General features: G+C 37.2%; 6 protein-coding genes, 1 long non-coding RNA gene and 1 other non-coding gene across 9 annotated transcripts in view; 2 read left to right on the top strand and 6 right to left on the bottom strand.

Annotated features, from left to right (window-relative positions):
* Nucleotides 1-265: 265 nt before the first annotated feature.
* LOC145213429 (TGF-beta-activated kinase 1 and MAP3K7-binding protein 1-like) lies at nucleotides 266-9,841 on the bottom strand. Its single transcript, XM_080081699.1, has 8 exons — nucleotides 9,566-9,841; nucleotides 7,033-7,264; nucleotides 6,096-6,293; nucleotides 5,702-5,807; nucleotides 5,229-5,372; nucleotides 4,132-4,260; nucleotides 3,221-3,379; nucleotides 266-2,467 (listed from the first exon to the last, which is right to left on the bottom strand). The coding sequence occupies exons 1-8, from the start codon at nucleotides 9,769-9,771 to the stop codon at nucleotides 2,013-2,015; spliced, it is 1,629 nt and encodes a 542-aa protein (XP_079937825.1). The 5' UTR covers nucleotides 9,772-9,841; the 3' UTR covers nucleotides 266-2,012.
* Nucleotides 9,829-15,234, bottom strand: LOC145213428 (uncharacterized). Its single transcript, XM_080081698.1, has one exon. It carries the CDS (start codon nucleotides 15,134-15,136, stop codon nucleotides 11,816-11,818), a length of 3,321 nt encoding a protein of 1,106 aa, XP_079937824.1. The 5' UTR covers nucleotides 15,137-15,234; the 3' UTR covers nucleotides 9,829-11,815.
* A 3,530-nt stretch (nucleotides 15,235-18,764) lies between these two features.
* On the bottom strand, nucleotides 18,765-18,838 carry Trnas-gga (transfer RNA serine (anticodon GGA)). The gene has a single exon. It is a non-coding gene; the product is annotated as a tRNA-Ser (tRNA).
* A 374-nt stretch (nucleotides 18,839-19,212) lies between these two features.
* LOC145215357 (uncharacterized) lies at nucleotides 19,213-19,573 on the bottom strand. Its single transcript, XR_013857279.1, has 2 exons — nucleotides 19,362-19,573; nucleotides 19,213-19,298 (listed from the first exon to the last, which is right to left on the bottom strand). It is a non-coding gene; the product is annotated as an uncharacterized LOC145215357 (long non-coding RNA).
* Nucleotides 19,574-22,507: 2,934 nt separating this feature from the next.
* Nucleotides 22,508-32,499, top strand: LOC145214635 (uncharacterized). Its single transcript, XM_080083192.1, has 12 exons — nucleotides 22,508-22,674; nucleotides 23,328-23,473; nucleotides 24,028-24,184; nucleotides 25,373-25,554; nucleotides 25,958-26,123; nucleotides 26,793-26,832; nucleotides 26,906-27,071; nucleotides 27,270-27,433; nucleotides 28,095-28,275; nucleotides 28,698-28,768; nucleotides 29,770-29,956; nucleotides 32,419-32,499. The coding sequence occupies exons 1-12, from the start codon at nucleotides 22,608-22,610 to the stop codon at nucleotides 32,434-32,436; spliced, it is 1,545 nt and encodes a 514-aa protein (XP_079939318.1). The 5' UTR covers nucleotides 22,508-22,607; the 3' UTR covers nucleotides 32,437-32,499.
* A 7,806-nt stretch (nucleotides 32,500-40,305) lies between these two features.
* On the top strand, nucleotides 40,306-43,982 carry LOC145214034 (uncharacterized). The gene is made up of 8 exons (XM_080082460.1): nucleotides 40,306-40,728; nucleotides 41,030-41,078; nucleotides 41,150-41,299; nucleotides 42,185-42,279; nucleotides 42,462-42,630; nucleotides 42,872-42,965; nucleotides 43,151-43,265; nucleotides 43,690-43,982. The coding sequence occupies exons 1-8, from the start codon at nucleotides 40,624-40,626 to the stop codon at nucleotides 43,798-43,800; spliced, it is 888 nt and encodes a 295-aa protein (XP_079938586.1). The 5' UTR covers nucleotides 40,306-40,623; the 3' UTR covers nucleotides 43,801-43,982.
* Nucleotides 43,983-44,183: 201 nt separating this feature from the next.
* LOC145214728 (protein SSUH2 homolog) lies at nucleotides 44,184-52,499 on the bottom strand. The gene is made up of 14 exons (XM_080083316.1): nucleotides 52,340-52,499; nucleotides 52,090-52,162; nucleotides 51,285-51,581; nucleotides 51,003-51,155; nucleotides 50,439-50,511; nucleotides 50,243-50,366; nucleotides 49,379-49,439; nucleotides 48,700-48,824; nucleotides 47,510-47,676; nucleotides 47,010-47,102; nucleotides 46,534-46,636; nucleotides 45,624-45,728; nucleotides 45,434-45,498; nucleotides 44,184-45,096 (listed from the first exon to the last, which is right to left on the bottom strand). Exons 2-14 carry the CDS (start codon nucleotides 52,112-52,114, stop codon nucleotides 45,018-45,020), a joined length of 1,470 nt encoding a protein of 489 aa, XP_079939442.1. The 5' UTR covers nucleotides 52,115-52,162; nucleotides 52,340-52,499; the 3' UTR covers nucleotides 44,184-45,017.
* Nucleotides 52,500-54,027: 1,528 nt separating this feature from the next.
* The window catches only part of LOC145214696 (protein SSUH2 homolog), a 12,145-nt gene continuing 5,224 nt past the window's right edge, over nucleotides 54,028-60,948 (bottom strand). Inside the window, exons 8-14 of one of the 2 annotated variants that reach the window (XR_013857100.1) lie at nucleotides 60,163-60,329; nucleotides 58,215-58,307; nucleotides 57,729-57,831; nucleotides 56,756-56,854; nucleotides 56,356-56,420; nucleotides 54,131-55,957; nucleotides 54,028-54,055 (exon numbers count right to left, since the gene is read on the bottom strand). Coding sequence is in view for 1 of the 2 variants with exons in the window: in XM_080083280.1 (XP_079939406.1) it covers nucleotides 55,873-55,957; nucleotides 56,356-56,420; nucleotides 56,756-56,854; nucleotides 57,729-57,831; nucleotides 58,215-58,307; nucleotides 60,163-60,329 (612 nt within the window). In the remaining variant the exon portion in view is untranslated. Of the gene's footprint in view, nucleotides 55,958-56,355; nucleotides 56,421-56,755; nucleotides 56,855-57,728; nucleotides 57,832-58,214; nucleotides 58,308-60,162; nucleotides 60,330-60,948 lie in introns of both variants that reach the window. The other variant, XM_080083280.1, reaches the window with a different exon arrangement.

Genomic DNA, 60,948 nt, shown 5'->3' with positions numbered 1-60,948 from the left:
GTAGCAAATGAAACGAATTTGTCAAAAACGAACCTCCAAATCAGCCGAGTATAAACAATAAGATTTACCAAATTTTACAAAGCTTTGTAATGCACAAGACAGGCATTCAGAAAAAGCCAAAGTATTTTCTTGGTATGTACCTAATTAAAATGTTATTAAATGGTCGTTAAACATAACAATGCAGTTTTTGCGGCTATAGAAAAAAGTTTTTCATTTGTAGGTCCATTTCTCACTGCGGTTCGTGCATCAGATTGATCTCTCTTGATAAAAACTGTTTGGAAGTTGTATTTTGCGCGATTCACAAAACAACATACACGATATTGAATGTGTTGTAAGTGCATTTAATGGATAGGATGGTGGTCAACGCCGGATAAAACACAAATATGGAATGCTGCACCGTAATGTTAGTTCTTTGACACAACACAAATAAAATAAAAAACGATACACATCCAGTCACATGTGAATGTTTCTGATTAAGTTTGATCTTGACAAAATAAATTACCAAACAGCAACAACATGTTGCAAAACTGGTTTCTATCAAGCTACGTGCTTTTTCCAGTTAAATCAGGCGCCGTGTTATAAATTGTGTAGACTGAATACAGTTTTAGTTTGTCGAAATTCGCTGTAATTTATTGCACAGATCTGGTTAAAAATCCGCTTTCGGTATGTAAGGATGGTATTACAGACTTAAAAACAAAGCGAGAATTGACTTGGTATTGTCGTAAAATCATCCCACTTTTTCGACTAAAATTTAGGCTACACCTTGTGTAAAAACGCGATATATGGGTGAATGGTACAGACAATACTTTACCCTCCTTACTATTTGTCCATCAATTAGTGGATTTCAATACTGTTACCGTACTGAAAGAATTTTTTGATTTCAACGCATTTGAATATCTCAAGGGCTTCGAAATTCAAAATCCGAAATTTACCCCAAAACGTATATCAGACAAGGCTGCGAGCCCTAACGCAGTGGGTAGAGCTACTAACATTGGACTTTGGCTTGCGCTCGGTCTGGGAATTTCTGGTAGGTGGCGCAACGGAGCATAGGCGTTTATGCAATTTGGGTTTATGGTAAGAATGATTGCTGAGTCAGCACCATAAACGCCTGTGCTCCGTTGCGCCACCTACCAAACCGGGAGCAAGCCAAATTCCAGTGTTAAGAGTTCTACCAACGCGGTGGTTCTCAACTCGTTTCAGACCATGGGCCACCAGTTCAATTAAATGGATATCGTGTACCAGTCCACTTTTAAGTAAGGAGAATGAAAACAGTCACAACAAGCATATTGGCTTAAAAGATATCCAAAATTTCAAGTGATATCAAATAACTGACAGCTAACAACAAATTGCCAAACACTTGGACAAGTTTTTTTCGTCTTGAATTTTCAATAAATTAGATGCAAATATTTCCTGTTTCTGACCAAATATAATTAATAGTGATGGGACGATACCAGGTTTTGAAGCGAGTACCGATACCGAGTACGAGTACCACAGGTATATACCTTCGATACCGAGTACGATTACTTAAGTATAGTGTTGTGCTTAGTTGAATATCACTGTCTAATTTATCTGCCATGGTCGGGGTACAGGCTTGCACACACATATGCCGAAAAATCTAATCACCACGTGATAGCGAAAAAAATATACGTAACCTGGCGGAACTATTTTCCCCATTTTGTGCTGTACGAAGCAAATATTGTCATAAAGTTGCCCGTATTCTTATGGTGTAAATCGGCCTTCGGTACTCGCACGTTGGTATCGAAAACTGAGACAAAATATTTCGATACCGAGTACGAGTATCGATACCACCGAAATTGTTCGATACCATCGATACCGAGTACCGAGTACCGGGTACTCGTCCCATCACTAATAATTAACGTCCTGTGGACCAGCCAAAAAGTCACCATGAACCTCTAGTGGTCGATAAAACACCAGTTGAGAACCACAACCTTCACTTCTTACTTATAGTCCATGGGCAGGAAGCAAGTGCACACTATATAAGCAGCGTATAGTTACTTAATGCTTTTGGCATCTTTTCGTGCAGTGCGTAGTTTCATCCAAGCCTCCTCGTCAAAGCTAGCGAAGCTCACGTACGGTGCAACTTTATTGTCATCGTCTAATTGGATGGGCTCATTTGAATCAGTCTGATAATAATCTTCACTTGATACTTCAGGCGAATGCATAGAGGCCACGCCGAGTCCCATTCCAGCGTCTGGGCCAAAACCAATATTTGTGGGCGTGTCATCCGATGGGGGCGTGCTCGAACTCGATCTGCCCATGTGATGGAGTAAGTTGGAACGAGTTGTCGCCCCCTGGCTCGTAGCGGTGTTCGGATGGGGCATTACCAGGGAAAGTGTGACTGGTGGTTTTCCGTTTAAACCCTCTGGTCGATCTGGACCTTTTACACGTAGTTCGGTGGAGTTACGTTTTGTGTAGGGCACTGAGACCGGGTGCATCCCAGCGGGATCTAAATAAACCAGGAAGTATTTAATATGAATATAAATTTACAGCTGGGATCAGCCGCGAAGCGTTTATGCAGACCAGCGATCAGGGCACATTGATGTATAAATCATGGTACGCCAGGCCTATTGAAGGTGGGCTTGTGATTTGACTTTCAACGGGCTCAACACTAAGCCTGTGTAGCTCATTTGGTGGAAAGCGAGACCCAGAAAGACTTCTGTCGTGGTTTTCCACCGCATGCTAGATTTTCTGGCCTTCGTTTTGTTATGAGTGAATGCTTGGTGATTCTGTATGACACCTTCAATAGGCCTGACGTACCATGATTTAAACCAGTAAGCATTTAAGACTACAAAACATGACTTTCAAGAGTGGTTTTGCTTGGGGATTAGATTCGTGACTCTCTATTGGCAAGTCCCGGAAAGACTCCTGTCGTGGGTTCGAATCCCACCGCAGGCTAGATTTTTCTAGCCTACGCCTTGCCATATGGTGGTGAATGCTTGGTGACCGGCTGATTCGGTATAGCGCCTTCAATGGGTTGTGATCTCTATTAGCAAGTTTAAGTTTCATGGACTTTTTTTAACAAGTTTATTTTTTTCTTAACATTTTTCAAGCACATTTGTTTCTGAGTAAGCTGCAGACAGTGCAGAGTGTTTCAACCTACAAGTCTCATCAGTGCAGCTGTTGGCAAGACATAGGGTATATTGGCTAGTGTAGCCATCTAAGGGCACTCCAATATTTTGGGAGTAACATTTGTTTTTACCTGGTAACACAGGACAAAGGACTGGAAGGGCTTTGGTTCCGGTTGGGTGATTTATGTTACGTACAACGAGCGTGATGTCACCACGACTGAGGGTGTGAATTTTTCCAAATGCTCGTCGGTGGAGATACGCTATCTGGTCAATTACCTTCTGTGCTACTCCTGTGAAAAAAGTGTTCAGGTTCTGTAAAAACAAATTAATAAATATTGCAGTTCTTGGGTTGTCCTTTTTATAAATAGTTTTGAAAGTACAACGTTGCTTCTAGGGAAGACGTTTTTAAGGTTGGACTGCTGAAATAAAAAATTCAAAAATATTTCATTTCTTCAAAAATACTTGCTTTATTTTTTAAACGTGACATGCTTTATTTAAAAAGTGACATGCTTTATTTTTTAAACGTTTCGACAAATGCTCATGACATCATCAGTGATATGAAGGCCACATCAGTTACACCCGTTTATATAGATTTCAGTCACGTAAAAGAATGTTAAAATGGTGCGAAACAAGCGTCTCATAAAAACGATAGATAAAAAGGTGCACAGAAGCAAGATTGGTGTATATTTTACAAAAACACAAAAAGGCCAAACAAAGTTGATTACACCGTTGGTGTCTGCTTGTAGCCCACAAGCTTGTTATGGTTGTTTGAAAATCTGCCAAAGCAATAATTGCTAACACAGTATGCCTGGCCGCAACAGCTTAAAAACCAAGTAGGGGGAAAGAATAAAAGTATGAAATGCCACTTTGAACTTATGTTTTGTGCAAAATGCTATTAAACCAAGTAAGCCATTATCTTTTTCAACCCGTTTGTGCATTTTGACAAGTGTAAGTATATTTTTGTCTTGACCAAAACAAACCCAATTTACTCCATTTTTAAACTACGCCACTGGTTTGCTTTGAATTTCCTACATAAACACACCTGTGATTTGGCTCTTGCATAACAGCTCGTGTGATATCATTGCAGCTATATCACCGTTGGCATTCTTTGTGGCATTTGCTTGCTCTAATGATTTGTAAACGTCATCAGACATCAACACTAGGAAACCCCCTAAACAGAGAACAAGGAACACTGTAAAAAATCGTTGGGTTAGGCTTTACCGTTACGTACGATGTTTATTTAAAAGAATTTAAAGCGTTTTTTTACTGATCCCAAATCTCCCTTCCCAGTCGTGTTTACTCCCTGCGCGCCACACCCACTTTCTTGTGAGCTCTTATCACATAAATCTTAATGCGGTGTAGCTGCAGCGAATTCAGCAATATTCCACCAATTATGACTGGCACGTTTTTGCGCTCCATAACGTTTCAACGTTGCGCAGCTATTTCCAGCTTGGTGATGGCTTAGTGTAATTGTGTTGCTATGTGTTCTTACAACTCAACTCAACTCAACTATCCATCTGTATCACAAACAGCATGAACCAGAAACATGATTTTACACACATAAGACAAAACGGCCTACTACTCTATTATGTGGCTATCTAAACGATGAAACGATTTTTTTAGCCATGGTAGCTATGGAAAGCTGTTTTTAGTTGTATATGGATTTTAGGTTGTACGGTGCTTAATACACAGTTACATGTAGCTTCATATGCGTTCAACGAATCTATATGCTTTAAATCAAGGTGGTTTCAGGGTAAAACTGTAAACCCCATACCTCACAGCAGACCTACATTTAGCTAAATTCTGATAGGTGGCGCAAAGTGCTTAATTGTTAATTTAACAGCTGAAGAGGGGGTAATTGAGCAGCAAGTTTTTGAAAATTTTACATTAGGAACTAAGTTTAAAGTTAGTTTCACTGAATTTTTGATGATAAGAATACCTTAGCCGCACACTAATTGCCCTAACCGTTAGCATTGTTTGAGATATGTACCATTTTCAATAGGTATTTATGCACTTTGCACTACCTATCGAAAATTAGCTAAATGTGGGCCTACCATGAGGTATGGTTTTAAGTAAATTTTCTCATTATGTGTTTCACCAAAGTCATAACTCTTGAGAAAAGTAAAATCAAGGCAACACCTTCAATTTCTGATATGGGAATTCCGCCAATAATATCGGGAGCAGCTATAACAGGTTCACTAGTAGCACTTCTCAAAGCCTCGTTTTCCTTGTAGCCTCCTTTCACTCCATAGTCACCTATGCAGCGTGTACATTCGTTCATACCTGAAATGCATTAAAAAAAATGTTTACATTTTTTTACAACCAGAGAGGAATTCTTCACAAGGGAAGAATTTTAAAACTTGAGGGGAAGCAGTTACTTATTTTTTACATGTGATTTGTAAATAGACAGTTTAGCTCTGGAAATATGACCTAAGAAGTTGATAAAACATCCAATTTCAAATGGTTTTTGTATGGTTAGCATTTACTTTGTAGTATGTTGGGGAGAAATAAAAATGTTGTCCAAAAAGGTTGGGAACCACTAGGACACTGTATGATTTGAAACTTCCGAAAAAATTGAAGTCACATGTGTGCGCATAGCAATACTATTTTACCTAATTTTCCCCTTTCCATAATCTTCTCCACGTTTAAACCGAGTCTGGAAAGGCGATTTAGTTCATGTTCATTGTTTATGTCGTGATTCACAGTAATTTGCTTGACCTGAAAAATATAAAGTTGATTATTTTTACATTGTTTTCAGACACTGATGATGCTTATAAAAGCGAAATGCATTTCTTTTTGTAAAGCAAATAAAATGCAGCAACCGATTTAGTGGTTTTTGCGCTGAAATTTCTTGATCTGATTTTAATGACCCCGAATTGTCGCAGTTGCTTTACTTGAAAGGAGATTTCGTTAGTAAGAAAAGATTTATAAAGTTGATCTAATTTTTTTGTTCTAAAATTAAATTAACTTTTTAAAAACAAAACAAAAACAAAATTTTGAACTTACATCCAATCTGCCTTGCTGGTCTCTTTGGCAGAGCAAGGCCCGACTGTCACCAACATTTGCCACATAAAGATTATTATTCACCACTAGTGCTACCACAGCTGTAGTTCCTCCCTTTATGGCATCGTTTAACGCCTTGATTTGCTTCACTATAACTGGGTAATGCTTTTCTGCTATGTCAGGAGTCAATCTCTCCGGCAACTAAAAACAACACATATCTTTAAACAAGAATGTATTTTGTATGTAGGTATGTTTTGGTTGGGGTTGTTATGATTGCTGCCCTGACGGGTTTTTTTGAAATATCAACGTTCGGTTTTAGTGTAAAAGTTTAAATAACAAACAAATAACACCCTATAAACCAGGGCTTCTCAAACTTTCTTGTTCTGCGACTCCATTTTAGAAATCAAATTTCTATGTGACCCTTTAAATGGTATAGCCTATACCTGTGAATGATGTTTAAACAATAAATTTACACACATATATACACCATTTTTTGTGACAATGACAGTATACCGCTTGATGTTTTGCGACCCCAAAATTATATTCTGCGACCCCAATTTGGGTCGCGACCCATAGTCTGAAATGCCCTGCTATAAAGAACCGTTTAAAGTTTCAGTACATTAGGGGCTGTATTTTTGTCCTAAGAAAATGGTAAAACTAAAACTAAATATTCGGGGCTGTAAGGGTGAAACTTGAGTGAATCCAACTAAAAGTTATGACCACTATTATTAAGTCTTACCCTTTTTCTGGGAGCCTGTGGGTGAAATGCTGGGTCATCAGGGGTTAAACACACATGTGTGTAATTAGCGTAAATTTAAAAAGTTGTTTTGAAACAGTCACCAAATAGAAAGAAAAGTCCACAGAAAAACAATATGTGTCCTCTTTTGGGGGGTTAGGTGGTCCATAGCCTGGCAACCTTGACACTTATATATATACATACCTGTGATTGTAAGTGGGTTTTCTTAGCCAGCTCATTGTCGATTGATTCGAAGAAACCTCTTTCAACTACACTTAATGCCTGCTTAAGAATATTTTTTACTGATTTGTGAGTCATATGAGGTGTAAGCTGACCGAGAAGAAGTTCAGCAGGTAGTCGCTCTGCACTAAAGTGAGCTGCTCGGCTACCATCATACCCATCAAATACTCCATACAAGTAACAATCGTTGTCTGTTCTGCAAAACAAAGCATTGTGATTAAAGCATGTAAAATGCAACCTGTCACAAAAATGGATTATCTGCCTTCAAAATATTTGTAAAATATGGTAGTTGTGAAGGCAAAAACATTTTTAGACAAAAATAAAATCTACAATGCAAAACATGGAAGTTTTAAAAATATTAAGACAAAACAAGAAGGAAAATTGAAACAAACTTTTTATAATTATACAAAACTGTCAGGCCCTTAACCCTTTGAGGGACACACTTTTTTGTGCACTGCTTTTTTTAATTTAGTCAACAAATCTTAGTTAAAATGGGTCAAAAAAAGTATTCCCCCCAAAAACATTTTGTAATTTCTTAGTTTGTTTATTTTAGAGCATGGTACATATATGTACCAGCAACCATTTGGGGGAATTTTTTTTGAAAAATTTTTTTTTTTCAATTTTGGTGCAAATCCATTTTTATAGTAAAAACTGTATTCAAGGATCACTGTAAGTAAACTCCGTTTACTAAAAACACTTTTATTCCATGTATTTAATTAGTAAATACAAAACAACAAACAAAACCTAGTCAACAGCATACAAAAATGCCAGAAAACTTGTAAATGTAGAATAATGGTGCAGGTATTTCAACAATAGTTGTTGTCATTACCTGTGTAGGATTTCAGTTCAGTAAACTTAGCTTCACAAAAATATAGAGATGAAAAGGAAATGCTAGTTTTGTACGAAGAAATCATAGATAGCAAATGGTAACAGGTCACAAAAATTTAAAATACAACAAAATCAAGCACAGAAACTTATTTTTCATGATAAAGTTTGAAGCATTTCCTATCCTTTGTACAACAAAAATATGTGTCACACTGGACATACTTGTTGTTGGTTCTGTTCTGAATCTTTTGACATGTGCAAAGCTTACACCTTTGTCTATTGTTGATTTTTTCAATTGTATTGACTTTGCTAGATCTTTTCTTGCAAATACTAGAATTGTGGCCCTTGAAATTTGATCACATGTTCATCAACAGAAGAAAATAGGACTGATAGAAAAGATGAATTAAAATGCTGTAGTACTGGCCTAATTTTAAAAGCCCTATCATACATTGGATCATTTCTCGGTTTCATATTTTCATTGTTGTTGAAGTTCAACTTGCTACAGATCTCTTCTAATCACTAGGACTTTGCTTTTTTGCTACCGTACAATCAAGCATTGAACTGGCAGCAACAATTTAGAATCTTTTAGTAGAACCTTAACATCTTCTGCATCTAAACCAAGGTCATCTTCAGTGTCACTAACATCAGCAAACAAAATTTCCTCCACAATGCTATATGTCAGTGGAAAAACTAACTTTTTGTTCCAGTCACTTTTGTTCTGAAATGTCTTAAAATACAAATAAAAAATACTAAAAACCTTAAATGTGCTGTTTTGTAGTTCTAATTGGACTTAAAAAACAAACAAAAGCATTTTTCAACAAAACCGAAAATTTTGACTTTTTTCCCCAAATGGACGGTGGTACATATATGTACCATAACATGTATGTCCAAAATTTTTACATTTTTACTTGGGTTTTATTTTTTAAAACTAGTAATTATTGATAACCAACACATAAACAATAAAAAACGTTATCAGTCACTTGTTTTTATGTTTTTGTATACTTACCAGTAAGTGAAACAACTATGCCCTTGAGAATGACCGAAAACTGACTACTTTAAGGCACAAAAACAGCTGACCCGAAGGTGGCAAGTGCAAAAAAATCATAGAAATATAAACATTAAATCCAAATTGAGAGGTTGTGTGAAAATTATATCGATCGAACAACAAATTAATTTTCTACGACGCTTCAAAGTTGTGGTACATATATGTACCAGTAACCCTCAAAGGGTTAACCAGTCCTTTTGGCTTTTGGAGGATTCCACACTGGTTTAATCTCAGCTAATACATAAACGACGTTTACAAAAAGAGTTTAAACACTTGTTTGACAGAAAAAAAAATAGATAGCTTGCATCAAGTTTGCTTGTTCTGAACATGGTGGAACATATACACAAAAAGTGAAAAATATAAGACAAAAGCGGCCGATGTGTTTAATTATTGTGCACCTTGAATGCAATGTTGTAAAGTACATGTGCTACGGTGAACACACATGGTCGGTTGCACAAAAAACTGATAGATTTTGATGTAGCATAAAAAAAGCTTGGCAAAATGGTTATGTGATTAACCAGCTTTTTGCTGTATAAAACTGCTTAAAATTAAAAAATAAAAATAATTAAATACTTTCACATATATATCTACTACATACATTACATTTTGTAAACTTAACAAGCTTACGCAAAATTGAAAGCCCGATCTTCATATGGATAAGCCTCAGTTGCTCTACCGTCTGCTAGGTAAACCATATTCGAGGCTACACCAACATCAGACAGTTGGCACTGAGGCAGGTCATCTGTCCAACTAACGTCCGATCGTTGCAGCATTTTACGATTCGGACTTGGCGTTGACGAGCCAGTAGTGTCTGGGGTTCCAATAGCATCCATTGCCAAACTGGTCTTATGAGCTAATTCATGTTATTTTGAATTAAAGAATCCCTACACCTGCAAGCAATACAAGCATATTCAAAAGAGATGGCAAAAAGGAAATGACTTCACTTAATTTAGAAGCAAAACAAAATCCAAAAAAAGGATTAATGTTGGAACTAATGATTGAATCACATTGTTTTAGCATTTAGCTTTAAGACTTTTGGCTAATATTAAATTGTGGAAAAGTCCACAGCGAAGGATAAACTGTGAAAAAATGTACAGTGATAGAAAGATAGAAATCGCTGGTTTAAAAGTGCCATGAAATTTTAAGTGTTGGACAAAACAACTGCCAGTTTGTTATTTGCTGCTTAGCTCACCACCAATAATAAATGAAAATAGCCTCATAAATACAACAATGCCAAAGAGTATACAGAAGAATCAGAAAAAAATGGTTTATGTCACAAAAGGAACATAGAAAAATGTAAATGTTACACATCACCATACACCACAATTTAGGTTCAGTAAGTATTGAAACAAAAAAACATGAATTTAGATGTACATTTGTTTTCGTTTTCAACAAAAAGTTTTAACATAGTTTTACGTAGAAAAAGGCAAGACAGTAAAGGCATGATAAGACTTTCAATGAATGAACGGCTTATTATACAAATTTAATATCTTTACATAACATACTATGTTTTGTTTTTTAAGTCATTGCATAAAATTAACTTTTCCAAACAAAATTACGCAATTGCATCATAAACATTCCCCGAAAAAAGGATTTTAATTGAATATGAAAAAAGGTAATCAGACAAGTGTCACACATTTATCAAGGTAACAGCTGTTATACTTAATACAATACAGTCTATAACCTTGTGTTTAAAAACAACACATCAGTGGAAAACATCACAATTTCATTAATATTTGTTAATTTGTGCTTGGCTGCCAATTTGGTCATCCCAAATGCCAAATCTTTACAACTCAGAGAAAGTCAAAAGAGCATTAAACTCATTCAACTAACTCAGTTAACCGAGGTCTTAGCCTAGACCGGACAAATGTTTGGCCCAAACTGGTCCGGATTAACCAAGATTTACTGTTGTACAAAAAATACAAACACAAATATTCTAAACGTTTTGGTGGAACACTTTCAATTCAGGTACTGTTTATAAACTGCTGTTACATACTGAAAATGTACATTTTACTTTTCACTACAATTAACATAAAAGCGTACATAGTAGCAACTCAGCAAGCGATAAGCAGCAAAATCAGGCAAACTGTGTACAATGCAGTGCTGCTATTTTTACAAAATGTTTTACATTCTATACATTTGCCATGTATATATGTACAATGTACATATATTTAGTGCGGCCACAAGCAGTTACAATCATACAACAACAAAATTATAGCTAAAATGCTATCTTTAGTTTAGGGCATATATATATATATATATGCCAGATCCTACGACTCCAGTAACTTACATAACCAATGGCTAACAGGATAATTCGGGTAACAAATGGCTGCGGTTTGGGTTCATAGCAATTAAACAGATTATGCAATTGACTGGATTAATATGTAGCAAAAAAAGTATGATAGAGTAATGTAATGTATGTTACCACAAAAAAGGTTTTTTTTATGAGTAGGCAAGCACTTTCAACTTTAAGGTAAAAGCACCAAGCCAATAAATGATAAACTGCATACAGTGCACACTGTTTCGACCTATCAGTGCAGCTGGTGACAAGCGATCTGTCATGCTAGTGTAGCCATCCAACAGCACTCCAGTTTGTAGGGAGTAAAAGGGTAAAAACCCATGCCTCATCTAGTCCATAACTGTGACACTGAGCCGACTTTACTTTGGTTCCTAGGCAGTTGCTTGGCCATTGTGAACCAGTTTTCCTCTGTGGTGTAGCTGCACTCTTATATGTCAAAACAGTGTGCACTGTCTGCAGATTTTCAATTTGTTTCAGCACATGTTTTTTATCACAGTCTTTTTTCTTTGAGTGTAGAATTAATCAAAAAATGTACAATATCAGCAAACCCAAATTCTTTAAGGATTAATATAATCCCTTTATTTGTTGCTGCTGGTTTTCTGTGTAATCAGTTTCTGTTGAATTCCCATCTCAATCTGCTGAAGTTCTATTGCAAGAAGTAAGTCTTCTGTCTCATCCTTCATCTCAGACTGCATGTTCTGTGGATAAGTCTGTTCTAGTAGCACATTCTCGACCAGTGACATTTGTCCGTGCTGACTGTTGACTAGAAGATCAGGCAATCTCACTGTTTGCTTTTGAGTTGGCGGCCTCTCAGTCACTGTAGGTTCAACTTCAGTGCATACACATGGGGCACCTCGCTCTACCGTTGGATTGGCCACAAACTTGCTTCGATTTTTATTGAAATCTGAAGCAAAATGTTGTGTAAAGCTATTCGCATTAGCAGTGACCTGTTCAGGGTGGGCTGGAGTAGTCCTTGATTTAACAGTCCTAGCAATTGGACCATACTTGCTAACAATGCGCTGGTCCTGTATGGGATAGAAGTCATCATCAGTTGAAAAGTTTGTCCAATCGTCCGGGCCTGGTGAGTACGACAAGTTTGAGTCAATTTCTTTGTTATACCATCCTGACGCAGCCACATGGGATGTAGAGGTGTCATGTATGCTAAGTACATCAATCACAGGACTTGCCTGATTTTGAGGGCTGTAATTTCCTTCAGTCAAGCCCTTTAGAGATGGAAGGCATGTGTTTCCTGTCCACAAACTGTACCCATTTGAAGTCAATGTTTGACTTGTTGCGCGAACTTGTTTGGTTTGAAATGATATACTAGCAGAACTTGAACTACCAGTGTCTTCAGCATGTGAAACCATATAATCACCCCCTGAAAAACAACTAGCCGCAACCGGGTGGTTATGCATTTCCACGCTACTAGATGCTGGTATACCAGAATCCAATTGATATGTGTGAAAAGACTGATGCTGAGGTGCTGTTGTCTTGGGAGTAACAATCCTTTTTTGTACCAATTTGTTAATAACCTCCATTTTTCGTTGCCGAAGTTCCTCTAATGAGCATGTCTCAGCAGGTAATGGGCTTGCTGACCTTGCATGATTGATCGTGAAGTTAACACTCCCTGGATCTATTTGTACTGACTGGGACACTGTGGTTGGTGTAGGCTGTACCACCCTGTATTCAGGCTGCACAACATGTGTCATTGGTTCTTGAACATACATCCCAGGCTGCTGCAGCTGACTGTGTGCATGTCCATCACCTTCTTGAACTGGTGTCAAAGTTTGTTGATGGGCAACATACACAGGCTGCACTATGTCTTGTTGTTGCACTGGAACATATTGGGGTCTCACCACATACTGTTGCTGCTGTGGCTGTTGTGGCACTGGTTGTGAAGCCAAAGACGGGTGCTGCATATGTGGGTGCTGTGAAGGATAGTGATGTACGATTTGCTGTGATTGAACATGTGGATTATGTGCATCAGGCACTATGTGCACTGTTCCAGGACCATAGCTTTGGGGATAGTACTGGGTCTGTGAGTCGTGCATTACTGCAGATTGGGGCATATTTTCATTGGGTACCACTGTAACAGCCCTTGGTACCATGGGACTTACTTGGCGATACTGCACTTGATGAGATTGCACTGGAGGAGGCTGTTGGGGCAAAACTGGTGGAGGTCCCTGCATTTGAACGCGAGACGGTTGAACAGGCATAGGAGCATACATGGTTGGAATTTGTTGCAGGGAATGAGAATTTTGGCCAGCAGCTCCAAGATTTTTATACATAGTCTGTGATTGAAGGGACTCAGGTCTGGCACTGACTGCATTTTGGGAGAAACTTTGAGCTTGAGTATTGGCATATGTGTGGGTATGAGGGCAGTTACATGTGTGATTGCAAATCAGTTTTGTATTTTCAGATAGAGGGATATTATACATGCTGTCAGCATTGTCACCTGCACCACCCTTAACATTTTCATCCTGAAAGTTGTTCTGCAACATTGCATTTTGGCCACCCTTTTTCCTACGGTTTCTGTGGAATTGCAGTTCATGGTCTGAGTGGGCAAACGTGCAGGTGTTTCCACGTGGACAGATGCCTTTGTTCTTAAAGTCCCGACAAAGAGAAGTCTTGTATTTGCTTGATTGTTGAGTTGCATCTTGGTTTTGCCACATTGAATGATGGTGTTTTTTGCTAAAGTTAACTAATTCCTGCACCACCATTTTCACACAGTGCATGCATTCTACCAACATACCCCAGTCTGATGTAGGATTTTCTGCATCAATCTCTGAAAGAAATTTGAAAGCTGAAATATGAACTTGAATATTGCCAGGATCTCCCGACCTGTTGATGGCAAGGTTTAAATCCTGAATTGACTGCTGAAAAGTAACCCCACTCTGCAGTTTGTCAATAATTGACTGCATATACGACTTATGAACCTGATCACCATACAGAAGGGCACTCCACTGATCAGGTGCAATTCGTAAACCATCTTCCCTTGCAATTTGCACAATTTGTGTGTCATGCTCTTTTCTCAAATCGTCATACCGCAAAAATTCATCCTTAAGCCGCATTAAGGATGAATCTCCATCACGTTTAGTTACCTTGAAGCAAGATGCCCGATACAGTAGTTGCACAACATGACCAATGCTGGTCTTCGAAGCCTGAGCAAATTGTTGGCGTAAGTTCTTGACAACTAACTGCACCAGAACTTTACGTGACAATTCAGAGCAGTCTTCCAAAGCCAAGTGTATCAACTTCAAAGCTTCTTCCTGCATTGCTGGGCCTAGAAATTGACATCCCCTTCCCCGTACAGCTGTCCATAGACTTGCTGACAAAGTACTTGGGTTCTGATGCAATAGAATCAGTTCAGTCACTGTGCGTTCTCCCAAAGCTCGACCAGCCCTGATTGCACGCTTGCGCCCTTCTTCTTCAACAAGTTGACAGTTTACAAGTGCTACTAGTTTTCTTTGCATTGGTCTTGTCAAATCATTTGCATTGGCTGGTTTTAAATACAAAGCAAGGCTTTCAATATGGTCCTTTGCATTTTCATAATGCTTCATGCACTGACCGAAGTTCAATGGACTTTTCTCTACCACCGCTGAGGAAAGGATATTTTTTGAAGGCAAATGATTTTCCTTTTGTTGTCCAGTATCAGGTGGTATGAGTTGCAACAATGCAGAGTTAACTGGAAGATGTGTTACATCACAAGTTGTATTGGAATGACCACCTTGGCAGGGTGCATGATTGTTTTTGCCCAGGCAACTTTTGCAAACTGTGTGACCACAAACTAGGGACACAGGGCATCGGTTTGTGTGATTAAACTCCTTTTCACAGGCTGCACACATCAGGTAATCACTCCATTGCTGTGCTTGTGTTTGCATAACATTAGTTTTCTTCATGTTAAGTTGGTAAAATGCAGATTTCAAATTACACAGGCTGCAAAAAAGGTTTTAGCAATTATAATCTTAATTGCTTTCAAAAATCTGTCAAAGTAATTATTAAAATGAAGTATGTGTTCGGAGCAATTGAACATTTAATTGGCATTTAACTGACAAAATACATTGAAAGCTTAATGTTTATACATAAACTATAAAATCAAACAATCAGAAAACACCTGTCATGGTTAGCAAACAAAAGATTTGGACACCAAGCCACTTCCACACAACAAGACTACATTATAAAAACATTATGTTCAACTCCAAGTTTCAGAATCGTATTTATTTTAGTTTTGGAGATATTGCCATTGTTGGTTTACTTATCATTGTGGCAATACCCTAATAAAAGTTACATTATTAACATTGCATGCAAAGTGATGACTACTATTTACCCATTGCATTTACCAGCTAATGGGCAATAGGGAATTAAGCAACAAATTCTATCGGCATGAAAAACTTATCAACACATTAATAATATTTTTCGCAATTTGCGGACTTTTACTGAACCTCTAGCAGACCATGAAAATGATTTGTTTAAGTACCGATTCCTGAACATTTTGAACCAGAATATTTTTTTTTTGATTTGATTTAGTTCGCAACACTGCTACTTTTTTATACCACCAGCTTAAATAACAATAGCAGTTTTCACGAGTCTGATATTCAACATTTACTTTCCTCGAAAAAAAACATTTGTCATGAGAAAAGTCCAAAACAAAACGATCTTTTATTTTATTTTCGAAACGATCAGGGAGTCAAGCTGCTTAACAATAAAGTGGTCGGTATTTTAACTGTTCCAGACAAAACTATTGGGTTCTAAATACAACCTAAAAGATGGTTTAGCAACCACAGGCAACTACCAGGAAGTTTAAAAAAGAATTGGTTGCGTTTTGGAAAAAAAAGAAAAGCTGCAAGGAAGTTTTCTGAGGAAAATTCGTAAAATGAGCAAAGCTTAATTAAACATGTATTTTTTACAATTTACAATTGTTCCCTGTCCCTTATTGTAATTTTAACGTAGTTTCAACTAGGGTTGGCCCGATACCAATATTTTGAACCGATACCGATACCGATACCCGATATTTTACCCCAAAAGTACTGCGATCCGATACCGATACCCGATACTTTGCAAACAAGCAAAAACATTTTCAAACTGATGTATTTGTAATGCGTTTTCCCATCACAGTTAATTTAACAACACACTGAGTCTAATAAATCACTTAAGGCCGTAAAATGCCCAGGTCTGGGAAAGACTCTTTGGCAAATCAGCTGGCGAGCTGACGATGCCCTAACGACGGTGGTGCATTGGAGGCATAACTAACGATTGGTGCACTTGTTGTTACGCATCTGATCACGTGATTACGTTTATGCTACGCGCTTTGCAACGTCTTACCGGCGTCTATTGTTTGTAACGTCTTACCGGCGTTAATGTTTTACGACTTTGACAACAAAAAACATTTAACGATCATGGCTTTAGGCAGAGAATGGGATTGTCTGTTAATATCCCCAAAACAGTGAAGGAATCCCAAAACATATGACGTTTGGGTCATTTCTTAACGCCAACTTTTGTATTGCAAAATCGCAGGTAGTTTAATTAGGATTTAAAAGTTCACCTAACGGCATAGAAAATAATTTGTCACTGATAACACTAGGAATGTCTAAATACACTTGGCCATACAAATTAAACACCTGCCGTTTCGAAACTTATGCTTACAAACGTCTACAATGAACTTTGTGCGTTGTGACGCTCGCTCGCAATTAACGCGGGCCTAAAAAACGTGTTGCGGCATTAAGTCGCTGTAGCGATTAGGTCATCTTATTTCATTAAATCCAAAACGAACGCGTTTTTTAGTTGTAGTCCCATAAATATTTTATCACAGCCGATGGTTGTTGTTTTTTGCCTCCTTTCATTTTCAATTTTACACATGATAAAGTCTCAAAAAAAGTATCGGTACTTGTACCGATACCGCTAAAGTATCGGACGAGTACCGATACTGCTCGAAGCATCGGGTATCGGCGCCGATACAGTACTATCGGGCCATCCCTAGTTTCAACCGTTAGGTTTTTTGCAGCTGTGCCTCGTTAAGCGATAAGCGTCGTGTTTTTGCGATAAGCGGCAAGCGACATACCATTCACACACGACGACGCGCTTGTCGTGACCGCACGATTTTCTCAGTTGAAGCGTCAAGCGTCAGAGTTAAATCAGATTTAACTTTTCCGCTTGACGCTTCACACTGGAAGTATCTTGTAACAGCAGAAACCTTGTTTATTAGCAATATAGTGTGTTTGATCGCATGTAGTCAACCACAATGGAGTTAAACGAAATGCTCATACAAATTGTACACGACTCTCCATGTATGAACGATGATCAACATTGTAACATCCATTCTTAAGTACTTGTGAAAGCTTTGAGGGTACGACTGTATGTTTTTTTACTAAGTTGAACTCACCCATTTCTTCCCAGGCCTAAAAGATTGGGCGAACCCATACTCTGCATGAAATTTTAAAACCTTAACACATTAATTTAGGTACTTTACCTCCCAGGGTAAAAAATGTTGCAAACAAGTATCATGATAATATCCAGCAACAACAAAAGCAGTCGGTTAATGGCAGTAAAGTGGATTTTACATCACAAAATACCTCTTTGCAGCATTTGCCGTCGTCCGCTTTGACGCCAACTGCGTAGCGTGTGTGAACCCCTTATCGCTTGACGCTAGACGCCGCGTTGCTCGCTTGTCGCTAGAATCACGTCGCCTGACGCTTGACGTTTAACGCGTCATTGCGTCAAGGTGCACGTGAATAAAATACGATATAATACAACATTGTGCGTTGGTTAACTCGTACACAATGTATTTGCTTATGTTGAAATTGCATTACTTCCGTGATAGAGATTGTGTAATATGGACGTAACTTGAACACAAAGTCATTCTTACAAACAAGGACAGTCATATTTTCTAAGGTTCTTTGGTTAAAAAAAGCACAATAGGTAATTAGAAAAATGACGGTGTCAAAAATTCTGCCTATAAGTCAATATAACTAAGGATGCCACAGGGCCCAGTGTAAAGATCAATACTGAAAAAGAAACAACTAAAGCTATCGCTTATTTTTTTTAAAGCATTCTTTAGGTACAAGATGCACTAGTTGCTAATCCATAACACATGTTTAAATTGTGAATTTGTGCACCTTAAAGTTTTTGCTTCAATCTTTTGACATGAACAAGACATGAATAAGTTTCTAGTTTGAATATTTGTAATAGCTAATCAGTAAATTGCTGAAAACTGCTTGAATATTAGTTTTGAAGTGGTAACCTTTTTGCAAATGTAATTAAAATGTGGTGAACTATTGTTAGATGATAAACAATGTGTTCGTTTCGACACAGAATAGAAAATGTTTTCCAGATTGCTTATCTATTCGAATTAGGTTGTCAACGTAAAATAATGCAATAATGAAGTTGTTTATGGAACTTATTGCAACGTTTTTTACAAATAAAATCATTAATGAACATCACAGTACGCCAGGCCCATTGAAGGCGCTATTCCGAATCAGCCGGTCACCAAGCATTCACCACCATATGGCAAGGCTTAGGCTAGAAAAATCTAGCCTGCGGTGGGATTCGAACCCACGACAGGAGTCTTTCCGGGACTCGCGCTCTACCAACTGAGCTACACAGGCTCAGTGGAGAATCCGCCGAAAGTCGAATCACAAGCACCGTTGCCTGCCTCGTATGCTGCACATGTCAGCTTCGTAGTAGGGGATCGCCAGATTGACCAGTATCAGTTAAGATGAACATAAATTCATAACTTAATGAACATGTTGCTTGTTTATTAGGGTCGATTTAGCGCAAAATATCACTATGGCAACAGCCAGGTGTCGCTACGAAGAACTGAGAATTAAGTGCATCTATAGTTTTATTATTTTTGTTCGTTTTATGGCAACGTCTTTTATGTACCATGATTTAGTGCCTATATACACTGCTTATTAAAGTTTTGATAGCCTGTCTGTTGATACCTGAACAACCTTTTTTATATCTTAGTGAAAACCATGACTGAGTATGCAACTCCGTTTATTGAGCGAGAAACAAAAACAAGAAAATCGTGTTTCGAAGTGTACGTTTCAGTCGTTCATCTTTGATCTGAAATACAAACAAACGTTTTAACATAAGATAGAATTATGATTGAAGAATAACCTGCTTTACCTAGTAGTAGTAGCCAGCGTCTTTGTAGTAGTAGCCCTTGTCGGCAGCATCCTTGTACCAGATGATGCCCTTGTCGGCATCATCCTTGTAGTAGTAGCCAGCATCTTTGTAGTAGTAGCCCTTGTCGACAAACTATTTAAACTCGTACTGGCAATTTTTGCATTGTTACGTACAGTTGAGAACAGCTGGTCCTCACAAACATGTGTTGAAAACATTGGTTGTTGATTCACACACATTGTATACTATAGAATGTTCGCTTGATTGTCGCATTTCATCCGGAAAGTGTGGAATATATGAAACAAGTCCGTTGGTTTTGCTGCATTGCAAACTTACAAAAAGGCTGAAATTTGAAAAACCTAATTAACGAACAATATAGTTGCTCTAATTTGAGGTACCACAACCTGTAACTAGGGATAACATCTATGTGTAAGGATGAAACGAAAACGGTTGGCAAACAGAGTTACCAAACTGATGGTGGCGTCATAAACAGTTATACTTCATGGTAAACCGTTAAGACCAGGGTTTCACTACCTTTTCGTAATGGTAGAGCTACTAACCATAACGAGAATCTACCTTACGCTTTTACAAGGGGGCGTAAAGAGCTGAATTTTTATTTAGCGGCTATAAATGGGTTGGGTTGGGAAATATTTACATAAAATTTTTACATTAGTAACTAATTTTTTGGGTTAGTTTTATTGAATTTTAAGTGGTAATACCTTACCCCGATCCTAATAGCCCTAACCGTGAGCATTTTTGGAGATATAACCAATCAAATTTGGGGGTAGATTCTAGTTATGGTGTTAGTAGCTCTACCTTTCGTAATGACGGTCTCATCCCATATCCTTTTCGCCAACGCCCGCGAATGGTTTCCTTGCTTTTGTTTATAAATATAGGTTTGCATCACTTTTATACATCTTATGGCGGCTGGAAAAACCAGATAAATTTCTAACTTGATACATTTATTAAGCTGAATTGCCAGGCGATCAATCTTAATTGTGTATGATATTGTGACGCTTTTGTGCTTGCACTACAAGACTACCTTTACACGGCATAAGATAATGGCGACTGGCGCGCAAATTCGGAGTGGGAAAAAAACTATGAATTTGGGAAGCTGTAAAAAAACTATTTCGGGATTTTCTCGGGATTGTAAATAAAAACTTCATGCAACAAAAGCCGCAAAATATAGATAACAAAATGTATTTTTCAAAATATTCACAAAAATAAATGAATTCACCCATTTTTAAAGCCCGTTATTGAGGCAACCACCAAATTTGATCTGCAGGCAGCCCATTGCAGCAAATAGAATGTGTTTTGCAGTGTCAAACATATTGTGTGCAAAAACCCACGCCATATACGGAAACGAATGCATCGTCGGTCTTGAATTCCCAGTACAACGTTAATATGTTTGTGGAAGAAAAAACACACAATTATGTGAAATTAAATGTTGGGAAAGACAACAATCTTGCTGCCACCGAACGTTGATGATCGTGTGAAAAACATTTGTCTCAAATAGGTTTTTCCGAAAATGCTTTACCATTGTGGGAAGGGGACAAAACATATTTTAAATTCCATTAGTCTGTACTATATGTCTGAACAAAATTACAACAAAAATGACTTCAAATTTATTGCTGTAAAACCCGCTGTGTTAAACTGTTGATAGGCACTTATTTGTATAAAAAATTGCCTTGTGCCTCCTTTTTAGATTTCTGCTTGGGTATGCATACGTGAAAAGTACGGTCGAATTTTGGCGTCATTAATGGTTAATTCGGGGACAAAATATTGAACTAACTTACATGTTGTTGTGTGCTAAATGTAGTATTTATCAATGTAAATACAGTGAAAGTATAGCCATTGGGTGTCCAGATTTGTATGCCTTCTAAATTCAGTGCGTTTATCAGAATGTATTATGCGTAAAAACTCTTATGTTCAGCGAAATAAATGATGTCGCCTACACATTGTTAACGTGTAATGTGATTTGTTACGTTTTGTTGCTGTTTTTAATTAATATTCATCAATATTTTTTAAGTAACTTGGCCTAATGATCCAAGGCGCCTAAACACAAACAGTCATAAAAACTCGATTATGATTGGTTTTCGGAATAGTCCTGGGTTCGTACCTTGTAAAAAATACATAGGTTTTCAACAATACTCTAAAAAAATATGAATATTTATTACGCTTGTCATAAGAAAGTACTACATATCCGTTTTTCCACTTATAAAGTGTTGGTTAACCTTAACAAGGCAACCGCCAACTTTGATTTTCAGGCGGCCCATTGCAGCAAATAGAATGTGTTTTGCAGTGTTAAACATATTGTGAGCAAAAAAACCAACGCCATATACGGAAACGGATACATCGTCAGTCTTGGATTCCCAATACAACGTTATAATATGTATGTGACAGCTGGTAAAACAAACAATTATGTGAAATAAAATGTTGGGAAGACAGGAACCACATTACACTTCCATCGTTGTCTGTAAACAATCCAGCTGTTACCGAACGTTGATAATGGTGTGAAAAACCCGACATTTTCATAATATTCCAGTTTGAAATTGGTTCTAGCCGATTTTAGCCTCCTACCGTACCTCCAAACCGGTTTATTTTTTAGAGAATGCTTTACCATTGTCGGGGCTAAACCAAAATATATTTCAAATTCCATAGTTAGATATGTCCCAACTTAGTCCGGTAAAAATATGTCCGAACGAATATACAACAACTAAATGCACTAAATTTACGGTCGTAAAGACCAATGTGCAAAATGTTCTTACTTGTACATTACATTTAATTGTTTGCAAACAGTATAAAGCCAAGGATGCAAGTACGTGAAACTTTTACGGTGAAAGTGCAACGAAAATATCTAAACTTGGCTTTATTTTGGGTTCAAACCCCGTGACAAATAAACACAAGTTTAACAATACCCTCGCATAAATATAAACAATTATTACGTTTGTCGTAAGAAGAATCACAGACCCTCTGGTTAAATGTGGGCTAGGAAAACTATTCAACCACGAAGAAATGTATACAGGTGAGCAATTCAAAATAGTCAACCTATATTACCCCTGAATAATAAGCCCCGATCCTTTTCCGTTTCCTGTTAAGTGTGTGTGTGTGTGTGTGTGTTGTGTCATACATGATGTTTTGTAGACTCTCCATATGTGTTCGAAAGATTTTATGTCTACTGATTGTCTTAATTTACTACTACATTCTTTGCTTTACTTTAATTGAATTAGCAATGGTAAAAGCTTAAAGATGGTGGTAGTAAAAGAAACAAAACTGCTGTTGTTTCTTGTGGCTACAATCCAACTATTTCTACAAGGTATGTTTGAATGCAACTATCTTTATTATTTGTTGCAAATGAAGGTTAAACTAATAATGTGTATTTTTAAAATTTGTTCAACGACATAACAGCCCAAAAAAACGTAACAATGCTTTTTTGTTTAAACGTTTCGGCAAGTGCTCATGCTATTAATTTTCAATTCTAAACAGTAAACCTTGGTTATAGTACGAACCGGTTTGGACCATAAAAATTGTCGGAATTAGGCGAAGATCCAGATTAACCGATGTCGATTAGGTAACGCCTTAACACATTACAAATCCTATTATATACCTCAAGATTGTCCGAATTAGGAGAAGATTCGGATTGGCCAAATCAGTGGTGGGATTTACATTTTTTTGTCACAGGTTCTATCAAAACAGTTACATTTTTCAGTCGGTTCTGTTACAAAAAGTCTATTGACAGTAACCAATAATGTTAACCGGTTCGCTGATCTCATAAAATTTCGTGATATACGGTTCCACAGAACCTGTGCGAACCGGCTGAATCCCACCACTGGGCCAAGTCCGTTTAACCTGTGGTTTAAGGTAGTTTATAACAAGCAAATAAATAAATATAAAACTCGCTTACAGGTATGTTTATCTGGAGTTACGTGGATATAGGCATATTAATTAACAGTTTGTTTTTATTAACAGAGGCTAATGCACTTTGCGGAAACGTCAATTTTACCAGTACGGTAACTATTGACACCGGTTGTTCACTGATATCGGGTAGAATCGATGTGAACGTTCAGTCTGTGCTCTTTATTGAATCGGGTGATCTGCTCCGAAGCAATTGCACAGTAAGTGCTCCAAACCGTTCAAAACGAAGCTAATAACATAGTAAAATCTACTAACACAAGAACGGCCACCAGAAGTTTTCTTAATATTGTTAGGTGGCTCAAAGAGCGTAGGCTACATCTAGGAATATTTAAAATGCAATTTGTGTCCAAAATGCTAACAGTTAGCGCTATTAGGGTTGGGTGAGGTTTTATAAGTTAGTAATAATAACACCAGAGTCAACTTAAAAATTTAGTTCCTTACGTTAAATTTAGTTTCAAACCCTATCCCTGTCTCATGTTAATTTAAATAACTGCGCACTTTAAGCCATCTATCGGTATTTAGCAACATTTTCTGTTGCGACGTCTTACGTTAGTTCAGTCATTAAAATAAGATTGTATATGTCTCTTGTTTCGATTACAAAAAACGCGTTTCAATTTAAGCTAATTTTTTATTTTGTTTGACAAAAAAATTCAAAATCTTGTGGGTGAAATAACTTAATGATACGAGTGTATCAATAGCCAAAAAATTCCAAATAAGCTTTTTGATTTGCTGCTATGACCTTAATTCATATTAGGTACACGCAAGTGAACAAACCACAGGGCCATTAATTGGGAGATTGTCCGGAGATGGCAGAGCATTTGGATTCATCAATTTAATAGAACCTCCATTTTCCTATAAATGTAGCACCGAAGAACGTTATCCCGAAGTCGTGAAATTGAGAGTCTATCCAGGTACGTATAGAGGTAGAGCAAACTAACAAAAGAACTTGTAACAGACAAAGTTTGGTAATAAATCACAGTACGCCAGGCCCATTGAAGGCGCCATACCGAATCAGCCGGTCACCAAGCATTCACCACCATAGGGCAAGGCGTAGGCTAAAAAAATCAGTTTGGTCATGCCGATAGAGGGCGTAATTAGCCCAGTTATATAAGTTATCAGTAAGCCTGGGATAGGGCTGGGCAGAAACTTGGCCGAATGGTCCGGAGCGCCTGACCCATATACAGACATAAAAAGCCTTTATCGGGATTTGTCCAACAAATAAGTTTTATAGTTAGTTTTATTGCTTTTCTTGTTATAAAACCTCACTTCAACCCTACAATTGCCCTAACCTTCAGCATTTTCACACAAGTTGCTTTAAATATTCGCAAGATCTTTGCGCCATTCATCGTTATTTATAGCAAACCTTGCCTGATGTGAGTTCGAATAAGTGTGAAAGACGTAATCCTCACAACGAATCGGAGAGTTGGTAATGGTTTAAACTTTAAAGCAAGACTTTGACTTCGGGTTGTTAAATAGTTTGTACCGACCCTGTCATCGTTTTCTTGTCTGCGTGATCCATATAAATGGGCTCAAAAACGCGTCCTAAAACCCGAAGGTACGAGCCCAAAAGCCAACCTGAACCCTTTTTAAATATAATTTTAGGCCCCAACCCGACCCAAAAAGCCCCGCGCGTGCGGGAATAACGACTATGACTTTTGAACACTTTCCTACACGTGCACATACCAGTATTGCAACAATGTACTATGTGCATGTACAATTAGTGTGGTTTTACTTAGAATACTTAAATTTTAAACATGCTTTGGAGTTAGATTTTGAGAAACTTTAAAATCTTTTTTCCTACCAGTCGGGTTTTTTGTTACAATTTGAAAACAAATGTCCAGGTCTTGCCAAAATCATGCATGATAACACATAAGTTACTTTATAACATTTTGGTTACTTTCAAACTGTCATTCCAAACCAAGTATCACCAGATATAAGAAAGGCCCCTATCTTCTAAAATCCATCTCTGTCGTAAAGTTTTCAAATTCTCGAACCTGCCGAAACATATTCTTTGAACTAACCGAAAATATTCTTCTTTGGTATGCAGACAAATTTGTTGATTTGTTGCGTAAAATTCATGTACGGTTGGTTATGTTTAGTCTCACCGGAATGTAATGAAACCTGGACGACAAGTGATTTTCCCAGAAACGTTTCCAGCATCGGAGGAATCAGTGGTGTTCCATCCCTTTCAACTTGCTTGTATCGGGTGAATAGCCCGTTTTCCAGAAATTACCGAATCGACTTTGCACCCTTACAATTGGAACCTTCTGCATTTATGATCGTGAGTCAAAATTACTTTGCATATTTCCGTATTTATACATGTTTTGTCGCAGTACACCAGCCCGATTTAAGGCGTTTTACCGAATTAACCGTTTACTAGGCATTTCCATTTTCCATCGTAGGTTAGAAACATCTAGCCTGTGGTGGGATTCGAACCCACGACAGGATTCTTTCCCGGGTTCATGCTCTACTATAGTACCAACAGAGCTAAGCAGGCTCAGCGGTAAACCCGTAGATATGTTTTGTTTCTTTTTAACAGCTTATACATAAATGTACAACGTTCAAATTTACCACTGTATACATTGTCACAGTAAACTAAAAGTTTATCAACCTTTCAATCTCTTACAACTTCTAATAGTTTCTTCGTAACGATACTTCATATGTTCGCAACTGAATTCTTCCAGATTAAACCGACTGATCATACGAAAAGTGCGACTTGGTTCGAGGGTAATGGTATGACCGTGAATCTCACACAACTTACAATGGAGATTGAAGCCAATGGATTTGACATACTTCATTGCAGTCCTCCTTCTACAGAGTATTTCTTCGCAACTATTACAACCACAGACGGTACTTATTTACTGAGAACATCTACTAACAACATGCAAATACAAATAATCATTAGAGCAGTAAATGGACAGAGCCAGTGGTGTGATTCAGCCGGTTCCCGTTTCACGAAATTTTGTGAGATCAGCGAACCAGTTGACAATACTGGTTACTGTCAAAGGACTTTTTGTAACAAAACCAGCTGACTTTTGTGAAATAACCGGCTGAAAAAATTACAATCCCACCATTAGGTAGAGCTACTTACATTATGCCCCACGGCAATCCCACATTTTTAAGATACCTATTTGAAACGGTATATCTCTAAATTAGTGACGGTTAGAGCTGTTAGGATTAAAATATTATCATTAAAAATCCAGTAATTAAAACTTAGTTCTTAAAGTCTAATTTTCAAATCTTAGTATCTAACCCAATCCGTGTTTGGCTGCTAAAAAACAATTGAGCTCTTTGCGCCAATTATCGAATTTTAATGTGGGTCTGCCTTGAGGTATGGTGTTGGTATGTCTTCCCATTTAAATTTCGATAAGTAGCACAAAGAGCAGTAATAGACAAAGAGATAAAAAAATTTCAACAATTTTGTACTTGCACGTTTTCTATTACCTCGGTTTTTGAATCGCCATAGTTTATTAATTTAGCCTATGTCCAAAAGCCAATTCAATCACCTATTTATCACAGGACCGCTTTTGTCCTGTGGACCCCAAACGATATCATTTCAGTAAGTAAATTTACCCAATTTTGTTTCTTTATTAAAAAGCCTGTCGGTAAAATGAATTGACTTTTGTCTCTAGACTTTCTTCAAATGATATGGCCGCTCTCAATGCAACTTATGGCGACGAATTTTACATCGCCACAGAACATGTCTATGATCTAACGAATGTAAATGCAGCATGTCGGCGACCGTACCCATACCCTAAATTTATCTTTGCAATCGGCGAATGTCCTTTCACTTTAAACGTAAGAATTAACATCAATACTAGTTTGTCAAGTTAAAAAAAAAGATTTTTATTTCACAAATATTTTAAGATTTAGTCTTAGACTCGTAAAATCGAATTTCTTCTCAAAGGAATTTTCCGCATACAGTTTGTGAGCCAATGGTTCAGAAATATAACGGTTTCTAAAATAGACCGCGTGTAACGAACTTTAAATTTACAGGTCTCAAGCAGTCCAGACAAGATTTTCAACACATACACGATTTGGAATCATAAAGCGCGGAACAATGCCAGCATCCAACGTTTTGTTCGTTACAGTTTGAACATAACTTGCGAATACAACTCATCTGCCCAAGTAAACTCCAAGAATGTCAATCCTATTATTCAGTAAGTATTGTTTTAATGTTCTGTAGTGTTTTCCATGTTTTCAAAGCGGAAAAGCAAATTTAGTCTTCATAAATAATAGACAATTGACAAAACGTTGGAAAGTATCGGAAGAGTTAAGTTTTACAACCTAATATATTTGTGTAGTGTTTCCAAGCAACACAATAGATCAATTTTAAAATTCTAAGGGTGTTATAATTGGATATGAGTTGGTCAACGCTTGACTGCAAGTTATAGTTTTTTTAGGGGAAACTTGTTATTAATAAATTTTGCTTAATAAGATTGTGTTCGTTTACCTAATTTGAAATATTATTCTGAGAAAAAGTCACATTATTGGGGACCTTAGTCTATCGCATTTTTAAAGGACGCTTGCTGTTCTAAATCTTATTGATATCACGTTATGTTGAGCGATTTGAATGTCGACGAACACATGTTAATCTTTGTGTATTAGTTCGTTAACCGTGTCTGGATACATAAAAAACCGTAGTCGGTCAATACAAGTCTTTGGCTAATTCGGACAAAACTCGAGGTACAAATGATTTGTAATGTTGTAAGGCATTAACTAACCTACATCGATGAATCCGGATCTTCGCACAAGCCTTACAATTTTTTGGTCAAACCCGGTCCGATTTAACCGAAGGTTTATGTACTTGAACTTTTACAGACCGAATAATGTCGCGTCAGACCCGGTTTCGGGTGAATTTGATGTTTCCCTTCAACTCTTTGCAAACGACAGCTTTAATGCCCCTTTGATGGCCAACGCTCAAATCATCGTCCCCGATTATATTTATGCGAAGGTGAAAATGGACAGAGTTCCAGCATCAGATACCAACTTTATAATGCAGGTAAACGAACATGACAGGAAAATCATAATACTGTACACCATACCTCACGGCAAAACCACATTTAGGTAATTTCCGATAGGCAGCGCCAAGATCAGTTTTACTCATTTAAAACGATATATCTCTAAAAATCCTTACGGTTAGGACAGGGTAAGGTATAAGCATGTATCCTAACCCCAACCCCTTTACAGCTGCTAAATAAATAACTCCGCTTTTGCGCAAGTTAGCTAAACGTGGGTCTGCCGTGAGGTATGGTGTTAGAAGCTCTATCAACATATGTCAACCAACGTATTTATATTTTTGAAACAAGATAGTCTAAGTTGCAGACAATGTACACTGTTCCGACCTACAACGTAAGCTAGTTATAAGACATTGGCTAATCCAATGGTTTCTGCTTTCACTCCTTACCTTGAAAATATTTTTAGATAGAGGAATGTTGGGCAACTCGTACCTCCTCTCCTGTAGACTCACTGACGTATCCTATCATCGCTTCCAGGTATGTAAGCTTTTTTAAGTTAGTGTAAATATTATATGTTAAAGATGTCGCGTTTTACAATACTTTTTTATACGCGTTTCTTAGAAAAGATAACTTTTAATGAGCTTTTCGGCTGATCCCCAAAAGCTGTCAGTTAATTTCAAAGCCAATATTTTCTTTAATCAAACGCAGTACAGGTCTACATTGTGCCGTCGCCAAAGTAGAATGGCTTGGCACCACAAACACAAGTTTGAAAAACACAAGGCTCAGAACACAACGTGTGCCTCAGAAAACACAAAGGCAGTCACAGGCATGTTGCCACCAGCCACTTGTGCCGTAACCACGCACTGCCAATTTGCATAAAGGCACACACACGATGTGAATAACTTTGTGACAAGTTTATAAAGGAGCAGTTTCCATTCTGTGTGAACAAGACCGCAATGAAATGTTGTTTAGTTTTTAGAAATATTGATTAATTGTTTTTAAACGCAGCTGAGTGGTAATGTGACAAAACGCGGGTCTGGTTTAGATTCAAGGCGGGTTGAGACCTAAGTTTTTATACAAAGGGCTTGAACGGGATATTTTCAAGCTCCAACATTTTGGTTCGCAATGTCGACACTAAGTTACAATGTCAATGCCATCACGATTTGTTGCACTGATACATTTTTACTTATAACAGGGCGACCGGTCAACCACTTATTTGTTAGATAGATCGGTTTTAGTCAATAGGTAATAAATTTAATATATTTTTAAAACATTTAAAACATATATACTCAAAAAGAGTGACAGACGACCAGCGTCAGTGAAATCTTTTATTTTCTAACAAAAATATTAATTTCGCAGTTTAGAAGGCATCGTTAGTTTCAGTCTAATTCAAATAAAATTCTATCTTTCTATAGAAATCATTTCAATATTTTGATTTCCATTTTAATTTAAATGTTTTTAGATATTTGATAAGTATAAAGTTATTGATTCCTGTAGTCATTTTACTTATATTTCAAAACTTTTTAATTTAACAAAAGCTGTGCAGCGACCAACGAGGGTGAAGACTCCAGCACCAAACAAGTGATTCGAAACTATCAACCTAACGAGGGCAGTTTTAAGTTCCAAAGTTTCGTGTGGACGAATTACACCGACAATCAGCAAGCGATCTACGTTCACTGCGATATCAGCGTTTGCCAGAATTCAAGTGGAGAATGCACTTCACCGGTAAACGCACCAGACTGAAAACAGTTTTTTTGCGTATACAAGATTCAGAGTATCAGAGAACTTACGAACAGAGGTGGGCGGATCGGGAAAATTGAGATACGAAATCCGATCCTGAATTGTAATTTTCCGCTCCGATCCTGATCCTGATCCAAAATTTTCGAGCAACAATAAGATCCGATCCGAAAAATATCCGAAAATTTTCTAATTTTATTAGAACTGTTTAGTTCACTACAAAAATTATCTAAATGTAGCCTAACATCTAGCCTGAAACAACAAAGAAATATTAACATCTCACAACATAAAAGAAATATAACCTCCATTGAAGTATGCAACTTCTTAGTCATCAAATTTGCACCTTCTATAACAACGTACAACGCGTCCCTTACTCCCTTGTTGCCTTTATCAATCTTTTGCGGCTTTTTTGTGTAGTTTTCATTCACAATCACGAAATCCCGATAAAATGCTGAAATTCTTTGGATACCAAGAATTTCTCCAGTCGTAAAAAATGAGAAGGCGCTCTGATTGGCCAGCAAGTTGGTGAGGTAATGTTAGAATTTTGGCCAACAACGCATTTCAACCTTTCGGACTCGCTTTGCTTGAAAGTTGCCTAGCAGCCTTCTTACCTGGCCGCCATTTGGCTGCCCTACAACAGAAAAAAATATTCTTGTTGTGTGGAAAACTTGCTCCTGAAACAATTCAAAACATTACACGACATTGTTTTAGAGTTCTTTATGTCTAATAAACCATGGATGCACAACCTGTATGAATATGTATAAAAAATCTAGACATTGGCGGCCCCGTGACGTTAATCATACTTTTTTTGCGTGGTACTTGGATTTCAAAACTCTAAATAGATTTTGCCGCTCTACAAAGAGTATTGCCAGCCTAATTGCCATTTGCGTCAGACTTGCTAAAAAACGAGCACCATAATGTAGATATGGTGACGTCATAAACAGTTAAGACTGACTGTTAGATACTTTTCAACAATGTTATTGTGATGAAACAAGCGATCGCCTTCTAGTGTTAAATGAAAAACGAGTGCTTAACAACTATTACTGCTGGTGTTGGCAGTCGAGGCGGTTTGCAGCGCAGTTTATCACAGGTCGGGTAATTGGCACCTAAGGGTGCCGCTGCACCCCGGTTGGGAACCACTGTGGTAGAGCTACTAATATCGTAACTCTGACAACCAAAAGTGCCTAATTTTCGATAGGTTATATCTCCAAAAATGCTCACGGTTAGGGCTATTAGTGTCGGGGTAAGGTATAAGCATTTAAAATTCAATAAAACTAACCCAAAAAATTAGTTACTAATGTAAAAATTTTGAAAACTTATTTCCCAACCCAACCCATTTTAGCCGCTAAATAAAAAAATCAGCTCTTTACGCCCCCTTGTGAAAGCGAATCTCCCGAGGTTGTCAGTTGAGTTACGGTGTTAGTATACCTCTACCGTGCAACCTCGAGTTAAAACAGTGGTTTTTAAACTTTTTTATGTTTTGTTTTTTGTCATAACGGTCCTTCGTAATTTTCTCGAGCACTCGCGGTCCAAGCTAAATATATTCATAAAATTTAAAACACCTTGGCAAAAACTGTCCAGTTACCAAACTAAAAGTTAATTTATTCCTTTCGAAAGCATTCGAACAACAACATGCAGAATAAATTTAAAGTTTAGTTTCGTACGATCACTTTGCGTGGGAATGTTTCAAAGGCAATTTTATTACGTCACAAACAAGACTAAAACAATTTTACCAAAGTGCGAGAACAATCGCCTATGTTTGTTACTTGCAAATGATGTAAGAAATCACTTCTTGTCATAGAAAACTCGTTTGTCGATGTAATTTTTGCTTATGCACTCGCAAGATCTCATATTAGACAAGATTGTAGAAATGCTTTAAGCTCGCGGTCCCCCGGAAATCTCGTGGCGGACCCCTGCCCTAGGGGACCGCGGACCCCAGTTTGAAAACCGCCAAGTTAGACTATATTGTAACTATATTGTTGGGTAATTAAGTTATTTAAAAATGCAGTATTTGTAAGTAATAAATGTTTTTGGAAAGTTTATTTCGTGTACGTTTGCAATGTAGCAAAAACCAACAGACTTGTTTTCAATATTCCCCGCTGTACTGTTGAATGAAATGCGGCAATTAATAGAACAATTTCCAACTCAACATTCTACACAATGTGTGTGAATCAACAACCAACGTTTTCAACACATGTTTGTAAGGACCAGCTGTTCTCAACTGTACGTAACAATGCAGAAATTGCCACTACGAGTTTAAATAGTTTGTCGCATAAAAATTTCCCACAGGCCCAAATTGGAATTAATTTCCTGGCTATGACTATATAAGAAGTTGGCCTCACCAGATTTAAACAGTAAGTTACAAAGTTTGATTGACAAACAGTGTAACTTGCAAAGATTTATACTGCAACAGATTGTATTGTATTTATCAATTATGTGTTTTGTTGCAGTTGAAACAAGCAAGATGAACGGAGCAGTGCTGATAAGTTTGTTTGTGTTTGCAATGCTGATGTACACAGCTAATGCAGGCCTGCTTAGCGACGGTACATAGGCCCCAATAATACGATTTAAGCATTTTCATGTTCTAATTTAATTGTTTTGGTGCAAACATGTACAAAACGACAAATTTAGAGATTCAATACGAAAAAATAAATTGCTTATTCTTGTTTTAGGTGTTCGTGACATTATGAAATCTGACAAGGGCTACTACTACAAGGATGCAGCCGACAAGGGCCACTACAAGGATGCAGCCGACAAGGCCTACTACTACTACAAGGATGCTGCCGACAAGGGCATATGGTACTACAAGGATGCAGCCGACAAGGGCATATGGTACTACAAGGATGCAGCCGACAAGGGAATCTGGTACTACAAGGATGCCGCCGACAAGGGCTACTACTACAAGGATGCAGCCGACAAGGGCCACTACAAGGATGCAGCCGACAAGGCCTACTACTACAAGGATGCTGCCGACAAGGGAATCTGGTACTACAAGGATGCCGCCGACAAGGGCTACTACTACAAGGATGCAGCCGACAAGGGCCACTACAAGGATGCAGCCGACAAGGGCTACTACTACAAAGATGCTGGCTACTACTACTAGGTAAAGCAAGTTATTCTACTATCATAATTCTATCTTATGTTAAAACGCTTGTTTGTATTTCAGATCAAAGATGAACAACCGAAACCTACAATTCGAAACACGATTTTATTGTTTTTGTTCTCGCTATCAATAAACGGAGTTGCATACTCAATCACAGGTTTCAGTAAGATATAAAAAAAGGTTGTTCAGGCATCAAGGGACAGGCTATCAAAAGTCGAAGAAGCAGTGTATAGACACTAAACCATACTCCATAAAACACGTTGCCATAAAATGAACAAAAATAATAAAACTACAACGGCACTTAATTCTCAGTTCTTCGTCGCGACACCTGGCTTTTGCCATAGTCATATTTTACGTCAAACCGACCCTAATAAACAAGCAACATGTTCTTTAATGATTTTATTCGTAAAACAACTTCGCAATAAGTCCCATAAACAACTTCATTATAGCATCATTTTACGTTTACAACTTAAAGCGAATAGATAAGCAATCTGGAAAACATTTTCTATTCTGTGTCGAAACAAACACATTGTTTATCATCTAACAATAGTTCACCACATTTTAATTACATTTGCAAAAAGGTTACCACTTCAAAACTAATATTCAAGCAGTTTTCAGCAATTTACTGATTAGCTATTGCAAATATTCAAACTAGAAACTTATTCATGTCTTGTTCATGTCAAAGGATTGAAGCCAAAACATTAAGGTGCACAAATTCACAATTTAAACATGTGTCATGGATTAGCAACTAATGCATCTTGTACCTACTGAATGCTTTGAAAAACATTAGGCGATAGCTTTAGTTATTTGTTATCAGTATCGATCTTTAGACTGGGCCTTCTGGCAACCTTAGTCGTATTGACTTGTAGGCAGAATTGCCACACAGGCCGTTTTTCTAAGAATTGTCCTTATTTTGAAGCATGATCCTCGTCTTAGAAAATATGACTGTCTTTGTTTTAAGAAATGTTTAAGTTGCGTCCTTATTTCACACTTTCTACCAATAAAGGAATTTCAACGTGCTGTCTCAATACAATGTGTCCGAGTTGACCAACGCACGATGTTGTATATGTATGATATTTTATTCAAGTGTACCTTAACGCAATGAACATAGTAACACATTATAGAAAAAGTACAGGTAAAAACCTAGCGATGTGGCACGAAAAAGTACAGGTAAAAACCTAGCGGTTGTAAATACGCTAAAATTATAATAAGGGGGATAGAATAATAGTAAAAGCACCTTGACACCTTGTATCATTTCAAAAAAAATGATCGTTTTGTTTTCGTATGACAAATATTTTTGTTTTGCCTAAAGCAGTGTTTCTCAATCTTATTCGGACCGCGTACCACCTGACGACTATTTCTATCGCTGCGTACCACCTATCATAAACCGTGTTTACATGGATAGACCAATAAATAGGCCAATTTTCTTCCTAACTAGCATATTTAGCAATTTCAAAAGACTGTACAAGACACGAGTTTCGCCCAAACCAGTGCTGATCAGTTGGGTCAGTTGAGTTGCAATTATAGATTGGACTAATTTAGGTATCACAGAAAGCTACTCGCGTACCACCTGAAAAGTTCCGGCGTACCACTAGTGGTACGCGTACCACAGTTTGAGAACCACTGGCCTAAATTAAATGTAGAATATCAGACTCTTGTTTTTTAGCTGTTTATGTTTATTGTTATTTAAGCTGTTTATATTTAAAGCTGGTGGTATCGAATAACTTGAGGAGAGGAACATATCTTAGCTGATAATTTCAGTAGACTCAAATCAGCCTGTGTATTTTCTTATTATTACAAATCACTGCGGATATCGATTTCGCACCAAAATATGGCATCATCAGTTCTGAAGTTCTGAACAGGAAATAATTCACGACATAAAATGGGAATTTATAGATGTGGTTTGTAAATAGATCCATTAGGTCTAAATATATGTCCCGTAAAGTTGATAAAACAACCAATTTCAAACGATCTTAGTTTAGATTTACTATGCAGTCTTTCGGGGAGGAATAAACATGTTTCAAAATTTTAAGTGAAGAATTCGTCGAAAAAGGTTGGAAACCACTACCTTATATAGTAGAATAAGAACGTTGATAAGGCTTGCAATTACCAACAGGCTAAAAAATTGTTTTTTTAGAGTAAACGATTGAGTTGGGCACAAGATTTGGTATCACCCAGTGTGGTGCTGTAAGAACGTTTATGTTGGGTAGTGTGCCATTGCCTGGTGAAGACGGTAGAGCTACTAACACAGGAACTCACCGTATACAGCAGGGGTCGGCAACCTTTTTTGTACCGCGGACCGTTTTTGAAACCGAAATTTTATCGCGGACCGGCCTTCAAAAAACTACAAATATTCAGCAATGAAAACGACTAAATTACTTTATAATCCCTGGGATATGGGCAAAATGTTAAAAAGCATTTAACCTAAAATAGCATACGGCCCGGTAACCAACTCCTCGCGGACCGGAACCGGGCCGCGGACCGGCGGTTGCCGACCACTGGTATACAGGATATATACCGATAAGTGGCGCAAGGAGCATTCGTAAATATTTAAACAGCGATTTGTCTAAAAAAATGCTGACGGTTAGGGCTATTAGAATTGATCTGAGGTTGCATAATAATAATTACAATAGAATCAACCTAAAACCATCAGTTCTTTTTGTTAAATTTTTGTCCCTAACCCTATCCCAGTCTCACTGTCAATTAAACAAACTGCGCTCTTTACACATTCTATCGGTATTTAACAAACTCTTGTACTGTAAGTTCTCGTGTTCGTAGCTCGAACGATAAAGACGCCCCGAACAACAAAACAAAAACATCGAAACGGCGGATAAGTTTCTATTTTTGCCAGGTAAACAAAAAGGAAAGTTTATGAAATATGCCTGGCAACAACACTATATTCAAAGATTTGCTGTGTTTTTGCCTTGAAAGATAACAACTGCAAATTTCATTTCCACAATATCTAGGAACATTGTATTTAATTTCAACACTTACGTTATTTAAACTTGAACAACAACAAAAATCTACAGATTGAATAACATTATTCAAATCACGGTAATATCACGGGCGTCGGCAGCGGGGACAAAATCTTTTTCCAACCTATCACATTCTTTAGTGATAGTCAATATTGTGTTTATTGTATTATTTTGCTACATTGGGATTGACAAGAATGATTAGATCATGTTTGTTCTAAAATAACATTCATCGAACGGTGATGAAACCAGTGGTGGGATTCACATTTTTTATCAGTCGGTTCTATCACAAAAGTCATATTTTTCAGTCGGTTCTGTTACAAAACGTCCATTGACAGCAACCAGTAATGCTAACCGGTTCGGTGATCTCATAAAATTTCGTGAGACGGTTTTATAGAACCGGTGCTATAACCGGCTGAATCACACCACTGGATGTAACTATAACATTGCCTTACCCTGCTTTTTTTCCTGCGGACGCCTGTGCTTGTAATAAACATATTGTAAACGGACAATGAAACAGATATTAGTCAGACAATCACATGTACACAAAACGACAGGTGAAACTACGTAGATTTCTCTCGAATTGTTTTTCCCCATCTCTGTATGCAAATCATCTTTACATGTTACGTCACAATAGTCGATTCGATTTTTTTGCGTTTTGCTTTAGTAAACGCTTTGTGTCCAACCTAAATGTTTGCGTACGTTTTCTTGAAAAAAAATGCCCAAACCGCCATTTGTTGGTTTTGATGCTTAATTTATGTGGTTGATTGGGCACCCAACCCTCAATACAACAACTACATTAAAACAATTAATAATTAACACAACAATGTATTAATCGCAGAAAATGTTCGTTCAGGCATTGGACTTTTGGACCCTTGTATATATGAATAGATAAAATGTTTACATAATTCCAAACTTCCTAAAAGTTGTATGTCTGCCACCATTTAAAACAGGTCACCCAAACGCCTGTCCCTTAAATGATGCCAATTGGCCAACACGCGACACCAAACTCAGACCACGTGATCTAGACAAGACAAAGGCGGAGAAAGTATTGCCGATTTGCCGCCTTTCGCAACCAGCATCCTTTGTTTACCGAAACGACTTTCTTTGGCATGGAAAAACCTTTAAGTAGGTCATCGCTACGTGTGCCAAGATAGTTTGGAAACGCCCGACGAAACTGAAATCTCGCCCTGTTTTAGGAAATTACGAGATGGCTTCTTAAAACAATTTGTGATTTTACCTGTATCAAAACACGATTTCGCTTGTTTTGTTTTTGTTGATGAGTTAAGGAGCAAATTAGGGATTTTCGAAAGTGATGACATTTCTGGGTTTCTGCGACAACTTGTGCATTTTTAGTTGAACGTAATTTTGTCAAACTTTGCAAGTGCGATGATTAGTAACAGCCGCGACCATGGCTGGTATCCATACGCAACAGAGTTATATGTCGGGTTCGGGCTTTGGTTTTTTCAACTTACTTGCTCGATTCGGGCCTGACTTCACACTCTGTGTCAGTGTGTTTTTGAAATAAAATTACCCCCCAAAATAAAATTACCCCAAGTAGTTGCTGGACTTAAAATAAAGTCCGCACCATAAAACGATGTGTTCAAGCCGTTGTCTGTTATATGTGTATGTCTTTTTTATTATATTTTGTATACACCCGTACTTTTTGTAGGCTTTTATGTAAGCACGTCTATCGAACTTTCGGGCCTTCAGTCACAAACTGTGTTAAATAGAAACATTAGCGCTGTAATTTAGCATGAACATTGGCGTAATTAGGTCAATCGTAGAGTTCTGCCCTTGGTGTGGGCCATCGCGTGCGACGCTAAGTTGGGACAAAGGTCGGAGTCTTTGTTCGACATTTTTTCGATGCGAACACTTGTTTCGTTGGGCGTTGCGATATGTTACTGCCGTTTCACAGTCGGGACGTTCCCCCAAATCGTGGAGCGACTTTTCCGCCAATAATCCACAGCTGAATCACGAACCTACGTCAGTATGGCGCAAGTTGATCACAAACAAATGATTTAAGCAAGATTTTGTAACAAACAAATACTTTGGGCAGTACAAACTTCATCAAATATAATGTGTCTTTAAAGGGTATTTAGCAGAGGACTTAGTTCTCTACCAATAATAAGAAAAAATATTAATTACTAAAATTACCAAGCACAACCTCGGTACCAATATACGTAGGTCATACTAACACAGCATTTAAATGCCAGCTATTTTCGCAATAATTGCATTTTGCAATACTAACATCGCGCTGATTTCGTTAGATTATATAGATCGACCGAATAAAGTTAACAAGCTGAATTAATTAACTGAATTCAATTTTGATCAGTCTTTTCATTTCTACTTTCAGCTCTAGTTAAAGAACATGTCACCAATAGTACCGGTTTCAGCTTACAACAGCAGATTTTGCAAAGCTCGGTTGTAAGGTTCTAAAAGTCGGCGAAACTATAGCACAGCCCAGGACTGACTGCCTATGTTTGGACAAAAATAACCACATACTTCGAAATATTAAAATTCTGAAGCATTAGGGGCTTTAGTTAAATGCTCGGTTTCAATTTTCCGGTTCAGCAAAACAGTTTGCGCTAACGCGCGCGCCGTGAAATTTGGTCTGATCGTAGTTACGCTAACTTGGTGACACGAGTTTTACAGCAAAGATAAACTTTCGACGGCATCACTCCTCACACGTTTGAGGACAAACAATGCCGTCTACAACTCAGTTAGTTACTAAAACAAAATACCAAACACTACGCAGAAGGACAAGAAAAAGTCGATTTTCATTTTAAACAGATACATCTACTGATCCATAATTAATAAAAAAACATATAAATTGGAAAGTGCCATATAAATGGGAAGTTATGACTTTAAAAAGGAAAACACAGCTGTTATGTAACCGATGTAGTATAGTGAGTCAATAGCAACCACAAGCGTGTTACGCCACACCTGTGGGATAACATATTCGACCACGCGCAAAGGCATGCTATGATACGGGTGTCGCAATACGCTCCAACGGCTTTCTATGGGTTAAATCACCTATACCGCTAGCGTTTATTGCCGGCGATAAAAAAGCAAATGGATGTCCATTAATGGTTCGCCAAAGTTTCGGTCAGCTGTTAATTTCAGTTAGATTTCCGCAAAAGTTAAAATTCCTTGAAAGCAAAATCTGTTCACTGAGGCCAAGATTTTTAATGAATATTATAGATCCAGTAGTAGCAAAGGTACTTTTTTGTGGATGTGATTGCGACACAGACCGTCGAGGAATTATTTGTGACCTTTGCAAAAGGTAAAGGTTAATAAAACGCCAAATCATTTGTACACAAAAGGACGCTGAATCATCGGTTGTAAGTTTACCAATCTCAAAACCATAAGATTTCACAAGGATAGACGCAAGAACAGGAGCAAGAAAAAATTAACATAGTACAATCATATAGTTAGGTGCCTCCCCGTGACTAAAACCATTTGCGTGAGTTGAATCAGTGATCTGCATGCGTTTCTTCCCTCTGATGCAAAAAGTTATAGTAAACACTTTTTATTCCTGTTTCGGAGGAAAGCAAATCAAATCTTTAGGGTTTTTCATTCGCGATTTCTGTTTTGGCTGGAATGATCCAATTTATGCTTTATATTATTCTTAAATGAAAAAAAGATAAAAAAGTGTTTAACTAACGTGTTGCGAAATCCTTTTCTTTTCTTTAATTTGCAAGTATGATTAAAACGTTTTCAGAACTGGCAAAATAAATTGCTTGTACATTAACGAATTGTTAATTTTCTAATTAAAAATTTTGGCCAGGCGAAGGTCCTTGACGTTTTTTTTAGAAAGATTGTCTTGTGGGGTACGACTTTGCAAAACTGAAACGTTATCTGAAAACACTTTATACACACACATTCATGCATTCACCGGTGTGTAAGGCTACCCGGTAGACCCGGTAGAATTTACAATGATTAAATGTGCTCGGATAATGAGGGCTTTACATTTAGTGATTTAAACATTTATACAGCCTTTGTGATCGCGACTTTAAACAAACCAAAGGCGATTGTATAAGCCATCGGCAATCGAAACGAGTGGAATAGAATGCAAAGCATTTGCGGGAAACCAAATATTCACAACAAACTCAGGATTTTCGTGCCCCCCGGTACGCGAGAGTTTCGTTCCGCAAAAAGAAAAAAGAGAAACGAGAGACCTCCACGATGTGTGTGTATAAATCTGCGCCGATCGACTACTTTTGTTACATTTCTACCTGACTAGCAGCAAAGGTGTGTCTAAAAATAGGAGTTGTCTAATACAGAGGCGATGTTTAGGCATCAACCGACGGCAGTTATTAAGTGTTAAAATCTAAGTTATGTTTGGGATGGCAACCTTTGGTGGTAAAGTTTTAAATGCAAGGGACCAATCTGTTATTTTCGTTATTTTTATAAAAATACGTATACGTGAACTTATTGCAAACGATATGTAGGTAATAAAGCAAATACATATTTTCCTAATGGATGTAAAGAATTAATAAAAATTATAATTTGGAACTAACTAGGCTACAATGTTTGTTTTAGATTTAATATTCATTGTGACTAAACGAACGTGAAAAATGATGATGTTGAGTAAACGTAAGGAAGAAATGATTTTGTACATTATTGCGATCTGTTGCGTGTCCAAGGTTCTCTGTGGAGCCTCGGTATCATGTACATTCAAGGTATAAAACGTTCACTTTATAAGTAAAATTTTAAGGTACAGTGTCTTCGCATCAATAATAAAAATATGTAAATTTAATACCGAATTATCGCCGTTTAAAATAGAAAGGCTCAAAAATTCCAGGTCGTTCCTCAAAATGACATGAGTTACTGGCTTTAATTTTGGACAAGATCGATTTGATAAACATCAATCGCCATTATAAGACGAAAGTGTGTCAACATCTCCAACAAAACCACAATAAAATCATTAAGTTTTAGCGTCAGAATAAGGAATACTAATACAACGTTTATTTTACTTCACAGGCTTGGTCAGGCGACGGCCACCAGAGCCTTCTTCAACTCAAAATGCGAGGTAAGAATTGGTCTCAAAATGTTATCTGCAAATTTTCAGTTACAAAAAGGTAAAAAAATGTTTTTGTTTAGCATGTCCGAGTTCGAGAGAAGAAGCAGAATCGACCAGACCCAGAAATCCGAATCGAGTGGCTGTGGAAAATCTGCAGGCCCACTGGAGTCCTTACGACAGCAACCAATGGCGACTATTGCTCAATATTACGATGACTGCACTCGGCCAGGGTAAATAAAATAAAAAACTATAATACTTAATATAAATACTGTTGGTGACGTATTATTATTTTCTGTGAGATATTATAAACTTTAAAGCCTATAGATTCGAATAGTAATAGTGGGGCAGTGTTTAAAAGTCGGGAGGAAAAATTGTAAAAGGATGGTTTCCGTTTGCTGAAACCAACTCGTGTCGTATAACGTTTACGTACTAAACAAATAAAAACACGGTACATTACTCTTTTAAAAAAATAGTTGTGTATTAAATACTTTTTCGCTTGGTCATCTCTAATTTACAGTTTTAAAGCCACAGTTTCAAGTGTTTTACTTTTGACACTAAGGCCGAAACTACATATTTTTTAATATTTTTGATCCACAAATAATTTAAATATTCTGGAATAATAAGCGACTCGGTAGTATCCTTTTGTCTATGGGTAATGCCAAGACTTGCACCAGGAGTTTCCCAACTTATTTTTACGTAAGTTTCTACGGAAACTATCCAACATTATAATGCGCGGGTACATAGATAACAGACATTGGGTAATTGTGTCTTGCGACGACTTAAGAGGAAACAGAAATTCAAGCCCCCAAGCAATTAATACTTAAGATCGTGCGCCTATATCAAGTATCTGACGCAATCATGCAAATTCGTGTTTATAAATGTATCCACTGTTTCAATGTATTTCATAGTAATTCGTGATGAAAGAAAAGGACCTCAAACGTGAATAGATTATTCCCTCGGAAAGTGATCAAGAATATTTAGTCATGACATGAGGCTGTTTTACATCTAAACGTCTCGCGGCGAAAATATGCTAAACTATGGCGACACGCGCTGTTCTGGCACAGCAGTATCTAAATGTTTACAAGATTATCGAATTCGCGTTTCTAATTTCACAGGAGAAATTGACATCACTGTTCTTTCATCTGGTTATGTCTTGCCATTTTTCTGCGGAATCATTACCAAGGGGCCAGAAGCTAATGAAAGCAATCAGGTATATATAACTCTCTACTACGAATCAGAGTTATCAACAAAGCAGCATAAACATTCACAGCCATAATCAATGCCTTTGCTACACTGCAGTTGTAAACAAAACGCTACAGCTCCAAACAGTATCACTTTACTAAAACTAAACACTCCTTTCGTTTTAACAATTTAAAAATACTATTTGATTAGATTTGGGCACAACTGAAATGTTTGGAAAAGGACATGAGTTTAGACGACGATATGAGTCTAGTTGCGGAACCGCGAAGGCCTTCACTCAAACGAAGCACACCGGCACGAGTTTCTGTTGACCTACCAGGCTGCATGCTTGCTGAATTTCAGAATACAAGACTATGCAAGCGTAAGTAATACCTCAGAACGAAGACAATTATTACATCACAATACTGTTGTTCCACAGTAACTGTAAGATACTTAAGCTGCAGACAGTTATTAGCTTCACGCTTTTACAAGGATAATCTTTCAGTTGGAACACTTGCATAAGTGTCAGAACGTTTGATTTTGTAGCTTGTAATGTTACAAGTTCTTCAAAATCTGTAAAGCTTTTTTTGTAATGTTTAGTAACGCATTTGCTTTCTTTGTAGAAGAACGAGAGAAGAAAGTTAAGTTCACTGTGAAACGGGAAGGTTCTGCGGCAAGGCCAATTTTGAAAGTCGTTCTGAGCAGGAATATTTACAAGTAAGACTAAGTAACGAGATTATAACTTGTTTGTGAAGAAAGACTGATTTAATTGTATTTTTCAAATAATAGTATTTATTTTTATTTGTTTCTTAAACTTATTGCCACCATTTAAAACTATTCAAGGAGTCAATGAACAATTGTTGTGACAAAACAGTATGTATCAAACTTTATATTGTTTGTAGGTCGCAGTTTAAACCTCGTTCAGTCACTAGAGCACGAAGATATTTGGTTTTGATCTACGAAAAAGGGGACAAATATGCCGTGAACGGAAACAGGGAAACGCAGGAAGTAAAATACGTAAGTTGAATATCTCAGCTTATTTTGGGTTATATGCGAGTCTCAAGTCCAGTCTTGTCAGTTCGAGGCAAGTATTTTTGCAAATGTAAGTACAAGTAAAGGTTTGAAATTAAGGCTTCGAAAAAAGAAACCTTATTAGTGTAGAGTTGTAAGTCGGGCTGGGCTAGGGCTTGATTTAAATAAAATGGGATTAATTCGGGCCTGACTTTACTCTCGGCCTTACTTATGCCGAAACTTTACCCACTTTCGGGCTTCGGTCGGGTTTAGGACTTGTACTTTTAGGTTTGGGATCCAATTTTAGGCTCGTTTACAATTCCAAGCTAAAAATTCCATTTCAAAGAGTCGTTCAACAACAATAAATGTCCAAGCTAAACAACTAACAAGTTATGTGCAAGAAATAAAAGAAGTACGTCTAATGTTTCAGCCAAAACGTCACGTGCGGTTCCGTTACATCAAAACGAAAACCACTTACGTCATCATCGTGTGGCGAAGAGGGGAGGGAACCCGCTTCAAACGTGAGGTCACGGTCTGTTGAACATGGTTCCACGTTTCTTCATTGCACTGAGTTTTACGTTTTTGAGTGTTTTGTTTTTCATATTTTTTATTTGTACAGTTTTTATTTATCGAAAGTTGATATTTTGCGTGCCTTTCGTGCGATATGTGTACAGCCATTCTGATTTTCTGTTGGAAAGTGCCCTTTTACGCTAAAATAATAAAAGGAAGAAACTGCATATTTAGGGCAAACATGTTAGAAGCAGGCAAACCCTATACTACAGAATTATCCGTTAGGTGTTAACAAATGTTTGAAAAAGATTGAGGGTCAAAATAATGGATAATTTAAAACTAGATTGAAATGTTTCAAAGAAAGTTTTCTGCAATTGTCCACGGGGTTTTACGCCTGCAAAGCGAACAACAACACATTATGAAGGTTTTTACTTTTACATGTTAATTAAGAATCGTTACAAGAAAAAATGGAACACATAATAAACTAAAAATGTTAAAAAAAAAATCAAGTTAATAAATTCGGAAGTACAATCACACGGTCAATCTAGAAAAAAATGACAAACGCTAAACCAATAATCAAGTGTAGTTTTGTTGCGTCCTACTATCCATTCATGTCTTCAGTAATTTAATACAAAACAATCTCTCGAAAATGCTGTACAGCTTCCATTTTTGTTTTTTGGCACAATAACTGAAAGCACGTCTGTTTTTCGCCTATGGTCAACTTAAGGAATACAAAACGACCACCAAACACATTTACACAAAAAGTATACATACTTTCACCAGGCTCAAAAGACATACAAAACTGCTTATTTCAGCTGGATATCTAATCCAAAAAAACACTTTGTCTGATGGCTAAATATATGAAATTTGATGCATATGGTGCGTTTTTAAAGTTTATGAGAGAAAAAAATGGTTGATCACTGCGTAAAATCAGTTAAATGAAGAAAAAGATTAAACATAGGGAGTTATTGCATGTCAGGTAAGGTCAGTAACTACAAATGTTTAATATCTGACGTAAGTATTGCTAAAAATTAATAAAAGTTTATTACAGTGCGTATAAGCTATAGGCAGAGTGGCATAAATCAGGCATTATACTGCACAATATATATATACATACAAATCAGAAAATCAGCGAAATCGTTTGCAATACAAGGTAATGAAGAAGAATTGCTCGGCGGAATTCCCCATAAATCGTGAATTTTTGAATCTTTTGCGACACCATGCGACCGCAAGATTCACGCGGTTTGCTCACAAGATGGTACAGCAACAACATGTGTGTGGATAATCCGTGGTGAAAACTGCTCGCTGATTGCCGTAAACCCAGAACCTAAAAAGAACTTGACTTTATAATATGGTTTAGAGCTTAGAGAATTTAATACAGAAAAAAATCATAAAATAGCAGAAATACTGCGTAGGATATGCTTTACTTTAACAGCAAAAACAGCCAAATAAGCCATTACTACCAGGCATAATGTATACACAAGTATTACTTCTTCCAGCAGTCTTATTGTAAATAACTTCGAAACGTCGATTATTTACAATAAAACTGCTGAAAGAGCCAATACTCGTTTATAAAAACAATCGTTTGAATAAAAAACGTGCGGTCTTGCTTCTTATGCGCTGGTTGCCATAAAAATACAACATTGCAGAAACAAGTCACTAACCTTCCCTCCTTGTCGCTGTACTTAAATCTGCACTCGTACACTGGAACGGAACACAGTTTCTGTCTCTGTGTTCAAAGATACATTATCACATTAAATGGTCAAATTTTTATCTTTTAAACAAATTAGTTTTGTCTAACAGCTCAAAAAAATGATTGGGACGACTCAATGTTTGAAAATATTCCCGCTTCACCTGTTGCAAGATACGTTCGTTTGGCCACGAAGTGGCGTGAGCACCAACTATTTCCGAAGCTCTTCTGTTTATTTCCTGTTCGTTAAATCCTTCAATAGCAGCGACCTGCAAAGTTAAATGCTTTGTCATAAGAGTGGTTTTCAGTTTTACTTTTTTAAGGCTATGCATTTATTTGTTATCTTTGGTGCTGTTATCGTGACGTGGTTTGCGTTCGTTTTGTTGATTGCGTTTATCACCGTGAGTTTTATTACCCTGATGAAGGCGACCTGTATGGGACGTAGAAAGGTCGGTCAAATAAATGCATTTGCCAGAAAACATTATTTAGACAAGTTTACTTATTTGCATTTATCACTTCTTAAGAAATATCCATGTCGATCAGTTTCATAAAACAGCAAGGACACCGAAAAAAACGTGAGTTGTCGAATCAAATGTTCCATTATTGGTGTGATGCATGGACTCTGTGTATACTGGTTATGTTGTGCAGCAGGATCGCAACCGACCGCACTCACCTGGCGGGGTACAGCCGGTTGCATAAAACGGTGGTTGAAAAACGCCTAAACGGAAACACCAGCGCGGTTCTTTGGAACGTTTCCTGTGATCCGGCAGACCCACGTTTAATTTTTTTAAATAATTGTTCATTCTTTACGGAGTGTCTAAACTCGTTTTTTGGTACATTTCGCTACAATTTACAGGTGTTAACAACACTAAACGATTTTAGGTATATACCTCTCTCGATGCAAAGCAAAGCCGTAATGGGTGTCTATGTCTTTAGCGCAGTTAAACAAAACAGGACGTTGTAAAAATAAGAACCACTCGCAAATTACTGCTTATAAACGTTTCGTGTTTTCATACAACACACCCATCATAACCTGCCGGTTTGAACCAATCACAGGATGTTAATATCACCCACCCGTTGAGCTGTTTGCTCGAAGACCACGTCACCGGTGACGTCACGTATTAGGTGATCAGGCATGTCAGTTCTTTCCACGATGTGGTCACTCAGGCGGTTTGTGCTGTTAAAATAAAGTACAGTATTTTAACATGAAAGCAAGCAGAAAACGGAAAAAAAGACAATGGATTCAGGAAGGGATTTATGGACATCAACCTAAACCCTTGTGTAAACGGATTTATTCATTTAATGAAGAATAAAACGGCACAAATAGACGCAAAAAACGATATGCTCCATTATTGAAACTATTCGACAAACGCCCCTGCCGCCATCGGTGATATGATATTTTTATTAATTCCTGGAAATAGACTGCTTTTTCATTATTAGCCTATACTTGAAAAAAGCCTTAAACACAAAAGTAATGCAATAAAGTACTGCAAAAGTAAACCACAGTGTGCTTGATCAAATGCTTTTCCGTATTCTACAAATGTACGTACAACTTAACAGTGAGTTGAATAAACTGCTTGATTTTTCCATAACCTTGACACTCACGGCATCTGACACATCCCGTTCCCACACATGTTACACATCTGCCAAAAAATTAATAAACTGTAAGAGAAAGTCTTTGGACTGCACGTTTTGCCATAAAAGATGCAGAAAAAGTCTCTTTTAAAGGTGCCATTGAAAAATTGTGCATGGATCAGTTCATAAATTTAGTAAGGAATATAACGGCCCAAGTAGAAGTAAAAAGTGACTTACTTTATTATTCAAACGCTTTGGAAAATGCTCATGCCATCATTGGTGGTATGAGAGGGTAATAAACGGGTTTAACTGATGCGGCCCCTCATATCACTGATGATGACATTAAAATTCGCGGAAACATTTGAATAATAAAGCATGTCCCTTTTACGTTTACTTGGGTTTGTTATATTTGTCAATAAATTTACCTTTGACAAAATGACAATTTACAAACACTAATGAAACACCACAATACTACCTTTTTCTTCCTGATCCATGGCAAGAGTGGCAATGAACTCTTTGAGAGCGGCCGTCCCTCATTTCATGTCTGTGTCCGCTTCCCTGACACCAACTACATCTAACTCTGCCTCGACCCAAACACTTCCAGCAACGATTAAATCCTCGACCATAGCAAACATGACAATTCTGTTGAGACAGTAAAATAAGCTCAAAATGTGGCTGAGTACATAATGCTATTGCACATACAATATTAGCTGTTGTTTTTCAACAGAGATATGTACACTATTTTAGAATAAATCACAGTACACTGGTCTGCATAGACCAGTGGTTCTTAACCTTTTTGGTGCGGTTTCCCATTAAAGTAAATCAGCAAGTTCAAATTCCCCCCTCTGTTATTTTTATAATAATGTTTTGTGCCAAACATTAACAAAAAAATTATTCTTTAATCGAAATAATTTTGTGAAGCGATTTGGTCGGGACCTTAAAGGTATACTGCGATTTTATTTAGTTTGATTAGTGATTTCTTGAGAAAGTAATATCGTGTGGAATTTTGAAAAATCTCAGGTGCTTGCATTAGTCATTTATTGCATCACAATCAACAGATCAAATGCATAACAAAGTCATTTGACACTTTTAGTAATGTCTGTGACGTAACAAACGAATTTTGGATTTTTATGCGCCTTGCAAAACTAGATGTAGTTAATCTTACATGTTGTTGCGGAAAATATCGTATTAAATTAACTTTCAATGGTTAATTTCAACCCACGGGCCCGAGTTTGACTTCTGATTCACATAATTTCCCTCTAAAACCATTAAATTTCCCACTAGTGGGAAATTTCCCACCGGTTAAGAACCACTGACATAGACGCTTCAGGGCTGATCCCAGTTTTATTCTTTGTAACATTCGTGAAAACCTTTGTTTGTTCTTGTAAGCAGAAACTCATGCATCTCTACACATGCAAGGTTTTTGACCACATATTTCATGAATTTTAGGAAGTTGGTGCTATTTGGTTAAACACAACTACATGTAAACTATCTTATTGATCAGATTATTTGTGGTACAAACTATTTAAATCTCATTTAAGTCAATGTTTTTTTACCATTTAGGGGGATTAAAGGGGTAAATTGTGGGGCTATAAGGTAAAATACTACAATTGATACTTAAAAATGCCATAACAAAATGATTTTTGACTGGAATAAAAATATTACCCTGACAGATGCAGTATGGGGAACTTCCATCTTTTTTACTTCAGTGAGAAACAGACTAGAAAATGGGCATGAAATGTCCCATGGGCCAGGTGCAGGCCCAACATGTGGTCCATCAACAAATCCACCTGAAATAATATTCTGTATTACTCTTTTATATGACAACAAGTTGTTGATGTACATTGCAGAGGTACTTTACTGTTATAGACAAATTACACATGTTCAAACAAAATAGAAAACAAAACTGAAATCATTGCTACGAGAAAGAAATGATAAAAAATAGTTAATTCAAACAGTAAGTTTAATTATTTTCTACAACTCCAGAAATCCTTGGATAATAAGTTTACCATTAGGTCTATGATAGGAGTACTATATTCAAAATGGGACAACAAATCAAAATAGTAGTAGGGGTTGTGAACTTTTTATGCAGTGGTTCCCAATCTGGGGTTCGGTTACCCTTAAAGTGCTTGTTGAAGGGTGTGAATCAAATACAATTTTTTTGAAAGATTTCAAAGTTTCTAAATGAGCTTATATGTTTATGTTGGTCCACAGATATAAATTTATCAAACAGGGTATGTACCTACCAAAAGGTTAAAAAACCACTGCTTTAAATGTAAGTGTTTCAAAATGCTTCATTAGGAAAATTTGGCTAAAAATGAACCTGCTAGTATTCATCTAATACCTGTGTATGGTACATAGTGCCATTTGGTGCTTCTTGATTCAGTAAAAGTTTCCAAGGTGTACTGCATAGAAATAAAAAGATATCAATAAGAAACATTTTGGTCATCCAGTGGTACTTGTTTTTTTGTGATTTATTCTATAAACACCAACATTTAGGTTTACATGACACAAACACATTGAAATGTGTCACAATTAGTGTTAGGATTTTCTCTTAAACTTATTGCAACAGGACACAGTCATATTTTTAAATATAGCATTCCCACTTAGCCTAAACCTACAATTATTGGTACAAAGTCGGTACTTTCCAACAGGTTACGTAATCCGGAAAATACTGTAAGGGCAAAATACAGTTGAAGCAATACAAAAAGAAATCTATTTTGGGTTGTAACACAGGAAGTAATCAATTCATGTATCAATTTGGACCCAGCAAGATACAGCGCTTGTGAAAAGCAAATATACCCAAGGTAAAATAGCTAAGTGAAGCATGGCATGCGGTACAAACAACAAAGTGGTAAATAAGTGACAATGGTTAAGGAGAATTGATCATTTCAATGAAAGTAGGTCTTGGCACTAATCATTGATAGGCAAAAAGAATTTACTCAGTCACATGACTGCCAACTAATGAATTTCAAACCTGAATTGTATTGGTTTAAAATGTTGATTATGTTTTGAGAAAGTAATAATTAAAACGTATTGGTTTAAAACACTTCACATATTTTGATAAAGTGTATTATTTTAATAATCCCTAGCCCTAATTTTTAACTTTAGTAAACAATACAGTAGTAGCAAAACATGCATATAATTTTAATTCTTAATTTATCCCCAAATTTTGAATGGATTGCTGGTTTATAAGCAGTATTCTTACATGTAAAGCAGACGTGCTTTGGATGTCTTTAATGTCCATCTTTTTGGCAGCTCCACTGCCATAACAGCATTGTTGAGCAACATATGCAACCAAAGCGTCCTGTGCATCATCTGCGGTCAGGGTACTAATACATTACAGAAATGTGTCAAATTCGTGTAAAAGACATGTGATTTACTGCCACAATTGAGCACCACACCTGATTTTTGCCGCATCCACACGGGCTGCCTCTCCAGTAGCCTGTTGATAGGAGGGAGGGGGACCAATGTCAGCTGTGTCACAAATTTATTGATGAAAAATTTTAAGTTACACACACTGTTTTGACTAGAGCACATAATCGCTTTAAAAATACCCATGCCGGATTTGTCCACACATTAACTGTCTCATTACACAAGGCAATCATACGTAAAAATCTAAATATATATGCGGTAAACCTTGGGTAAACCTTTTCTTCCAATCATCGCCTAATTTAGATAAAACTTGAAATATAAATGATTTGTAATGTGGCAAGACTTGAACTTTGAATCAAAATCGGATAAACCAGGTCTTTGCCTCATCCGGACAAGTTTTTTGGTCCAAACAAGCCATAATTAGCCAAGGTTTACTGTTTTTGTATTATTCCAATAATATAATAGAGATTTATTTGTAAAATAGTTTCATTGAAACCTGGTTTTAACCTAAACATTCATTTAGATTTTGTAAAAATGACACCAAAAGGAGAGTTTGAAAGCAAAGATTGTTGCAGATGAAATGTTCTTTTTACCATCGGAATTAAAGTTGGTGTTTTCATAACCAGAAACAACAGATTCAAATGATGGTGGTGCTGACATTTGTGGTTCTGTTGTAGCAGCATTTTCATCCACTTCTTGCCCCATATCACCTTGATATGCTGGTGCTGTATTGGGGTCCCATGGAACTATTTTGTAATAAGTGGTGTCAATACAAAAACAAATGAGGCAAAAAAGCATAACAACACCATATCAAAAACTTTATCACAAAAAATATGGTAATTTAAAACATTAATAAAAAATAATTTCGTCATTACCTGGGGCACTTGGTGCAGATGCCTGTCCATAGGGTGGTGCCCCAGCTTGCTGACTTTGGGGAGGATATTGGCCCCCTGGAGCACCATACTGCTGGTGCGGACTTTGTCCACCCTGATAGAAAACTCCTGGTTGTTGTTGCTGCTGTCCTACTTGTCCTACACCTTGGGGCATGTAGCCCCCCTGATTTGGACCTGCAGGGTATTGACCCTGTTGCTGTGGGACATATTGTGCCCCTTGCTGTGGTCCTGGGGCATATGGGGGAGCCTGCTGGGAACTATACCCAGGATTTGATATCCCTAAAAAACGTCACATACATTAAGTTTAGTTGAGTTTATTTCACTTGGTGAAACTGAAAAAAACATGTAGCCACACAATCGTAATGAATACCCAGCAGGAAATAGCTTTGCAACTTTAATAAGTTATAAATTGCGCGCAAAATGGTGGTCTACAATTGGTGGATCATGACTAGGTGCGCTTCACCTCTAAACGTTCAAAAACAATACCCTTTTTTCATAATAAAACAACACAAATAAACAGCATATATAGTGGCTTAGCTAATCCAAAAGCAAAAAAAAAAATCTGACTACAATACATGTGCAACACCAGTATTTTTTACCAAATATAGTTCAGCCACATTCACACACTGCTCAGCCATGTCAAACAGGCTCAAGACAAATCAATTTTTATTTGGCCTAAGCCTCAAATACAAAGTAAGTTGTTTCAAAAATGCTATATTTTTTAGAATCAGACAATACCATAATTCCATGGGAAAACCACACTAACAAACAGAAATATCTTATTTACCTTGAAATCCGCTCTTTTCTGACATAACTAGCGATTTTAGTAGTCTTCGAACAATTTCCACACAACTCAATCCCTGCAACGCACAAAATCAACGTTTTTCAAGATTTCTTATTTTTAATTTTTCTTTCAGTATCTCGCTTCAGACATTGTTCACTAGAGCTAATAAACTTTATCACGATCTGTTAAGCGAAATTCGATTTCAATCGAACGAAACTAGTATGCGTATGTCAGCCAATTTGTGACGACTTGCCCGCTGCCCGGTTGCATTACGCACGAACTGCACGAATAATTGACAACTTCCTGAAAAATCCCCTTGACACGAAGTGCTAGCTGCACGACAATTTTTTTTGTTGCTCCCGTATGATAAAATGGCGCAAATAGTTTTTCATCGTCCAGCAAAACACCTCGTTCAATTTTCCGAAAGTGTTTGTTTGTATGATGACGTCATATAAAACGCGTGATCTTGTTTTCCTATACGAGAAAACGTTTGAATATGGTAGGATTTAATCAGACAAGATTGTTAAATAGTTTAGGTTTTTCTAGTATTTTTTAAACCTAGCAGTATTATATTGTTTTATTACATTTCTCAGAAACGAAATACTGTGTGTCGAATGTTGATCTACAAAATAACAGGGAAAGTACCAAATCTGAGAACAGCATAAAAGTGTGGGCAGAGACTACTAAGCTTAGTCTCTGGTGTGGGTTACAGAAAATTACCATTTGCAGAGAGTATTAAAATTGCCTGAAACTTTAATTTAAATTGTTTTTGACATGATTTCATCACAATGTCACTGTACCAAAAGAGAACTCAAAAAGTTGGTGACGTCACTGCTAAATATATTGTGCTTATGTATGGGGCTGACCGCAACGCAATAGGAGGTTTACACGCACTGTATACGTATCATTGAAACGTGCACATGAGAATAACAATGTTGACTCGGCATTTGTAATGGATTCATAATTTAGTTGAATAAAGCTGGTAAATCTTGTTGTCTCTTTTGTACCAATGATTTGGCATTAAAAAAGAAGCTGTGACAATGCCGCTGCACGAGCCCATCGTAGAAAATACATAAATCTTTTACTTCGATTAAGCGGGTTTTAGAACAGCTCTCCTTCAAGTGCATGTCATAAATTTCAATGACTAGATGCAATACACACACTAATCTGTTTCCAAGCCAAAACATAAATTAGTAAGGCCATGTAGGCACAAGTTCATTTTCACATTGGACAAATAAATTCGTCTGATGGTTTGCCGATACATCATGTCGGTTTCGTTACATCAACCGAAAACAGGACAACAGATTAAAGCAGTAGTTTCTAAACTTTTTTCGACGATTTCTTTGCAATCCTTTTTGGACGAACACTCGTTCTCCCTTAACAATTGAAAACATTTTCATTTCTATATAACACAGTAGATAAACATACACATTTATACACATTTCAGCTACTGGAATATAACCCAATATAACACAGTAGGTGCTAGCAGCTAAACCATACCAGGGCCATTTCAATTTATGTTTTTGTCAACTTCACAGGTTATATTCCAAGAGCTGAAATGTGTATTTACAAACAATTCATGTAAAAATTAAAGTAAATTCCATTCCTTGTGTTGCGGTGTCTTTAATTATCGGAAGGGGTGACTCCATGCGCCTCCAGACAGCACAACAGGGGCGATCGCTTGTGTTCCTAAAATTGTCTTTAACGCGCCTTTCCTTGCGCTCAAACTCCAAGACGCCAGCAGCTATATAACGAACTCTTTTATTTTACAATATAGCCGAAAGATGGAGCTCGAGAGTATGGCAGCACGGCGAGTACAAGGGGTCAAAAGGCGGTTTCTACAAAAAATGTTCAAATTAAGACAATGCAACAGAAGTCGAATTTCAATGACATTTACGCTTACCAAACTATTAGAGGACTGGAGTCGTTTAAATGCAAGCGATCAGTAGAAGGTGTGTAAACACAGCATCTAATAACATCACACATAAACATCACTTAATCACACTAGTGACGGACGGCAAACTTTAAGCAACAATAATCTTACCGGAATAACACAGTTCGGTTCAGAATAACACGGGTTGGACGACGGCGGAATTCACGTCTGAATACAGGTTTCACATAAATTCAAATCCAAAAGGTTAACAACAAGGTTTAACATATGCTTACCGATCACTAAATATCCAAGTCAAACATTGGACGATTCAGTTTCTAAACAGCATAATTTTCCTGTTCGTTATACACAAAAAACAAACATAATTGACCAGTTAAAAAACGCATGCAGACGCTGTAAGTTCCAGTCACTAATAAACACGAGGCGGTCTCGCTTACAAGACGTGATACCAATAAACAATGCCAAACTTGTGACATCACAATCACCGATAGTGTGACAAACAATGTTGCAGGTGGCACAACACTGCGTCATACACAGGAATCAAGACTATTGGCGGGAAACACAGAAAACATAAACATATGTACAAGGCGATGTAACACCTTGGGAGGAATTCCTCCCCGGTTGGGAACCACTGGATTAAGACAAGAGATCTTTCTTCCTGATTTATTTCCTGCACTGAATTTTACGTTGAGCGTTTTATTTATTTTTTGTACAGTATATTGCACTGAAGTAAATAAGGACTGATTTCTTATGGAATAGATCTTTGAAAAAAAAGAACTTTAGCAATAAAGTAGGATAGGTTATTCGCATTATACGCAAATGCATACTATTTACCCTCGACCAATGATTTAGAAACATACTACAAACGTAGGCATCAAAAGGTAAACAGTTCCGCAGGGCAAGATAGTTGGAGTTCAAAAAGATAAAAATTAAATGTATGTTTATGAGTTTAATGTAGCCTACATCTGTCCGCAAATTTTCTGTCGTGTTGTTATTTTGTAATTGCGATTGAAAAATGTAGAACAATGCAATGGTAGAAAATGTACTGGAACTTAACAACAAATGTAAATGTATGACAAATAGACAAACAAAAAATTTACAAAAAGCTTTGGTTGTGTAATATTCTTACAATACATGCAATCATCTCATCAGTGTTGTACAAAACAATCTTATGTAAATGCTGCATTTTTTGGCTTTTGCAGTTGTAAAACAACGGAAGTTCGTATGCTTATTTAGCTTCGAACTTTAACAAAGTGAAGCATACAAAATGATCAATAAACGCGTTCACACTAAAACTGTACACAATTTCACAGGCTTAAAAGGAATATACAGCATACAAAGCCACACACTATCAGCGTTACCAGGGTGGCGGTTTTCCCGCCCAATTGGGTGGATTTATGACATCGAGTTGTGGGTTGCGGATTTTGGGCGGGTTGTTAAAAATACGATTTATTGTTCTGTTATGTACATGCATTTTCACATTAGCGCGTCTTTGCAAGCAGGTAAATGACGTTATAAATAGGTGTAAAGCTTGTTTTGACCTGCCGAATAGTTGTTTTTATGAAGTTTGACCTGCCTTGCAGTCTTTGAGATTCAAATAATTTGAACGAGTTGATCAATGTGTAACATCAGGTAAAAAAGTAAATGAGTTTGTGAAGCAAATGACTAAATTCGTTTATATTCTGGAGCGCTTATTCCTTACAAAATAACAATAGACGTAGAAAAATGTATCAAGGCGTTCGAACTACTGACAGTGTTAAAAAATCAGGCATTGTACTTCAATACGTTTACATGCAAAAAAACAAAGTCGTTGAATAAGATAACGAAGTATATTTGAAGGAGGTATTTCCCTTGTATCATGTGGTGATGAATTTTTGGCTCTTTTTGTAACCAGTTTACAAGATGACGCATTTGCAACAGCAACATGTGTGAGGATAATCATTGGTGAAAACTGATCGTTGTTTGCCGTAAACCCAGAACCTAAAAGTAATTTTACTTTAGTTGGCGGTGTAAATCATTATACAGTATCTAAAACAAAGCACTCTCAAATGAAAGGGGTACTGCACAAATTATGCTCTAGTTTAAACCTTCAATGTAACACTATGTTTTCCTATTAGTCGTTTCATAACAAATGTGCAGTTGTGTTTTGTTGAACATAATAAGTTTTTTTCCAAGCAGTTTATCTCCTAACAATTGCGAAAGTGATAGAAATACCTCTGTAGTACCAAACTTTTAAAAGCTAAAAAATTAAAATTAAAAGTTAAACATAACTTATTTGTGGATTTGACCTACATAGTTGATATTCGTTTTTATCAAGCAAACGATGTATACAAAATCTGCACTAGTTGCTAAAACAAAAAACAAAACAAGCAACTAACCTTCCACCTTTGTCCTTGTACGAAAATCTACACTCGTAAACTGGTACAGAACGAATTTTGTGCCTCTGTGTCAAAGAAAAAATGTTTAACAGTTACAAAAATGTATTAACAATTACCCTTACGTTTTACAACCTATTCATCCAAACAACAAAATTCTTTTTAATGCCAGAGCAAAAAAACCAGAGCCAGTATATTGGTGTATAACATAACGACGTTTCGACAAGTGCTATTGTCATCATCAGGTTGTAAAAAATAAAAGCGACAGAAGGCATGCAACTGGGTGACATACAACGGTAAAAAAAAGCGACACGAAGTTAACATGTAAAAGCAATTAAACGGAGATAAAAGAACGCACGCAGAAAGCGTTTTAATGCCCTTTTCAAAAAAGTAAGTGTTTTACCTGTTTCCAGATCCGATTATTCTCCCAGTTATGTGAACGAACCAATTCCGAAGATTTAGTGTTTATTTCATGGTCGTTAAATCCTTGAATAGGCTGAACCTGATGAGAAAATCATGAGAATCATTCTTAGTTCTACTGTTGGTGGCCGAAAGTCCACTAACGAGTTTTCTACGTTACCCCACTACTCCCAAAACACTTTTTTTTTCTTTACATCGGTTATCAATTGTAGTTGGGGAATGGACAATCACAGTACACCATTGCCCACTGAAGGCGTAATAACGAATCAGTCGGTCACCAAGCATTCCCATATGACAAGGCGTATGCCAGGGGTGGGCAACCTGCGGCCCTTCATTAAAGGTTGTGCGGCCCGCAGAGACGCTTGGATATCAAAAGTACTGGCAAACGAGTCCAATTATTACATATTTTTGAGCTGATTAATGCACCTGATGCTAGTTTTCTGCGACCTGACAAAATGTGGCTAGATTTAAATACGAATTATACTTGTAGTTAAGCATATTTGGTAAGAAACCAAGCAAAATCACTTTGTGTTATACACAGATGCGGCCTGCGATCCATTTTTGACATTTATAATTGGCCCTACAGTAACAAAGGTTGCCCACCCGTATGCCAATAGACTGAGAACTTTTATTTTCTTAGCGGTATTTGTTGTTTTTTAGATGCGGAAGATGCCGGTGAAATATATATTTTCAAAAAAACGGCGGATGACTTTAGATTAAAGTTTTAGTGTGTGAGCTTGGGGTAACTTCTTAATAACATTTTCAAAATGCATGACATGTATTTGCCGTTGCAAGTCTATAGTGCGGCGCATACAAGGCGATGAGAAGGAACTTCAAAACCATTGCTTCTACAACACTGCCAGTTTTTGAATGAGATCCAACACTTATCCAACACTTTTTTATTGCAATGCTCCCAACAGACCCAGGGGTTTATTCAGGATTAAAAAAACACCTACCCGATCAGCAGTGTGCTGAAAGATGAGTTCACCGTCGACGTTACGAATTAGGTGGGTAGGCATGGCTGTTCTCTCCACAATGTGGTCAGCCACATGATTCTCACTAGTAAAACAATGTCTTTGTTATATTACACCAAAATCGGACAGGCTGATCTTGCTGTACGAAAAAAAAGAAGCGAATGTTTACAAACGCAACGGGCGCTGGTACCTAAATCTAGTATTTATCAGCTTTCTATTGCAAGCACCTTTACAACTGTAAGCGGGCCATAGGCGAATCCGAAAGTCCAACCCAAAAAGCCCGAAAATTGGTTAAATTGTGCTGCAAACTATGCCGAGTATTTTTTTAAGTCAGGCCCAAATCGATAAAAAAAAACTGACCAGACTTTTTGTTAATGCGTTTGTGGCACAGTGGCCTTTCTTCAATGCAAAGTGCGACCATGTGTGCTATAATCAGAGCTTTTTCTATATTCCACAAAATTTACGTACAAATAAACGATGAGTTGAATATATTGTCTGATTTTTCCATAACCTTCACAACCTTCACATTTCACGCATCCATTACCTCCACACTGTGTGCATCTGCAACAAAATAACAGGAAACCGTTAAACCGCAGACAGTGCACACTGTTTTAAACCACATTATCTCATCAATAAAGCTGATTAGACAGTCATGACTTTCCAGTTTGCTTTGACTTTAAGGGTGTAAACCTACGAACCTCTGGTTGCTTTGAACATGATAAAATGCAGAAAAAGATTCAAGCGCATAATGTCAAAGAAGAATTTTATTCTACCAAACTGATAGATAATAAAATAATGCACTAATTTAAAATCTTTGTTAAAAAAATTGGATTTTTTAGTTTTAGAAGGTAATATACAGATCAAAAACAGTTTTTTTTTTCTAACTAACAAAATACCAATTTCAAACATTTAGCAAATCAGTGGATAATGTAACCACTACCTTGATGGTGTTTAAACCAAGCCTGGACAACCAAGAGCCCACTTCTGAGCGGCCAGCTCGCATTAAAAATTTTTACTTTTTGATTGGCTGGATGCAAAATTGAACGCCGATAGTATCAGTAACTAATAGACATTGTTACATGCAAAGACAAAATTATGTATATGTGGGCTTAATTGCCTTGGAACTGTGCCATGGGCTTTGTTGAAATTTACTGTGTGAGTGGGTATCTTAAACCTTTTTCGAGAAGCATTGAAATTTAAACATAGCAGGGTGGTAAAAAGCGCAACATGTTGTTGTTAAAACAGGTACAGGGAATGGCCCCACTTACGGGAGGAGGGGAGGAGTCGCTACCCATGGTATTACGTCGTCGACCACGTGATAAACAAGTTTACCGTTTGTGAACTAAATTATAAGATTACAGTCCTATCCTTGTTTTAACTGCCTCTATCGCAAGGACAACGCCTGACAAGTCAACCTAAAAAAACCTTCCTGACGCGTATTGTTATGTTACAAACGTAAGATTGGTTACTCAAGCGCTAAATCAGAACGTCTACGAAATTTAACTTGTTGGACCAGCTTAAAAAAGCGTCACATACAATTCACTGCGTAAATAAACACGTAAATGTAACAATCGACTTTAAAATAGTGATGTACCGAATCGGAGAAATTTCGATTCGGCCGAAACCGAATATTTGGTGGTTTTGCCGAATAAATTCGGCCGAATCAACCGAATCATTTATGACGTCACAAGTCGTACGGTACGCGTTTGACATGAAAACATAAGTTTATCTACCAGGCAATTAGTGCAGAATGGTTGTGTTTCATCCTTATTTCTGTGGGGTTTAACATTGCCTTAAGCATAATTTCCAACCCGGCAATGAATTACTATTTAGTTGTCTGCAGTGGGGAAAACGATAATGCGGTAAAAAATATAATAACTGACAGGATTTTCGTTGGTACTAAGCAGGAAAAACACGTTCAACGCTTTAAATGTGTGTTCATAAAAGATTCGGTTTCGGCCGAATCGCAGCAAGTTATTCGGCCGAAACCGAATCTTTGCAAAAGTGGCCGATTCGGCCGAATAAATTCGGCAAACCGAATATTCGGTACATCTCTACTTTAAAACGTATAAAACTATTATTATACCGTCTAGACCAGGGGTACGCAACATTATTCGTCGGTTGGGCATATAACCAATTTCGGACATCCAGCGAGGGCCACACAAACACGATTAACAGTAAAAAGTACAAAACAAACGGACTCTTTGACGAAGTCAGTTCGGGCCACTTAAATATAGCCAACTTGAGCCGTATGTTGCACATCCCTGGCATAGCATAACTATCGTTGCAGCCCGCTTTCGCAATATCACTACTTTTTAGCTCGCGAATGCATAAAGGTTGCCCACCATCGGTTTAAACGGTTCAAAAGAATAACAAGCTATTTTTTTATCAAATGTTATTTTTAAATTTATTTAACCTTTTTCTTCCATTTCCTTGGCAGGAACTGCATTTAACTCTTTGAGTCTGTCCATCTTTTGTTTCTTGTGTTTGGCCGCTACCTTTACATTTCCCACATTTTACTTTTCCATGACCCACACAGTTCCAGCATCGATTGAATCCTTCACCAAAGCAAACATGACAGATCTGTTTAGATGCGAAAACATTACTTCAAATTATTGTTAGAGATTGGCAGCAGAATGCACATAGTTGTAGACCAGTGGTTCCCAACCTTTGTAAATAAATTCCTTTCTAAACAATCCAAAAGTTTTCATTCCACTTAAGCATATTAGATAGTAGATGCTTAACCATACAAAGATCATTTAAAATTGGGGTTTTATCAATTTAAAAGGTCATATTCCCAGAGCTAAAGTGTATATTTGGTGTTCCAAAGACATGAAATAATTAAAGTAAATTCCTCCCCCGTGTTTTAAAATAGCTCTCTTGTGAAGAATTCCAACTGGGTTGGGAATCTCTGCTTTAAACAGATTGCTTTGCTAAATTTAGAGACCACTGAGTAACAACAGGATAGATTTTTAATGTTATATGTTGTAGCAGGATATAAAGCGTCATAAACACCAATTTTGTGACAAACCTGTACCGTACATACTCGCAGATAGATCGCAATTTTTTTCTTATATTTAAAAAAATATAGGTGCGACCAATCCGCTCGACATAAGTGCAAATCGCCACCAAGTCGGAACAAAATTGAAAGTTTTCGGCTATTGCAAGTACCGTATTTCCGGCTAATAAGCCGATTGTCAGG

This window comes from Phallusia mammillata, chromosome 2 (genome assembly GCF_965637545.1).
Source record: "Phallusia mammillata chromosome 2, kaPhaMamm4.hap1.1, whole genome shotgun sequence".
NCBI lineage: Eukaryota > Metazoa > Chordata > Ascidiacea > Phlebobranchia > Ascidiidae > Phallusia > Phallusia mammillata.
Note: the sequence above shows the minus strand (reverse complement) of the source record. Positions and strands in the feature narration are given on the sequence as shown.

What these genes read in the sequence shown, in the direction of transcription:
- LOC145213429 (XM_080081699.1), bottom strand. Translation starts at nt 9,771, where the DNA reads ATGGATGCTATTGGAACCCCAGACACTACTGGCTCGTCAACGCCAAGT. An exon ending in ATGCAAGAGCCAAATCACAG is followed by an intron (nt 3,380 to 4,131) that starts GTGTGTTTATGT and finishes CTTTTTTCACAG; the next exon opens with GAGTAGCACAGAAGGTAATT. An exon ending in CCTTTGTCCTGTGTTACCAG is followed by an intron (nt 2,468 to 3,220) that starts GTAAAAACAAAT and finishes TGGTTTATTTAG; the next exon opens with ATCCCGCTGGGATGCACCCG.
- LOC145213428 (XM_080081698.1), bottom strand. Translation starts at nt 15,136, where the DNA reads ATGAAGAAAACTAATGTTATGCAAACACAAGCACAGCAATGGAGTGAT.
- LOC145214635 (XM_080083192.1), top strand. Translation starts at nt 22,608, where the DNA reads ATGGTGGTAGTAAAAGAAACAAAACTGCTGTTGTTTCTTGTGGCTACA. An exon ending in AACCTTCTGCATTTATGATC is followed by an intron (nt 25,555 to 25,957) that starts GTGAGTCAAAAT and finishes GAATTCTTCCAG; the next exon opens with ATTAAACCGACTGATCATAC. An exon ending in CCCCAAACGATATCATTTCA is followed by an intron (nt 26,833 to 26,905) that starts GTAAGTAAATTT and finishes TTTTGTCTCTAG; the next exon opens with ACTTTCTTCAAATGATATGG.
- LOC145214034 (XM_080082460.1), top strand. Translation starts at nt 40,624, where the DNA reads ATGATGATGTTGAGTAAACGTAAGGAAGAAATGATTTTGTACATTATT. An exon ending in GAATACAAGACTATGCAAGC is followed by an intron (nt 42,631 to 42,871) that starts GTAAGTAATACC and finishes CTTTCTTTGTAG; the next exon opens with AAGAACGAGAGAAGAAAGTT. An exon ending in AAACGCAGGAAGTAAAATAC is followed by an intron (nt 43,266 to 43,689) that starts GTAAGTTGAATA and finishes CTAATGTTTCAG; the next exon opens with CCAAAACGTCACGTGCGGTT.
- LOC145214728 (XM_080083316.1), bottom strand. Translation starts at nt 52,114, where the DNA reads ATGTCAGAAAAGAGCGGATTTCAAG. An exon ending in AGAAAAGAGCGGATTTCAAG is followed by an intron (nt 51,582 to 52,089) that starts GTAAATAAGATA and finishes GACGTTTTTTAG; the next exon opens with GGATATCAAATCCTGGGTAT. An exon ending in ATTCAACTCACTGTTAAGTT is followed by an intron (nt 46,637 to 47,009) that starts GTACGTACATTT and finishes TTATTTTAACAG; the next exon opens with CACAAACCGCCTGAGTGACC.